Raw genomic sequence first — 72089 nt, forward strand, 5'->3', positions numbered from 1 at the left:
AACAACCCACCAGTGAAAGTAAAATATACTTTTTCTGATGTCATTTTAGGATTCAAAACATTACTGAGTAATGTCTGCATTGTTTGTGCTTCAAAATTGTTATTTTGAGTTGTCTGTGTTGGTTACAGCTCATTATAGGTGACATGGTCTTAGTGGCTGTTGAAGAGCTCTAACAGCTCTGACAGCACAGTGCCCCCACACTCTGGGCACTGCCACTTCACTATGGGCAGTGCCCCCCTCACTCTGGGCACTGCCACTTCACTATGGGCAGTGCCCCCCTCACTCTGGGCACTGCCACTTCACTATGGGCAGTGCCCCCACACTCTGGGCACTGCCACTTCACTATGGGCAGTGCCCCCACACTCTGGGCACTGCCACTTCACTATGGGCAGTGCCCCCCTCACTCTGTGGGCCCTGCATGTGTAGACACTCTGCCTCTAAGACAGGAGACAGGCCTCGGTCTCCTCCACAACACATAGCAGATGGAAGCTGGCCGAATTGATATTCATGAGCCCCTGTATTGTCCCGCTCCCTTTTGTCCCCTTCTACCCCTCGTGCAATGACAACCCCCTTTTCTCCTCCCTTGTTCCCATAAATAATTGTCTCAATTGCAATGAGACAGCCAGAGGCGCACAACAACAAGCTGATGTCACCACTCCTTTCTCTGGTGGAGGCTTTAATAAGCAAGTTCCCCCCGCCACCTTCCCAAGCCCCACTCTCAATTGAAGCTGAGTAATGATGTCTGATTGACAATGCGTCACCTCCGTGGGGAGTCTGCAAGGTGAAGGGCAGGTCATCTGTCAGTCCTGACAGGCCACAAAGTGTGGACAATAATGGAGGATTTGTGTAGCTTGAAAAACGAGGAGACAAGAATCCCAAACTTCAATAAATCAAGACAACTTAAGTAAACAAGAAAATAAATAAATTTGTCTGAGTTGTCATGGTCAGGGGCAGTGTTAAAACACCAATAACTAAACAAGCACTCTGTGGAATCATTACGCATCTTAAATCAGGCATTTTCTTGAGGCTAAAGCAGTTCTTAAAAAAGAAATCCCAGACTTTAAATGAAGACTCGTTATTGACTGTTATTTCTTCACACTCTTGCTTGTATTCTGCATAGACCAGCATATGCTGGTGACCAGCCTTCGCTGTGTTTTGGACACTGGTGACCAGCATATGCTGATTAACAGCATACCTATGCTGGTCACCAGTAAAACCAGCTCCCGAGTGGCGCAGTGGTCTGAGGCACTGCATTTCAGTCACTAGAGACCCTGGTTCGATTCCAGGCTGTATCACAATCTGGCTGTGATTGGGAGTCCCATAGGGCGGCGCACAGTTGGCCCAGTGTCTTCTGGGGTAGGCTGTCATTGTAAATAAGAATTTGTTCTAAACTGATTTGCCTAGTTAAATAAAAAGTGCTTCATTATTTAAGACAATAGATTACATATATCATGAGGGCTTAGTTTTTCCCTAATACAATGGCCACATTAGGCCTGCAAGTGCAAAATTATGTTTAATTCCTATTGGAATCCAGCAAGAGTGGGGATATCCAACAATACAAACTTTTATTCACCCACAATCTGCATTCAGAATGACTGCCAGGGTTAGAAAGACAAATAAAAGAGACTACCTAAACCATCTAAACTGGAACAATCATTTCAGTAACGGGGTGCAATAAATCCAACTAACAGATTGGATTAGTTTAGAAAGATTTATGTTATTTATCTTTGTGTAGCATAAGATTAATTCATTAATCAATCAACACGCAAAAAGACAGATATTGAAACAAACAATTCTAAAGATCGAACTACAATAGAGCATTCTGGGAAATATGATAATGATGGGCTGAGTTTTGCCAGCTAGACCATGCTGGTCAGCCAGCATAACCAGCTAGACAATGCTGTTCAGCAGGGTTGGGTAGGTTACTTTCTTAATGTAATTCGTTAGTTACTAGTTACCTGTCCAACGTTGTAATAAGTAACACAACTTTTGGATTACCCAAACTCAGTAACGTAATCGTATTACTTTCAGTTACTTTTAGATGACTTTCCCCTTAAAGGGCAATTCCGCCATTTTTCAACATCATATTCATTATCTCCAGCACAATTCCAGTGTCTACATGTGAAAAAGACAAGAAGGTCCTAAAACATGCTTCTCTGTGACATCACTGGGTAGGATTAAAAGTAAGAAAAACTGTGATTTTCAAAACCTGCAATGAGTTTCTAGCCAGAGGGAGGGTATTTTCTTGCTCCCCAATCATTTGAATCTCATAGTGTTAGAAAATAACAGTTTTTAAAATGAGGTTGAAAAGTGGTCAGAAGAAGACACAAATGAATATTACCAATTGAACTACATCTATTGCAGGATAAATTAATGTTAGAGTTAGCTGGCCATAAATGGATGTTGCATTTTAGTTTATAGGTTGGTTATGTAGGCTTCTTCTAACCCATTACCTTCTACTACAGATAATAATACGATTAGGTTATATCTTTACATTAAAAACCAAAGCCTGTCAGATTTCCCGTCATTACAATTAATTGAATACCCCTTGATCTTCAAAAATATGCCTTGGAAATATGTAAATATAGATTAGCCAAATTGTTTTACCTAAGCGTAACCCATAAACTAAGGACTTAATAGCCTATAACCTACTCTGCTGTTGATGATTTTGTTGTCATGGATGATTGGGCTCATTGCTTGGAGTTGAAAAATAAATGCTGCTCTCATGGAATGGCATGCTTTGAGCACTACCGAAAAGTGCTATTTGCATGTGAAAAATGTATTCCAAATGCTGCATTTGGTATAGCCCTTGGTGTAGCCTACAAAAAAGCCTATTCCTGTTATTTTCCCACAATCCATCAAGCACATTTGGTGTGTTAGTGGTCTCTGACTTGTGGTCAGACTTGCTCATGCGGAACAAACTTAAATGTACACCTTTTTTCGATATGGATTTGAATCATTGAGAAAACAGAAAGGTGTCAAAGACTGCTTTCGCAAATATCCTTTCAGAATTTAAAAGGAATCCTAGAAGTAATCTAGTTTTTCAAAAGTATCTGTAATCTGATTACAATATTTTTTGCTTGTGATGTAACGGATTACAGTTAGTTTTTTTGTAATCCATTACATGTAAGAGATTAATCCGTTACTCCCCAATCCAGTTTGACCAGCATCAGATCAGCACTGACCAGCTTAAAATGTAGGCTGGTCTATGCTGGCTTTTTCAGCAGGGTTAATAGCACATCCTAATAACAACGATGAACAATAAGAGATGCTTGAAGACATCATCCAGTCTAGCCTGTTCCCAAAATAAACAGATATTAAACACATTTATGTACTCATAAATCAGATGCACCCCAAGCAGGTACAGAACTATTAGTAGAACCCTGATCATCTCACTGTTGCTATACTGAACACTCACTAATGAAATTTGCCCCACCCAACTCTTCCTGGACCTTCTGTGAGAAGTGATAATTCCATCCACTTAATTGCACCTGCCTTCTTAGCGATGCACCATTAGCCGGCTATAAACCCAGGTTCCTGGGGTCCATTCTATTTCTATATGGTGCCCTGGATGGTCACAGCACACAGACGTCCCTTTTATTGGTACCCGTTCCCAGGGATTAATACAATTCCACCCAAAAACAACATTCAAGTGACATCATTGTTCTCCGAATCCAGGAAGGGAACAGAGGTGGCTTCTCATTTCCTGGTGAAGGACAGATGAGAGGCAATGGAAAGGCCTTTTCTGAAAATATGGCCATTTGAAACTTTCACTTAATCCTCTCTCCAGCAACTAACTAGTCCTTAGTTTACTTTACATTCATATTTCAAGTACACAGGCCTGAAGGATAAAATAGCTCACACATAAACCCAACTCGTTCTTGCATCCTTCCATGTTTCCCTTCAGCAATGATATACAGTGGGTACTAAATGCTAGATCCATTGACCCCAGCAGTAAAAGCTAGCTCTTAACAGGGAACAGGAATTGTCCCTGTATGGTTGGTTTAAGCCTGTTGCGTGGAAACAGCAATCCAGGTGATGCATCAGTCCATGGCAGGAAGCCAGAGGCAGACGTGGATATCAGGGTCTGTGGGGGCTGATGGATGGAGCTGGAGAGCCAGACAAACCAAGCCATTCACACTGCAATAAATTATGTTTACGGCTGCCCACGGCTCTCTGCACTAGCAGACATTTCTTCAGGTGTCAGCAGGACATTATCATATTTAATCGCCCCCAGCAACCTGCGCTAAATGGGTAGGAGATTGAAGTGGCCATCGTTCTCTCTCTGTAAACACGATTTACATCACAAACAACAAATCAAGATATTTACGGACCCCTTTATTAAGTTATTTCAAACTGAAAGCTTTAATTAAGAGTTTTTTCGAAAGCATTTTATTTGACGTAACTCTTTTACGATGACATGTGCTCTGCAAAACTTGATCAGAAGATCCCTGAAAACAAATGGGCCTCCTGTTAAAGCATGGAGAGGATCAGTTCATTACATGGCAGGCATGCACAATGAAAGTGCATTGTGTTTTCTGAAGCATATCATATTATTTTTTTTAAAGCATGGTTAACAACTAGAAATATTTACAGTTGTGATCATACTTAAATTAAACGACCGATCATCAATGAGAAGAGGTACATAAAAGAATGACAACCCTCACCCACATGCACCCTTGCGCGTGCACGCGCGCGCGCGCACACACACACACACACACACACACACACACACACACACACACACACACACACACACACACACACACACACTACTACAGCATGGATTTCAGTGAAGGAACATTGCTGGTTTCTCTAATCGACACCAACTGCAGACATTGAGCTAAGAATAATGCTGTATTGCAGGTTGTCATGAAAAACATTTGTACCTGAAAAGATTGATAGAAAATACATAGAATGTTTCCACTAATGGATAAGCAGCCAATTGATTAAAGGGAAAAAGCAAAGCTGACAAATAATTGAGAGACAGCTAAAACTGGCCAAGTAATATTCAATACAATTTAAAGGTAATTTCATGTAGTAAACTCCCCCTATGGATTATACTCAAATGGATCAAACATTAGCATCCTTGTACAAAAACAAAACAAATATGGTAATAAAAATAAAAGAGTACAATATATATATATATATATATATATATATATATATATATATATATATATATATATATATATATTTATTCATTTTTATGTCTAACTGTATTTACAAGGAGATTGTAGTTTGAATGAAATAACTGACCACTGCGCCAACATACACTACATGATCAAAAGTATGTGGACACCTGCTCATCGAACATCTCATTCCAAAATCATGGTCATTAATATGGAGTTGGTCCCCCCTTTGCTGCTATAACAGTCTCCACTCTTCCAGGAAGGCGTTCCACTAGACGTTGGAACATCGCTGCGAGGACTTGCGTCCATTCAGCCACAAGAGCATTAGTAAGGTCGGGCACTGATGTTGGGCGATTAGGCCTGGCTCGCAATCGGCGTTCCAATTCATCCCAAAAGTGTTCGATTGGGTTGAGGTCAGGGCTCTGTGCAGGTCAGTCAAGTTCTTCCACACCGATCTCCACAAACCATTTCTGTATGGACCTCGCTTTGTGCATGGGGGAATTGTCATTCTGAAAAAGGAAAGGGCCTTCCCCAAACTGTTGCCACAAAGTTGGAAGCACAGTCATTGTATGCTAAGGGACCAAGCCCAACCATGAAAAACATCCCCAGACCATTATTCCTCCTCCAAACTTTACAGTTGGCACTATGCATTGGGGCAGGTAGCGTTCTTCAGGCATCCGCCAAACCCAGATTTGTCTGTCGGACTGCCAGATGGTGAATCGTGATTCATCACTCCAGAGAACGCGTTTCCACTGCTCCAGAGTCCAATATGGGAACTAGCTTTACACCACTCCAGCCGACGCTTGGCATTGCGCATGGTGATCTTAGGCTTGTGTGCGGCTGCTCGGCCATGGAAACCCATTTCATGAAGCTCCCGACGAACAGTTCTTGTGCTGACGTTGCTTTCAGAGGCAGTTTGGAACTCTGTAGTGAGTGTTGCAACCGAGGACAGACGGTTTTTACGCGCTTCAGTACTCAGTGGTCCCGTTCTGTGAGCTTGTATGGCCTACCACTTTGTGACTGAGCTCCTAGACATTTCCACTTCACCATAACAGCACTTAGAGTTGACTGGGGCAGCTCCAGCAGGCCATACATTTGACAAACTGACTTGTTGGAAAGGTGGCATCCTAAGATGGTGCCACGTTGAAAGTCAGTGCTTGATTTTATACACCTGTCAGCAACGGCTGTGGCTGAAATGGCCGAATCCACTAATTTGAAAGTGTGTCCACATACTTTTGTATATATAGTGTATACAAGGTATGAATGTCCCTTGGTAATATATTCTCTGGAATTGGTCTTAAAAGCAAAATGCACATTGGAAAAATACAACAGACATAATCCTAACTCCGATCCATCCAATTCATAATCCTTTCAATTCAGTCCAGTCTGTTTCTCATGTTCCGTGGAATGACCAGAGTAGAGAAATTAGTGAGTCTTTCCTTCTCCTGCACTGTTTGACACAAACCGAAAGAAAATCCCAGCAATACAAAGTGCCCTGAAAACATATCCACCTCAACCACGAGCCAGCGAACTGCCTTGAGTCCTTGATGCCCAACCGGTCGGTTTAAACGTTTCAGAAGTAAGCCCCTGTCACAATCTCCACCAGTGTGTTACCTAATCTCTGGGAGGGTGGGAAGTGTCCATACCAGGCCAGCGGTGCAGAGGGGAGGACAAGAAGAGGAATGTTAGGGTGTTTGAGGGGAGTGAGGTATCAGCGCTTCTTGAGGGCCACCCCGTTGGAGTGGGGAGGGAACTTTGGCAGGCAGGGCTCCTCAGCCCCAGCATCGTGGGAGAAGACAGAGTCCTCGCCTGAGGAGCAGGTGGAGCTGCGAGTGTCAGGGTAGCTGGGGGAATACTGGTCCAGAGGCACAGACAGCTCCAAGTACTCCTGCAAACACACACATATGGCATTTATGAGAGAGGATTAGACACACTGGCCAGAACAGTCATATCTGGCTTTGGATATCATTACTTTTACACCACATACAGACAAATGGCTTAAATATGAAGTTAACACAATATTAACATTTTGCATTTAGTCCTGACAGTAACATGTCTGTCTGTGTGAACTGCTGAGGTGTGCTCAATGTGGGGACTCACCTGGTTGGACGTCATGGCCAGGGTGCGGTCCAGGTCTTCCACCAGCTGTTTGAACGTGGGCCGGTGAGAGGGAACAGCATGCCAGCAGTCCCTCATCATCATGTATCTTTGGGAGGGTGGAGGAGAAACGGAGAGAATAGAGAGGGAGAGAAGGAGTGCGGGAAAGGGAGAGTCATAATTCCGCTGCTGGCTTGTGTCTATTATCAGAGAACAATATATTTACTGCTGCATCCCTGAGCTCTGGTATAATATCTTTACTGCTACATCCCTGAGCTCTGGGACAATATCTTTACTGCTACATCCCTGAGCTCTGGGACAATATCTTTACTGCTACATCCCTGAGCTCTGGGACAATATCTTTACTGCTACATCCCTGAGCTCTGGGACAATATCTTTACTGCTACATCCCTGAGCTCTGGGACAATATCTTTACTGCTGCATCCCTGAGCTCTGGGACAATATCTTTACTGCTACATCCCTGAGCTCTGGGATAATATCTTTACTGCTACATCCCTGAGCTCTGGGATAATATCTTTACTGCTGCATCCCTGAGCTCTGGGATAATATATTTACTGCTACATCCCTGAGCTCTGGGATAATATCTTTACTGCTGCATCCCTGAGCTCTGGGATAATATCTTTACTGCTACATCCCTGAGCTCTGGGATAATATCTTTACTGCTGCATCCCTGAGCTCTGGGATAATCACATAGTAACCATTCTAATGATAGAACACAGAGGAAGGTGGCTTACAGTTCGTGAGTGCAGGTGGAGGGCTTGTCCATGCGGTGGCCCTCCTTCAGCAGCTTGAACAGCTCCTCTACAGGAACCCCCGGGTACGGCGAGCCCCCCAGGGTGAAGATCTCCCACAGCAGCACCCCGAAAGACCATCTGCAGAGACAGAGGGACAAACCCGTCAGTCAACACACAGGTCATATCATACAAGCCACATGAATCTGGCCAACTTCTGCCCATTCCAACAAATGGTAAAGGTGTATCTATTCCACACTCACACATCACTTTGGTGCGTGTATATCCGGTCAAATAGAGCTTCTGGGGCCATCCACTTGACTGGTAAACGACCCTGTGGGTTAAATGCTAGTGTAAATTGGCTTATTTACACAGGAGATAGAATAAGGTAAGGGGAAGCAATTCTCACATTAATTGGCATGGCTGAGGTAGGTACTGTAATTAGTAGCATACTCACATTGGTGGTCTTCTTATAGTAATCAATATGGTGGATATCTCTGGCCAACCCAAAGTCTGCGATCTTCATCACGTTGTCCTCTGTCACCAGCACGTTGCGGGCAGCCAGATCTCTGTGGATACACTGTACACAGACACATAAGAACTAGGTCTAGCTGGCCCAGCACATTCACTGCATCTTTACTGTACTATACTCAACTGTGCTGATGTACGTAGAGTCGGATCCTGATGTTACCTTCTTAGAGGACAGGTACTCCATGCCGCGGGCCACCTGGTAGGCACAGGAAACCAGGTCTTTGATAGACATGTTCTCTATGGGCACCTGGTCAGGGTTGTAGCAGTACTCCATGCCTGGTGGACGCCGAGCTCTCAGGTACTCCCGGAGGTTTCCCTTGGAGGCATACTCCACAATAACATAGAGAGGACCTGGGGAGGGAGAGGGAGACAATGGTCACTCACTATTCAACACCACTGGATGATGTGGCATTTAGAATACCTTTATGTGACACCTAACACAATAAGACAGACTAATAGGAGCAGAACAGCATTTCAAGCGGTGAGGATGGATTTCATTGAGGGGTGGAGGGGTCATAGTGAGAGTTAAGCTCTGAATTATAACCAACAGCTGTATCTTTCTCCTAACATGCCAATGAGAGAGAGAGAGAGAGAGAGAGAGAGAGAGAGAGAGAGAGAGAGAGAGAGAGAGAGAGAGAGAGAGAAGACTAATGGTGTATTCTGGACAGCCATTTTGTGGTCAGGGAAAAACACCATTAACAAAATCATGGAATTAAGACTCTACAAGTTGTAAATAAAGGACAAGAAAAATAATTAAAATGTCTGTTAACACGTGTACTCAGTGTTTAAAAAAATAAAATAATCGACATCACTATCTATAGTAAATGCATTGACTTGAAAACAGTTTGCCAAAAATGAGAGTTTGTATGTCAAACCAGTCTGGGGAATAATACATGGAATGCTACCAGATTCCTACAGTAACTTCTACTGGAACTTCTCAAGGGACCAGGTGGAACAAAAACCAGCCTTGTGTTCTGCTACATGGTGTTTAGGACAGAAAGCTCTGCAATGTTCACAGCAGGGTCAGAGGAGGCTCATGTTCTTCCCCAGCAGAACACAGTGCATGGTGCCAGGGCTTGTCAGTGAAGATTTGAAAGATATGGCAACCCTGGCAGCAGCTGTGGTCATCTCAAACTGAGAGCTCGGAAGTTGGTGTCAGAATCCCTTACTCATACCATTATACACATTTCTGCATGCTGATCTGAACATGCTGTTAAACAACTGAACAATGCAAGGGTCTCAAAACATTTTCTCAAAACACCAACTTTTTCCTCTAAAATTAAACATGTTTTCAGCCTTTCTGAATGAAAGATCTGAAGGAAAGAAGGGGGGTCTGTGCCAGTGTGAGACCTACCATCCTGGGTACAGGCTCCCAGCAGGTTAATTATGTTCTTGTGCTTCCCAATGATCTTCATCATCTCCATCTCGGAGATCAAATCTGACAGGTCTTTCTCTGTAGCATCAGCTGAGGGGAGGAAAGAAATACATTTTTTGTTTTGTTTTACTCATAAAATTCACTCAATCCTGAAACCTCTATGATTTGCAAATAATAAAGAATTCTCATGTACAGTAAAACATCCCAGTTTTGTACAAAGCAAAGTAGATTATGCTACACAAAATGATTTCAAAGTTAATTTACATAACTACTTAAAAATGTTACAAAGGCACCAAGAGCAAAAGGCTACAGACAGCTAACCAATTTTTACTCTGGTCTCCCATTTGCACAGTGGCCAGGAGCCCGTGGCAGATGCCTCTTATGTCGGTGCATCATGGCTCTAAGTAGAACTCTCCTCCCATCCTGTAATTGCGGTTGTGGCTTTCTGCTACCTTCTGTGCTCCTTGTATTTTAAATAACTTCCCAACATGCAGTACGGGAGTCCCAGCCATGTGCCCAAATCACTGGTTTGATATGGTTTATGAGAAAAGAAACAACTTACATTTGAGCATCTTGACGGCCACTTTGGTGACCCTGTTTGGCTTCTCTTTGTCCATCCCTACAGCCTCTCCCATCACCACCTGGCCAAAGCAGCCTTCTCCCAGGGGCTTCCCCAGCACCAGTCTGAGTGGGTCAAAGGGAGAGGAAGAAACAAACAAATGTGAGAGGATTGTGACAGACAGGCAATGTTCCCAATCAAAGCTGTGTGATGTTGTTATGTCTGTATTTGATAGGTGTGTTCCAGTCATCTGCGTACCTGTCCCTGGGCAGCTCCCAGCGTGGGTCCTGGGGCAGCTCGTACTCAGACACCCCAGACAGCATAGGAGAGCCACTGGACGAGAGGCGGGAGGGGCGCACCAACATCACCCCGGAGTGGAGGGAGGAGCTAGAGTCCACTGACACCTGGAATACAGAAGCCTGCTGTTACTCTCTCGTAGTGGAGCCAGGAAAGGAACAACAGACAGAAAGATGTCCAGTGTGGACAGAAAATAACGTACAATTTGTTAAACCCTCAAAATGTTACTGAAATAAGTCTGTAGACACAATGTCACAACTAAAACTAATTTGATCCCAGTGGAAGCAGAGAGAAGGATGAGACGAACACCTGCCTTCTACTCATACCCACCTGACTCACCACATGGGCTCTTTGGAGAACCAGAAGCTCAAGGAATTACGTTTTTTTTATTTTCACAATATAATGAAACCTTCCATTTGATAAGAATAAGTTAAACAAATTTGAAGACGGAAAAAAGATTACACTAAATGGGATGAGAATACTAAAAAGAGATAGCAGGAAAAGGTATAAAGATTTCAAACCCCCTATCTACTTTCTGTTACCTGTCTGCGCAGGGGGATGCTTTTAGCCAGCTTGTGGACAGCCAGCTGACTGCTGAAGTCACTCTTCTTGGACGAGCTGCGCATCTTGAAGATGATGGCCAAGGCCACCATGACAGCAATGAGGAAGAAGCCCACACAGTAGATCAGCACTTCCAGGTAGGTTTGGTTGGGTGGTGGAGAAGGGGGGACTGCTGGATGAGGGCAACGCGATAGGATAGGGGGCAGGAGGTCAGCCACACTGGGTCAAATCACAACTACAGAGGTCCATGCATTCTCAAATACCAATCACACTTTCACAACACAACACAGCACACACAGGCATGTAACAAATACACACACAGAGACCCCTCAACCACACACAACCACCCTGATACATTCACTAAGACCACTCAGCTGACATGTACAGAAAAACAGAGCCCTTGACACCACTGGCACAGAGCACGGAGCACAAACTCTTATTGTGGCACCATAATCACTTCTTTCAGGCATAGGGTTTCACTCCAAATTCTTTCCCAGTTTGACCAGTAGCCATATTCTCTAGTGGCAGAGAACAGCCAAGTTCTCTTGAGTTGGGACAAACCCAAACATATTACACAGAGCCTTTTGCAAACTCATGAGCATTAAAATGGATGTACATTAAATATACTAACTTTAATGCATTTATTTTTGTGTGCAAAGGCTCTGTTTTTAAGGAGAACATATGATATCACAGGCAAAAAAATATGCTATTGAACACCAATACAAATATTTTAAACATGTTCAATAGTAAGTTTAGTTAATTATTTGTCTAAAGTAAATGTCCCATTCTGACTTCCTTAGGGCACATAAAATGGTGGTTCTGCATAAAAGCCCAGTTTTAAATGGCTTGTGTGGTGGTTGTTGGTACACACAATTGTCATTATGATTTCCTTGTAATTACAACATTTGACATTGTCTCTCACGATAAGGAGCAAACCACCGAGGTACTGAAGTAGACTAGAAACAAAATATAAAATATGTTTAATCAAAATCTACTTATCTCCAATAACTCAAATTCAGATCAGTGTTGTAATATTTTGCAATATAGATTCAAATTATCATATTGGATGTTTCTTTTTTACCTCGCTTTCCGAAAAACACCAGAATGATACCAACACCAGCAACACAAGTGAGCTGCCCTTGTGTCTAGAGGCTGAATGACAAGAAGCTTGATAATTGGACAAATTCCAACCCTGAGGAATGAGCCGTCCACTACAGTGGGCCAATTATCAAAGCTAGCCTTAAGAGCAGGCTTTGTCCTCACAGCAGGAAATGACATCAGGGATATATGTCATTTGCAGTGCTTGTCAGAAAACATTAGCCTTACACAGAATCAAATGTAAACACCATATTGAAACCAGAATGGGAGAGACATAGGTTTGAGTGAAACACCAACAGTACTGCCAAACAACCCCTTCTCAATGTAAAACTTGTAAAGCAATAAAGTAGAAGTGCATTGTAAAGTTAACCATTTGAAACAATGTGGAAAAAGGACAAATCATTTATGAAATTGGCCAAATAATGTTAATTGTAATTTATTTTTATTCTACTTTCCAATTTTGAGGGTATAAACACTTGAAATTTCCTATTCAGGGGTTAAGTCGGTTGAGGTAAGTTGAGGTACTTTCTATGGGTCAGATAGGGTGTTTGGCATTCTGTTATTCCATAAAACAGAAGACAGAGGGGAAACATTTCTTAGCATGGACCATACTGTCCCATCCAGAAAGGTTGGATGGGACTGGAACCATGCTTACAGGGTGAGGGTGAAGGTTAGTAACACAATTTGGCCTGGCTTCCACACACATTAACATTGTTCACTGAAGTAGGGTCTACAGAGACCATATTCAGAGAAATGTGGGAAGTGGATGGCCAGGCCAAAGGGGAGAGGAGGGAGGGGAAGGAGGAAGTAGAGATCAGAGGAGAGAACCATTGATACCTTTAACAACGATCAACCATGCAGAGTGATGAGAGAACCCGATAGAATTGCCCGCCAAGCAGGTATACTCCCCAGCGTCATCAAAAGACACATTCCTCAGTTGGAGGATTTCCATTTCCTTGTCCGTGGTGTTAAGGCCAGCAGTCTAGAAAAGAACAATGGAAGCAGACCCGACAAGAGGCCCAGAGGAAAAAGGGAGGCATGAGTAAAAGATTCTGAAAGGGAAAGACTTCTGGTAGTGGAGGGGACAGGACAGAGGGTGGGTGGGGTGTTCATCCCCCCTCTCAGTCCAACACCCCCCAAGAGTAAAAACCACACCGCCATTAGAGGGTGCTGCCAGTATCGGCCCTCCAGTCAGTCAGTGGAGGAGCTAGTTAGGTAGAGACCGCACCGCAGCACTGAACCCCTTCACTGTACCATCACCATTTGAGGAGAAGCAGGGACAGACATCCCATACCCTATAGACTCATCTCTACATGCAAGAGATGAGCTACATGGAAAACCCCTCAGCAGAGCACACGCTCACGCTCACTCTCAAGACCACACACACACTTCACCATACAACAAATCCACCAGACAAACAGAAGGAGCACATTGAAAGATGGAAAGGCTGAGTAAAACAGCTGAAAAGCAGTGGGGGGGAACAAGGCAGTAATAAGAGCAGAAGACTTTGAAGGTCGAGGGAGTGAAAGTAATAGTAGTGGATGGCAGGAGATGCCCTTATTAGGATGGCACGGGAGAGGCATGGGGCAGGAGAGAGAAAGCAGTCCAACATAAACCAAGACTAAACACATTCAACCGCTCTGCTGGGAATTTTCCATAGAGTCATTTACAGTCAGGAGCACCGAGGCGGGATAGAGGGAGGGAGCGAGGGAGGAAAGAAACAGCTGAGGTTGTCCTTAAATAAGTCCCTAGGTCTCCAGGTGGCCATAACAGCCCCTGGTTGAGGCTCTCTGTGTGCTCTGAGCTGCTGCTGCGTGGGGCGGTTACCTTGGGCCTCATGCCTGACGACGGTCAGCCAGGCTGACTGATTGGCCTCGCCTATATAATTGGACACTTTACATATATACTCCCCGCTCTCCTCCTCAGTGACATTGTAGAGGGTCAACACCTGAGTGTCCGAGCTATTGACCCCAGAGTGCTGGAAACAAAAACAAGTCACGTGCAACAAGTCAAGATGAGGTTGTAACAAACATTTAAATAATCAGATTGAGAGGGCAAAAAGCTGTTGTCTCTGTTGAATGAGATCACAATAATTTGTTAGCGTTGACTTTCCTCTGTCAAGCATAGAGTTTTACTCAACAGGGCACAGGAAACTACTTCTTACATAGAGGGATCATTTCCTAGGAGAGGGATACTATTTGCCCTCCTTTGCCAGACAGCATTGAACGGATAGAATAGAGAAGACACAATGAAAATGATAAACTAGATTTCATTGAAATCTAATACCGTTTGGCTGTATTCCCCAAGTATTACATGGGGTGCCATCTCTTACTTAGGGTGCGTTCCTAAATTCACTCTGGAGTGCGCTCTGGGCATTCGTAAATTCAGAGCGTTGGCAGATTGTCTGTTTGTAAATCCAGAGCGTTTTGGTCTCGGAGCGTTCAGAGTGCACACTGGACGCTCTGGCCAAGGTGTAGGGTTCATCCGAGCGTTCTGACCTTACAACAGCAGTCAAGCACCCAAGCTAACTTGCTAAAATTGGCTAGCTTGCTAGCTACTTCCAGACACAAATGAGAGAACACCACACTCTGACCATTTTACTTGCCCTAGCAGAGCTGATTAGGCTGTTGTCATGTTATCTATAGCTGTTGGTGACTGTACCTGTGCTGCTTGCAGACATTTACTGACACCGGTCATATTCAACGGGTGTTGCGTGTTCATAAATTCATCAGTTATTCTGCGTTCTGGCACACTCAGACGAGAGTGCTTTGAAATCAGGAGTAGATAGCCAGAGTGAATTTACGAACGCACCCTTAAATGTAGGTTATCACCTTTTGTTCCAGACTGAAAATAATCCTTGCAGCTATGTGGTGTGTACAGTCTGGTGGTGGACCCAGTCAGTGCACTGCGAGCCCCTACCTTGAGGATACGGACGTAGGGTAAGCCATCAGGGCCTACACGGCTTCCATTGACCTCGATGTGCTTCAGCCACTGGATGTGAGGCTGGGGGTCACTGAACACCTTACACTCAAACTCCACATCACTGCCCAACACCGCAGTGTTATTGGCTGGCAGTCCGGCCTGCAGGATGGGTCTGTGGGGGGAACGCTCTGCGACACATACACACAGACACACATCAATCACATTGAAAGACACATGTCAACCACATACGAAGACTTAGTCGTGGAGAATCCTAGTGGTCATTGCAACAGAAAGACCTTGGGGAAAAAACAGCAAATGATTAGGCTACGTTTCTAGTTCATTCCAGTAATGAATAGGCATTGAGGCATTGCTAAATTAGGAGAGTAACAGACAACAGGAAGAGGACACCTCTATCAGTAGAGCCTGATCTAGGCCAGGTTACAAGGTTACCCTGATCTCATGTAATTTCACTACTTACATACGGTAATTTTTACAGCCAGGGAAATAACAGTTCCCCCTACTACTCTGTCGCCTGTATAATTGCTGCCATTTGGCCCAAATGACTGGAAACACAAGCTTGCAGACAAGTTTTAAGCCGCTGCCCTGAGAGAGAAATGTTCTCTGGGCGCCCTTTTGATGACTGATAACTCCCCCAACCGTACTAATGAGCCCAGCATCTGGCAAGGAAACAAATTGTCAGGCTTCAGTTGCTTTCCTGATACAGAGATCAGTGTGGCGCTTTGCACACATTTTGTAGAATTACACTCCGTCTCCAAAATGATCTCACAGCTGATCAAGGTTGGGGAGTGAAGTCACGCCAACCCCGGCCCCAGCCGCAAATATCCCAGGAGACACCACTGTCTGTGGAGGTGGAGCTTTGATTTATAGAACCAATGCAGCGTGAGTAAGTCACAGGGCAGGTCCAGGAGGGAATAATAATTTCACGCTTTTACCCAACTTCATCAACAGAGCCACAAATTAAACAAGGTTAATAAAATAAAATAAATGCCTCATTTGAAAGACCATGTGACTCTCTCCTTGGAAAAAGGGACACCATTACTTCGATTACTAGGGCCTAGTGTTGTAAACCATTAGCTATACTGAACCAACAACACACTTAAGCTACATGAATATCCAATTGATGATTAAACCAGGGTAATGGATTAGGCTTCGGGATGCTTAGCAAGAAATGTCACCGATATAATGACCCAGAGAAGAGAGAGACTTACCAACAACATCCAGCTGGTAAGTGTGGTTGATGCTTCCATGTTGGTTTTCTACTACACAGGTGTAGTTCCCCTTGTCGGATGGCACTACAGACTCCATGATGATGGTCCACATGTGTTCTCGAACCTACAAATTGGAGAAGAGAAAGGTTAAATATTTAGTCAGAGGAGGAAGTATGGAAGGCACTTGAAGATGACAGCTGGTCCAACCAAAGCCCCATACTTTCACAAGACATCCTATCAATACTATAAAACGCGAGAGACTTGTTTAGATTATAAAAACGGTGGTAAAGCCAGCCTGATTCATAAGTTCATTTCTAGAATGATTATTTTCTCTGACATTGGGATTTACATAACCGTTCAAGAGCACATTTCATTTGTCGTGCTGCTAGTTAATATTGCCCCATTTCGTACAAATAACTAATGAGTTCAATGATGTGTAATGAAATGCAGATCAAAAGATAATATTTTCTTTCTATTTTAACATCCATGAGAAGGAGGAGGAACTTTCTATCAGGAGACTATTTCCCATGTTGTATAAAACTATTGTGGTCCATTGCTTGAGGAACAGTACATGAATGCACTCTTGGAAGCATATTGAGGCAGGGAAACTGTTTCTTGGTGGTTACATGACGTGTATGTCACAACCTGTTTCGGGAAAAACTATGGTTGACTACAGTCAGGTTACAGCCCATGTACATCTAAGGCTAAATCCTGTTCTCTATATTCCAAGTTATAATTGTTCTTCCATAAATCTGCCAAGACCGGCAGTGTGTGATTAAACTCCAACAAACCTCTCAGACAATGGCAACATCAAACGTGCGTACACGCAGACCCTCCATTACGCTTTCCCTCATTTAGCTAAAATGTACTGGGGTTCTACAGCTGCTTCTGGCCAGATGTGTTGTGCTTGGGTTAATGCATGTGGTCTGCATTATTTCCTCCTGCCGTCTCCATACATTAAGAATATACATTAAGCCCCGTTCATAGACGACCCCAGCCTCCCATCTAGACCTCTGCACCTTGACTGAAAAAACAGCAGCCAGATGGTAAAGCTGGGCCGGGGGAGAGAAGGCAGGCAGCTGATAGAAAACTCCTTAATGTGTCCCGGCTGGGGGGGCTGCCGAGGACAAGGCTGGACAACACCTTGATGGGAAGAGCAGATGAACAGGATCCTGGTCCCCTACAACATCCCAGCACATCCTAAACCACGTGAGGCTGTCGCAAGCCAACACACAACCATCCACACTGCAGTGTGGATATGGTCAACTTTAGAAGCCAAGCCCACAGTATACAGATGCTATCTGCATCAGGGAAAAGATAAGTAAACGGACTCATCACCACCACGCCCATTACTGTGAACTGTATACACAGTCTCACTTCCTCTGTGACAGTGAGCTGTCCTGTTCTGCTCCCTAACACAGAGATGGAAGGAAAACTGCCTAATGTCAATTGAATCAGTCATGTTGTCAAAGGGCATCAAATTGGAGAGAAAAAGGCCCTTAATTGATGTGAAATGGATTTAACTGAAATCTGCAGGATTTATCCTGTCTCCTCCATGAAAAACAAATGAAATGGAGTTTCCTTTTTGAGAAGTTGGTTTTGCTATACGCAGATATATCTTGACGGAAAACAAACGCATTAAACAGCTGCTACCTAGATGCATTAAATGAGGTACAGTGCCTTGCAAAATAATTCATCCCCCTTGGCTATTTTTCCTATTTTGTTGCATTACAACCTGTAATTAAAATTTATTTTTATTTGGATTTCTTGTAATGGACATACACAAAATAGTGGTGAAGTGAAAGGAAAAAAATAACTTGTTTCCAAAAAGTATAAAAAATAAATAACGGAAAAGTGGTGCGTGCATATGTATTCACCCCCTTCACTATGAAGCCCCTAAATAAGATCTGGTGCAACCAATTACCTTCAGAAGTCACATAATTAGTTAAATAAAGTCCACCTGTGTGCAATCTAAGTGTCACATGATCTGTCACATGATCTCAGTATATATACACCTGTTCTGAAAGGCCCCAGAGTCTGCAACATCACTAAGCAAGGGGCACCACCAAACAAGCGGCACCATGAAGACCAAGGCGCTCTCCAAACAGGTCAGGGACAAAGTTGTGGAGAAGTACAGATCAGGGTTGGGTTATAAAAAATATCAGAAACTTTGAACATCCCACGGAGCACCATTAAATCCATTATTAAAAAATTGAAAGAATATGGCACCACAACAAACCTGCCAAGAGAGGGTTGCCAACCAAAACTCACGGACCAGGCAAGGATGGCATTAATCAGAGAGGCAACAAAGAGACCAAAGATAACCCTGAAGGAGCTGTAAAGCTCCACAGCAGAGATTGGAGTATCTGCCCATAGGACCACTTTAAGCCGCACACTCCACAGAGCTGGGCTTTACGGAAGAGTGGCCAGAAAAAAGCCATTGCTTAAAGAAAAATTAAACAAACACGTTTGGTGTTCGCCAAAAGCCATGTGGGAGACTCCCCAAACATATGGAAGAAGTTACTCTGGTCAGATCAGACTAAAATTGAGCTTTTTGGCTATCATGGAAAACGCTATGTCTGGCGCAAACCCAACACCTCTCATCACCCAGAGAACACCATTCCCACAGTGAAGCATGGTGGTGGCAGCATCATGCTGTGGGTATGTTTTTCATCGGCAGGGACTGGGAAACTGGTCAGAATTGAAGGAATGATGGATGGCGCTAAATACAGGGAAATTCTTGAGGGAAACCTGTTTCAGTCTTCCAGAGATTTGAGACTGGGACGGAGGTTCACCTTCCAGCAGGACAATGTCCCTAAGCATACTGCTAAAGCAACACTAGAGTGGTTTAAGGGGAAACATTTAAATGTATTGGAATGGCCTAGTCAAAGCCCAGACCTCAATCCAATTGAGAATCTGTGGTATGACTTAAAGATTGCTGTACACCAGCGGAACCCATCCAACTTGAAGGAGCTGGAGCAGTTTTGCCTTGAAGAATGGGCAAAAATCCCAGTGGCTAGATGTGCCAAGCTTATAGAGACATACCCCCAAGAGACTTGCAGCTGTAATGGCTAAAAGGTGGCTCTACAAAGTATTGACTTTGGGGGGGGGGGGGTGAATAGTTATGCACGCTCAAGTTCTGTTTTTTTGTCTTATTTCTTGTTTGTTTCACAATAAAAAATGTTTTGCATCTTCAAAGTGGTAGGCATGTTGTATAAATCAAATGATTCAAACCCCCCCAAAAAATCCATTTTAATTCGAGGTTGTAAGGCAACAAAATAGGAAAAATGCCAAGGGGGGTGAATTCTTTCGCAAGCCAGGCGTATCCTGCCTCTTAAAGGAGGGCTAAAATTGCTATCCTCAAGGAATTCTTTTTGTGGCACAATCATCCCTTTGTGGCATTGGATTTCACCTTGCATTGTTCCCCAGTTAGGTGTGAACCTAGCTCCTGCTTTCCTCTAGCTAACAGGCCTCTAATGCTGGGGGGTGGGGGTTGGTGATCTAAAAGTGATGATATCACCATCACATCTGCACTCATGGTCAAGGAGTTTGGGGATATTGAATTAGGATCAATGTATAGTATGGTTTTTGGGCAGTCTAGTACCAAGGGGTGAATTCAGGGAGGGGGTTTACCTTGAAGCCCCCGATGCGCTGATCCCTCTTGAATTCCTTTCCGTTCTTGAACCACTTGAGTGTTGGGGTGGGGTTCCCACTGGCCTGGCAGCGGAACTTGACCGTCTTACTGGCTGGGACAGCATGCAACTTTTTCTCCATCTTCTCTGGCTGAGCCCACTGAGGGGCCATTGCTGAGGAACAAGGGAGAGAAAGACAGAAAAGTTAAACACCTCTTCTGACAAAAATTGACAAATTGTGTGTGCAGGTAGTTTCCACCAGGCTTAGGAGTATTTCATAAAACCACAAAAACAGTTAAAGTCAAGACCATTTTCTGTAAAAAACAAACAAAAAAAAACATCAAAAAAACAATACAAAACTCCAGTATAGGATTGACTAGTCTCCTGGGGCCCAAGATCATCATCGGGGTGACCACCACACTAGCTGCTTACTTGTCCGTGGGCCCAAGGCAGTCACCAGATGCCAGCTGACCACGCCTGACTGGTTTTATAATGCCCCATAGACTCAAACACTAAATCAGGGGACGTCTGGAATGGACCGAGGTGAGTCACTAGTGTGACATTTCTTACTCAAGTGTAACCACCACTGTGGGCTGCTATTGTTCCTCAATCACAACTGTGGACAAATCACTCTTAGATGAACAGCAAACACGCCTAATAGGTGAATCACACATGAATTGTAGCTGAGACTGGAAATAACCAAATTAGTTAGGGCTTTGTTATGTTAAGCTTAAGAATCTGGTCCAAGCTCTGTTCTACCATTCCAAGGAAACAGCAATGGTGACAGGTGGTAGGACTAGGAGGATGAGACACTTACGCAAAAGCTTTTGACTGCTAGACAGCTTTGCCTCCTCTGAGGAAGACTCATCCTCCTCGTCTTCATCTTCAGAGGATGCCAGGATATCAACTGGTGAATAGGAAGAGAGGACAAATATGTCATAGGACTTGGGCTTCCCTGCATTTATATACCTTTAACTGTTTCTCTCTACGGGACCAGTGATTTGAGCACTCAGTGGTAGCTTTGTATATTTAACCTTACCTGTGACATTGACAGAGAAGTAAGAGCTGTGGTTGCCAAAGGTGACGCAGGTGTACAGGCCCGAGTCAGCCGGCTCCACCCCCTCGATCTCCAGTTGGCCGTCTCGTAAACGTGTGTGCTCCCCATCAACCACCACTGCATCGTCCTTGGTCCAGTTGACTGACTCCTTATTGTTACATTTCAGCTCCAGTCGGTCCCCAGGGTACAGGGTGTAAAGCTCCGCTTGGATTTTCACAGGTGGTGCAGGGACGACTAGGGGAAAAAACAGGGCATAGTGAGGGCTAAGTACCTTCCTGTACAGTAGTATACATGAAAAAAATGCAGGCACGCTCCTACTAACACAATGGCTTTAAAGGGATACTTCGGGATGTTGGCAATGAGGCCCTTTATCTACTTCCCCAGAGTCAGATGAATTTGTGGACACCATTTTTGTCTCCACGTGTTGCCAACTAGCGCTAGTGCAATTGCTAACTAGCGTTAGCGCAATGACGAAGTCTATGGGTACCTGCTAGCAGATACCCATAGACTGCCATTAATTATGCTAACGCTAGTTAGCAGTGGCTCGCGAAACTACCTCTAACTTCCTTCATACTGGACACAGAGGCATAAAAATGGTATCCATGATTTCATCTGAATTAGATAAATTATTGGGGAATTAGGTAAAGACTCATTGCCAAAATTCCGAAGTATCCCTTTAATCACTGGGCAGATAGGAAAACTACAGACAGAATAAATGGTTAATATGATACTGGGAGATGCATATCAAAATGTATGCAACTGTATACAGCAGGAGACAGATTATATAATATCTACAACATAACCAGTCTTGAGAAAATGTATTGAGGAAAAAAGTACAAAAATCTAAATAGTGCATATAGCTCATATCTGACATTGGGTAAATGTACAGAAAATTCTCATACTGTGATGCAACCATCTATGTTCTAATCAAATTTACTGATAAAAAGGCATATGTCAGAGGTTTACACTTAATCTTGTGCCCAGATACAGTTGAAGTCAGAAGTTTACATACACCTTAGCCAAATACATTTAAACTCAGATTTTCACAATTCCTGACATTAATCCTAGTAAAAATTCCCTGTCTTAGGTCAGTTAGGATCACCACTTTATTTTAAGAATGTGAAATGTTAGAATAATAGTAGAGAGAATTATTTATGTCAGCTTTTATTTCTTTCATCACATTCCCAGTGGGTCAGAAGTTTACATACACTCAATTAGTATTTGGTAGCATTGTCTTTAAATTGTTTAACTTGGGTCAAACGTTTCGGGTAGCCTTCCACAAGCTTCCCACAATAAGTTGGGTGAATTTTGGCCCATTCCTCCTGACAGAGCTGGTGTACCTGAGTCAGGTTTGTAGGCCTCCTTGCTCGCAAACGCTTTTTCAGTTCTGACCACACATTTTCTATAGGATTGAGGTCAGAGCTTTGTGATGGCCACTCCAATACCTTGACTTTGTTGTCCTGAAGCCATTTTGCCACAACTTTGGAAGTATGCTTGGGGTCATTGTCCATTTGGAAGACCCATCTGCGACCAAGCTTGAACTTCCTGACTGATGTCTTGAGATGTTGCTTCAATATATCCACATGATGCCATCTATTTTGTGAAGTGCACCAGTCCCTCCTGCAGCAAAGCACCCCCACAGCATGATGCTGCCACCCCCGTGCTTCACGGTTGGGATGGTGTTTTTCGGTTTGCAAGCTCCCCCTTTTCCCTCCAAACATAACGATGGTCATTATGGCCAAACAGTTCTATTTTTGTTTCATCAGACCAGAGGACATTTCTCCAAAAAGTACAATCTTTGTCCCCATGTGCAGTTGCAAACCGTAGTCTGGCATTTTTATGGCGGTTTTGGAGTAGTGGCTTCTTCCTTGCTGAGCAGCCTTTCAGGTTATGTCGATATAGGACTCGTTTTACTGTGGATATAGATACTTTTGTACCCGTTTCCTCCAGCATCTTCACAAGGTCCTTTGCTGTTGTTCTGGGATTGATTTGCACTTTTCGCACCTAAGTACATTCATCTCTAGGAGACAGAACGCGTCTCCTTCCTGAGCGGTATGACGGCTGCGTGGTCCCATGGTGTTAATCCTTGCGTACTATTGTTTGTACAGATGAACGTGGTACCGTCAGGCATTTGGAAATTGCTCCCAAGGATGAACCAGACTTGTGGAGGTCTACAATTCTTTTTCTGAGGTCTTTTCTGATTTCGTTTGATTTTCCCATGATGTCAAGCAAAGAGACACTGAGTTTGAAGGTAGGCCTTGAAATACATCCACAGGTACACCTCCAATTGATTCAAATGATGTAAATTAGCCTATCAGAAGCTTCTAAAGCCATGACATCATTTTCTGGAATTTACCAAGCTGTTTAAAGGCACAGTCAACTTAGTGTATGTAAACTTCTGACCCACTGGAATTGTGATACAGTGAATTATAAGTGAAATAATCTGTCTGTAAACAATTGTTGGAAAAATTACTTGTGTCATGCACAAGGTAGATGTCCTAACCGACTTGCCAAAACTATAGTTTGTTAACAAGAGTGGTTGAAAAAACGAGTTTTAATGACTCCAACCTAAGTGTATGTAAACTTCCGACTTCAACTGTATATGAGAAAGGAATCACAAAGACAAGGGAGCAGCTCTTTCCTCGATGTCCCTGAAAGTACCATCATCCACATTCACACACGGTTTATTGAATCCAAGCCCTTGTTTGAGTTTGCAGAGCTGAAAATCGAGCTGCAGCCTCTTACCTTCTCCACCCAATCCCGGTCTATCCTCTCCATTAAATTTAATCGCACCCCAAATTAGTCAAGGGCCAATCGTCAGGCTGGCAAGGAGCTCCTTGGGAGAGGAAGGTGGAATTAGACTAGAAGAATGGGGAGGAGGCGAGCTAGCCACAGAGCTAGACACCGGAGCCGCGTTTTCTATGACTACATAGACGACCAGGGGAAGGGGGTAACACGATTATGTTGACATCTTGTCCATCAAGCTAAACTTGCCTGGGAGTCTATGGGGACATTTATCTGTTACAGACGCTGGAAAAGCATTAGAGGACAACGTGGTCTATATCTTAGCTATAAGATAAGGACTGGGCTATACGGTGAAAAAGCCATCTTTGCCTTTTCCAAGTGGTAATGTCTGGCACAAACACTTGTCACAATACATTTTCTGCATCCTTTGCAGAAAGAAACGATAGTTACAAATTGCAATATTACTTTGGATGATATTATATATATATATATATATATATATATATTTTTGTCATTTAGCAGACGCTCTTATCCAGAGCGACTTACAGGAGCAATTAGGGTTAAGTGCCTTGCTCAAGGGCACATCAACAGATGTTTCACCTAGTCGGCTCGGGGATTAGAACCAGCGACCTTTCGGTTACTGGCACAACGCTCTTACCCACTAAGCTACCTGCCGCCCTCAGTCAAATATTGATACTTGACTCCAAGTATCGATTTGCTATGTACACCTAGTGTTAGATAGCGCTAGTCATCTGTACCTAACCAGTCAGGCTTCAAGACGGGGTCAATCAACTGAGACTGCTCTTCTCTGTGTCATGGAAGCTCTCCGCACTGCCAAAGCTGACTCACTCTCCTCTGTTCTCATCCTCCTAGATCTATCCGCTGCCTTCGACACCATGAACCATCATATCCTCCTCTCCACCCTCTCAGGGCTGGGCGTCTCAGGCTCTGTAGACTCTTGGATTGCATCCTACCTGGCAGGCCGTCCTACCAGGTGAAGTGGAGAGGATCTATGACTGCACCACGTACTCGCACTACTGGTGTCCCCCAGGGCACCACCTCAAGCTCAAGACGGAACTGCTCTTCCTCCCGGGGAAGGCCTGCCCGCTCAAAGACCTCTCCATCACAGTTGACAACTCCACAGTGTCGCCTTCCCAGAGTGCAAAGAACCTTGGCGTGACCCTGGACAACACCCTGTCCTTCTCTGCAAACATCAAAGCAGTGACCCGCTCCTGCAGGTTCATGCTCAGCAAAATCCGTAGAGTACGACCCTATCTCACACAGGAAGCGACGCAGGTCCTAATCCAGCCACTTGTTCTCTCGCGTCTGGACTACTGCAACTCGCTGTTGGCTGGGCTTCCCGCTTGTGCCATCAAACCCCTGCAACTTATCCAGAACGCTGCAGCCATTCTGGTTTTCAACCTTCCCAAGTTCTCTCATGTCACCCCGCTCCTCCGCACACTCCACTGGCTTCCAGTTGAAGCTCACATCCACTACAAGACCATGGTGCTTACCTACGGAACAGCAAGAGGAACTGCCCCTCGCTACCTTCAGGCTATGCTCAAACCCTACACCCCAACCCGAGCACTCCGTTCTCCCACCTCAGGTATCTTGGCCCTCCCACACCTAAGGGAGGGCAGCTCCCACTCAGCCCAGTCCAAGCTCTCCTCTGTCCAGGCACCCCAATGGTGGAAACAGCTTCCCCCTGAAGCTAGGACAGCAGAGTCCCTGCCCATCTTCCAAAAAAAATCTGAAACCCTACCTCTTCAGACCCTATCTTAAATAATCCTCCTCCTCACCTCAACACCTCCTTCTATAACTTAACCAGCACCTGACGACCCCCTCCCCCCTCCCCTTCTAGCTCGGGCTCTACTGACAGCTACATTATTGAGGAATAATGTACTTTCTATGCCTGTGCCTGTGATTCGTGGTTGTCCCACCTAGCTATCTTAAGATAAATGCACTAACTGTAAATCGCTCTGGATGAGAGAGTCTGCTAAATTACTCAACTGTAAATGTACCTGCGCCAAAACTCTGGTATTTTTCATCCTATAGCTTGTTCTCCATCTTCTTCTTAAAGAAGTGAGCCAACATGTTTTCAGCACTTTTATTTCTATGACTGAGCAAAACAAATTCTCATGCTCTCGTCTCAATAGAGTACCACAGTATGAGTCATAATACCCATAAAACCTAGCGGTCAAAGAGGGAAATGGTTCCATTAGTTTTTCCACCATACATTTTTCCCATAGGAGATTTTAGAAACACATAAAATAAGGGCTGTGTTTCGTGTAGGCTTACCCTTCCGCCACGTTTTGATAACCACATAAATCTCTCGTACAAGGTGACTTTTTCCTATATACAGTACCAATCAAAAGTTTGGACACACCTACTCATTCAAGGTTTTTTCTTTCTTTTTACATTGTAGAATAATAGTGAAGAGATCAAAAATATGAAATAACACATATGGAATCATGTAGTAACCAAAAACAAATCAAACTATATTTTATATTTGAGATTCTTCAAAGTAGCCACCCTTTGCCTTGATGACAGCTTTGCACACTCTTGGCATTCTCTCAACCAGCTTCATGAGGAATGCTTTTCCAACAGTCTTGAAGGAGTTCCCACATATGCTGAGCACTTGTTGGCTGCTTTTCCTTCACTCTGCGGTCCGACTCATCTCAAACCAACTGATTGGCTCAAACACATTAAGGAAAATAATTCCACAAATTAACTTTTAACAAGGCACACCTGTTATTTGAAATGAATTCCAGGTGACTACCTCAGGAAGCTGGTTGAGAGAATGCCAAGTGTGTGCAAAGCTGTCATCAAGGCAAAGGGTGGCTATTCGAAGAATCTCAAATATAACATATATTTAGATTTGTTTAACACTTTTTTGGTTACTACATGATTCCGTATGTGTTATTTCATAGTTTTGATGTCTTCACTATTATTCTACAATGTAGAAAATAGTAAAAATAAAGAAAAACCCTTGAATGAGTTGGTGTGTCCACACTTTTGACTGGTAGTGTATATTCGGCTTATCATGACACCTCCACTGTGGGGCTCTATGTAGCAGAAATATAGTGAGCGGTGTGTTTAGAACATCTCATCGCAATACGTATAGAATCGCGACAATCACAATACATATTGTATCGACCCTTAAGTAGCATGATAATATCGTATTGTGAGTTCCCTGGCAATTGCTAGCCCTAATCCTTTGCCATTCTCATTACTCCTCTGTCACAACTACAGTATATGTGTATCTCACGTACCTAGATCCTTGTTGATCCTTGATGGATTATAATCCATACACTCCAAACCTTTTCAAATCTAATTGTATTAGTCACATACTTCGTAAACAACAGGTGCGGCCTAACAGTGATATGCTTACTTACGGGCCCTTCCCAACAATGCAGAGAGTAAAGAAAATAGAGAAATAATTGAAAAGTAAAACACGTAATAATAAAAGTAATAGATACACAATGAGTAACAATAACTTGGCTATACACAAGGGGTATGAGTACCGAGTCGATGTGCAGGCGTACGAGGTAATTGAGGTAGATATGTACATATAACTAGGAATAAAGTGACAAATAGTAAAGAGTAGCAGCATCGTGTGATGAGTCAAAAAAAGTTGCAAAAAGGGTAAATGTTTACAAGAACATGGAATCCCAAATTCTTCTAGACATAATCTGAAGACAGCCTACAGGTTGATGTTAGTAGCTATACATGGTTATAGCATATACAGGAAAGATCGAAATCAAATCAAACGTTATTTGTCACATTCGCCGAACACAACAGGTGTAGACCTTACAGTGAAATGATTACTTACAAGACCTAAACAAAAATGCAGTTTTAAGAGAAAGAAGTGTTATGTAAACAATAGATAATTAAAAAATAAAAGCAGTAAAATAACAGTAAATAACAGTAAAAATGCAGATGGCTGAGGTGTTGCTATATACACAGAGTGTACAAAACATTAAAAACTTTCCAGGTGAAAGCCATGATCCCTTATTCATGTCACTTGTTAAATCCACTTAAATCAGTGTAGATGAAGGGGAGGAAACAGGTTAAAGAAGGATTTTTAAGCCTTGAGAAAAGTGAGACATGGATTGTGTGTGTGCCATTCAGAGGGTAAAAGGGCAAGACAAAATATTTAAGTGCCTTTGAACAGGGTATTGTAGTAGGTGCCAGGCGCACCGGTTTGTGTTGAGAACTGCAACACTACTGGGTTTTTTACGCTCAACAGTTTCCTGTGTGTGTCAAGAATGGTCCACCACCCAAAGGACATCCAGCCAACTTGACAACTGTGTGAAGCATTGGAGTCAACATTCGACACCTTACAGAGTCCATGCCCCAATGAAGTAAGGCTGTTCTGAGGACAAAAGGGGGATGCAACTCTCTATTAGGAAGGTGCTCTTAATGTTTTGTACACTCTGTGCATGTTCAGAGTATTCCTATTAGGCTGAGAGAGGATCTCATGTCAGATGATATGGAAGTAATATGGCTACAGGTTCATCTGCCTCACCTAAAGCCTATTCTCGTAGGAAGTTGCTATAGACCACGGAGTGCTAAAAGTTTGTATTTCGACTATGTGTGTGAAATGGTCAATAATAATATCAACAGAGGTATATTTTCTGGGTGACCTAAATATTGACTGGTTGTCATCAAGCTGTCCACTCAAAAAGAAGCTTCAAGCTATAACTGATGCCTGCAATCTGGTTCACGCTATCAGTCAACCTACCAGGGTATTTACAAACAGAACAGGAACTAAATCATCCGTGTATTGACCACATCTTTACTAATGCGGCAGAAATCTGCTCTAAAGCAGTATCCACACCCATCGGATGTAGTGATCATAATATAATAGCTGTATATAGAAAAAACTAAGTTACAAAGACTGGACCTAAAATTGTGTATAAGCGATCATACAAGAGGTTTTCAAGAGGTTTTTCAATGATTTCTATGTCAAAGATGTGAAAAATATTTGTTGGTCTGATGTGTGTAATGAGGAACAACCTGATGCCACACTTGAAGTATTTATGAAATCATGTTTGACCAAATACAATGTTATTTTACAGAAAACTCATTAACAGACTTTCAGCATGCTTATAAGGAAGGGCACTCAACATGCTCAGCACTGACACAAATGACTAATGACTGGCTGAAAGAAATTGATAAGAAGATTATGGGAGCTGTTTTGTTAGATTTCAGTGCAGCTTTTGATATTATTGATCATAACCTATTGCTGAAAAAACATAGGTGTTATGGACTTACATCCTCTGCCTTACTATGGATTGAGAGTTACCCATCTAATAGAACAGAGGGTTTTCTTTAATTGAAGCCTCTCTAATGCAAATTAGGTTGAGTGTGTTGTACCGCAGGGCAGCCGGCTTGGGCCAATATTGTTTTTTGTTTTTACTAATGACCTTCCACTGACCTTGAATAAAACCTGTGTGTCTATGTACGCTGAGGACTCAACTTTATACACATCAGCTACAACAGTAAAATAAATAACTGACACCCTTAACATAGAGCTCCAGTCAGTTTTAGAATGGGTAACTAGCAATAGGCTGTTGCTAAATATCTCAAACTAAAAGCATTGTTTTTGGGACAAATCACTCACTCCACCCTAAACCTCATTTAGATATATTACTGAATAATGTTGCAACTAAGCAAGTTGAGGAGACTAAACTGCTGGGTGTAACCCTGTCATGGTCAAAACGTATAGACTCAATGGGAAGTGGTCCGTCCACGATAAGGCGTTGCTCTGCTTTCGTGACATCTAAAATCAACCAGGCATGTCCTACAGGCCCCAATTTTGTCGCACCTGGACTACTGCCCAGTTGTACTGTCATGTGCAACAAAGAAGGACATAGGAAAATTGCAGTTGGTCCAGAACAGAGCAGCACGTACTGCACTTACAGTGCCTTCAGAAAGTGGTCACACCCCTCGACTTTTTCCACATTTTGTTATGTGTTACAGCCTGAATTTAAATTGATTGAATTTAGATTTTTTGTCACTACACACAATACCCCATAACGTCAAAATGGAATTATGTTTTTTCGAATTTTTTACAAATTAATAATTTTTTTTTAGCTGAAATGTCTTGAGCCCATAAATATTCAACCCCTTTGTTATGGCAAGCATGAATAAGTTCAGCAGTAAAAATGTGCTTAACAACAAGTCACATAATAAGTTGGACTCACTGTGTGTGCAATAATCGTTTTTAACAAATGACATTGAATATCACTTTGAGCATGGTGAAGTTATTAATTAAACTTTAGATGGTGTATCAATACACCAAGTCACTACAAAGATACAGGCGTCCTTCCTAACTCAGTTGCCAGAGAGGAAGGAAACCGCTCAAGATTTCAGCAACAGGCCAATAGTGACTTTAAAACAGTTACAGAATGTAATGGCTGTGATAGGAGAAGACTGAGGATGGATCAACATTGAAGTTACTCCACAATACTAACCTAATTGAAAAGAAGGAAGCCTGTACAGAACAAACATTCTAAAACATGTATCCTGTTTGCAACAAGGCACTAAAGTAACACTGCAAAAAATGTGGCAAAGCAATACACTTTTTGTCCTGAATACAAAGTGTTATATTTGGAGCAAATCCAATTCAACACATTACTGAGTACCACTCTCCATATTTTCAAGCATAGTGGTGGCTGAATCATGTTTTGGGTATGCTTGTAATCGTTAAGGACTGGGGTGTTTTTCAGGATAAAAATAAAATGGAGCTAAGCACAGGCAAAATCCTAGAGGAAAACCTGGTTCAGTCTGCTTTCCACCAGACACTGGGAGATTAATTCACCTTTCAGCAAGACAATAACCTAAAACACAAGGCCAAATCTACACTGGAGTTGCTTACCAAGAAGATAGTGAATGTTCCTGAATGGCCAAGTTACAGTTTTGACTTAAATCTCCTTGAAAATGTACAGCAAGACTTAAATGATTGTCTAACAGTGATCAACAACCAATTTGACAGAGCTTGAATAATTTTGAAAGGAAAAATTGGCAAATATTGTACAATTCAGGTGAGCAAAGCTCTTAGAGACTTACCCAGAAAGACTCACAGCTGTAAATGCTGCCAAAAGGTTACTCTAACATGTATTGACTCAGGTGTAAATTAGATATTTCTGTATTTCATTTTCATTTTCAAGAAATATGAAAACATTTCTAAAAACATGTTTTCACTTTGTCATTATGGGGTATTGTGTGTAAAATCTATTTAATCCATTTTGAATTCAGGCTGTAACAATAAAATGTGGAATAAGTCAATACTTTGAAGGCACTGTAGGTGTACACGGAGGGCGAATGTCAGTGGTATGCATGTCAATATCTCCTGGCTCAAAGTTGAGGAGAGATTGACTGCATCACTATTGGTCTTTGTGCAAGGTGTTGATGGGTTAAAGGTACCGAACTGTCTGTTCAAGCAATTGGTACACAGTTCGGACACTCATCGGTACCACACAAGACATGCAGCCAGAGGTCTCTTCCCAGTCCCCAGGTCCAAAACAGAGGTTGGGAAACACACAGTAATTAAATATAGCCATGACTACATGGAACTCTGCCACCCCAGGTAACTCAAGCTAACAATAAAACCAGATAGAAAATGACTGGGACTGTGAAGAGACAGATATTTTTTATATATTTTGTATTGTACTTTGTATTGTGCATTGTTTATGCAGTGTTATGTATATTATTTGTTGTGTTTTGTTTCCTGTTTGGACCTCAGGAAGAGTAGCTGCTGCCTTGGCAGCGGCTAATTGGGGATACCAATAAAATACTAAATACTAATACTATGTTAAGAAACGTTTCAGTGTTGTTGAATCTCTTCCCGGGTCCAAAGAAGTCCGCTTCTTGGTACATTCATAATGAAGTGAAGACTGAACATACAGTGCATTCGGAAAGTATTCAGACCCCTTGACTTTTTCCACATTTTGTTATGTTACAGCCTTATTCTAAAATTGATTAAATCATTTTTTCCCCTCAATCAATCTACACACAATACCTCATAATGACAAAGCAAAAACAGGTTTTTAGAAATTTAGAAATAAAAAATGGAATACACATTTACATAAGTATTCAGATCCTTTACTCAGTACTTTGGTGAAGCACCTTTGGCAGCGATTTCTAAAAACCTGTTTTCACTTTGTCATTATAGGGTATTGTGTGTAGATTGATGAGGGAAAATGTGTATTTAATCAATTTTAGAATAAGGCTGTAACGTAACAAAATGTAGAAAAAGTACAGTACAATGTAACATATACTAGGCTCTTCTCCAACCAGGGAGCACACCCATACTGTATACCATACCCTCAGGACAACATTAGCAATCCTGATCACAGTAAGCCCTCCCTCCATCTCAACACAGGCTCTAAACAATAAGGGGGAGAGAGAGTACGAGAGCGAGAGAGCAAGAGCTTGTACACAAGAGAAAGGTAGAGAGAGAAAGTGAGGGCCTGCAGCAGCAGGTTCTAGTGCATGTTGCCATGGTGACCCTAGTTGGGCCTAGTAAAGGTTTTTCCTGGATCACATATGTCTGACATGCCCTTAATCCCAGCAGTAAAAAGGGGCCAGAGGGTAGGATCAACTTTCTCCTCAAAAACGGGAAGAAGCAGCAGCATTTAGGGATGGGCCACAACTATCTAATTGAGACAGGCTAAAACATAAAAGGGGTCCACCACGCTCTGTGTGGGGCCATGATCATGCTTGGGTTTTTTCCCTCCTTGCCCTCTAAAGTCTATCAAGCTGATAAGGCTATGTCAACATTCCAGCTATTAGTCTAGCTGCAGACGGCCCATAAATATCCCATTGACTTGTCGATGTTGTGGAGCAAAGTCAATCCAGTCTTATGATTACAATTGGGATCACAAACAGCAACAAGTTGCAGCATTGCCATCGCTATTGAGGAGCGATGGCAAATTGGAGAATCAAGTGGGAAGTGAAGATGCTCTAAGAACATTGAGTCAATGTCTAATTGAGGCCAACGTCTAGTTTATGTATTTACATTTACATTTACATTTTACAGTTAGTGAGTGCATACATTCTTTATTTATTTTTTTAAACTGGCCCCCTGTGGGAATCGAACCCACAACCCTGGCGTTGCAAACGCCATGCTCTACCAACTGAGCTACATCCCTGCCGGCCATTCCCTCCCCTACCCTGGACGACGCTGGGCCAATTGTGCGCCGCCTCATGGGTCTCCCGGTCGCGGCCGGCTACGACAGAGCCTGGATTCGAACCAGGATCTCTAGTGGCACAGCTAGCACTGCAATGCAGTGCCTTAGACCACTGCGCCACTCGGGAGCAAGAGTCATCTAAATGTATACTCTGTCACAGTGGGACCTAAATTAACATTGTTTACAGTCATTCCATCATTATTTCCATTCATTAAGGGATATCTGTGTGTAACTAAAAATAGAGGTGACTAGATAGTCAGTCAAACCAAAGTAGTAAGCTTTCCATGAAGTTGTAGTTTAGTTAATCCTTCTGCTTCCATGGTTGGATTAAGATGGATTAGGGACCATATTTTCAGAAAGCAACCCAGCTGGAATAGTCCTGCTGGCATGCTTTCTTCCAACCATTTGGAAAAATGTATTGACAACCCTGAAAATCAACTTAATTACACAAAATCATGAAAGGGATTTTGTCCGAGAAGTAAGCATGCAACACAGGGATAAAAAAAAAAAAAGTGCATGAGTCTATGAGCGCAGGACTGCCTATAAAAACGGAACACATTGGCTCCAGTCTATAGAACCTGCGCTGGCTTCCAGATAGGAAGCAATATGCCGTGTGAATGACTGTTGGGATTTCCTGCTCTCGCGGAGTGATGGTTGAGTGCAGCACAGAGATCCCAGTAAAAGCAGGGAGATGGCGTAAGCAGAAATACCACTCTCTCGGTGGCCATTCTCCCCCCACTGATTTGGGGCCCCTCATGTCTAGTTCATTAGCTTCATCACATCCCTGATGTTCAGCCTGTATAATGCCTCTAACCCCCCTCTCTGTATAGTGCCTCTAACCCCCCTCTCTCTAAAGTGCCTCTAAACCCCTCTCTGTAAAGTGCCTCTAAACCCATTTACATTTACATTTTAGTCATTTAGCAGACGCTCTTATCCAGAGCGACTTACAGTTAGTGAATGCATACATGTTGTTTTTTTTCATACTGGCCCCCCGTGGGAAACAAACCCATATCCCTGCCGGCCAAACCCTCCCCTACCTTGGACGACGCTGGACCAATTGTGCGCCGCCCATGGGTCTCCCGGTCGCGGCCGGCTGCGACAGAGCCTGGACTCGAACCAGGATCTCTAGTGGCACAGCTAGCACTGCGATGCAGTGCCTTAGACCACTGCGCCACTCTCTGTAAAGTGCCTCTAAACCCCTCTCTGTAAAGTGCCTCTAAACCCCTCTCTGTAAAGTGCCTCTAAACCCCTCTCTGTAAAGTGCCTCTAAACCCCTCTCTGTAAAGTGCCTCTAAACCCCTCTCTGTAAAGTGCCTCTAAACCCCTCTCTGTCTGAGGAGAGTCCGAATTAGGGCGGCCTTGGCAGCTCGGGGTTTTGAGTCCTCTACTGAAGTGTCAGTGTATTTTCTGCTTTGACTGACAGTGCCACAGACCTCAGGACAGGAAGCAGATCTCACAGTCAAAGGAATTCCCTGGGAAACAGTTTTCTTACGCGGCCCCACCTGTCAATGACTTGCCTCCTTTAGATATTTATCTCCTTCTGAGGAGGGCCTTTTCAATCCAATCCTCCTCACAGAGAAACAAACCACAAACAAATACTCAATACTCAAGAGTAAGCTAAAATAACACTTATTTAAAAAAACGAACTAAGCAACATACATAATAACATGACCATTTCCACTTAATAAGCAATTTTGTTTCCCACCCATGACAAAAAGGATGTGAACAAATACTTCTGCTGTGATTGTTTGTGAACAGCTGAAGTGGATCAGTCACCCAGCGGGGGAGCATGGGGAAAGTGATGCACTCCCAAGTACTGTGGAGAGGGGGGCTGGAAGAACAGCAGAGGGGGTTCTAAATAATACCTGGCCATTTGGTGATTGAAAACTGGGTAGAGAGAGACCCACCCCACCGGCAATATATCCCCCAGTCTTTCTCATTCTAGCTGTAAGAATATACACTGTTTTCTCAGAAACCCTATCTCTTCGGTTTAGGAAGGGCTCCAAGTGGACTCATGGGTGTTTCTCTTTCTTTTTTTAACAGCTCATTTATAGTTTCCTGGCAGTTAACTCGTCCCTCTGTGACAAAAAAATACCTTTTCATTACGAAGGAGAAGGAGAGGAGCAGGGACTGCTAGCTAGGTAGTGAAGCTGCCTGGGCCTGAGGCTATAGATGGGAGGCATTTACTCCCTCCCCTCGCTGTATTGGGATAAACACAGCTCTGCCTAGTTTATCTGAAAGCTTACAGCACAAGAGAGACCCTCTTTCATAATTACTCTAATTATAATGCTGGGCTTTATTATATTCCTTTTGCAGCACTCTACTTCCGACTCCTGAGTGTAAGTATCCAGAACTATCCACCCACAAGTCCAGGCAGCCATTACACTATTGGAATTCATCCAAAATACATTTTTCAGGATTCTGTTTCAGTGACCCTTTTCCTTTTTTTCAGCCGAGCTTGTGCAACTATTATGTTGCCTTTTCGTAGGCAACCTATAACATAGCTATTTCAGTTCTACAACAATATAAAATAGTAGATACTTAAAGCCATGTCAAATTAGATCCAGTTAGGCTCATTACATCTACATCATATACAGGGAATTGCGTGGGGGCTGCACTGAGACTAAATAGAGAAAAACTTAAAACACTGGAAAAGTCTCTAGATTATTGTACAACTACAGAGACCAGAGGAATAAAACCATTACAGATGGAGTGCTTGTAAAATAAAATTCCAAATTTAGAGCATTGTTTATGTTGGTAACTACATCTTCTCTAAATCCATCTACTGATGTAAATGAACAATAAAAAAGGATATCATATGGCCCAATTCAAAAGGGTCTGGGATAAGAGCCAGTCAAATATATTGTGGTTCATTTTGACCACAAAAACATGATCAGGAGAAATGTGACACACAAGAAGACATACAATTTAGGTGATGGACTGACGCCATATTTATGTCCAGGCAGGGGAGCCTTACCTTCATCTGGGATGGCAGGCCGGGCCTGGGCTGGTAAAATCTGGGCAAGCAAGGCCAGAACCACCAGCATACTCTGCACCGCCAACATCCTGTGGAGTGCGCTATAGCTGTTGACTGCTCTGTGAATAGAACTCCATCTGGACCACTGGGGCATCAGCACTGAGCCATTCACTGTGCCAAACTGGAAGAACAAAAACAAGAAGATGAAATTGTGCTCACATGTGACATGTGAAACACAAATGCAAAGTTATGATTTGAGAGCCTCGCATGAAAACCCACGAGACCTAAGCTGAGAGTTAAGCTTACCGCATGCTTCCCAGTTGAAACAGATTGCGCATATATTATGACGAAATTGTGACATTTTATTTGTTTTGGTGTTTTTTTTTCCAGCTGTTCGAACACATTTTTTCTTTAGGCAAGCCAAAGTCTACACCCCTTCATTGGTGATTGGGTAACAGTAGGGATTCTTCAATGAAGTGTTTGTTTTTATTAAACGACAGATGACTAGTTTTCATGCAAAAAATTTCACTTGAGAAATACTGCAAACATCTTAGTTTGATGTAAAAATGCGCGACTAAGACCTCCTCGGCAAAAACGTCAAAATTTATGACAGATTTCTTGGTTAACCTTAGATTGATACTGACTATTGAGGAACTGTTACTATATGTTGTTGCATACGGCATCTCAAGAGGGACAAACCGCAATATTGCAATTTTTTTCTAATTTTTCAAGCGAAGGTATTTTAAGGGATTATGCAAATAAAAACAAATAAAGAGAGTCGCACACTCTACGTAAGAAACCACCAACGTTTCGGCAACACTGTGCCTTTTACAGGGCATCACAGTGCTGCCAAAACGTTGGTGGTTTCTTACGTAGAGTGTGCGACTCTCTTTATTTGTTTTTATAGCTTACAGTTTATTCTCCGTTAGTCAGCACCTCTACACTAAGTGATGTTCTCTGGGTGTGCGCCAGCTCATGCTTTTTATAAGGGATTATGCGAAAACAGACGTTCACGTCGCCTAGTTGAGTTCTGCTAGGAGCAAACCGAACCTATGTATGCGGACGCCTTTAGCATGCGGAGGAAGAGTTTGAGCTTTGCTAAAAACTGAAACACTCAGCTTGATTTCTAACAAGGTCTCTGTTGCATTTAATGCAAAACGAACTTGTTATTCATGTAAAACAAACACCTAGAAAGACTAACACTGCACAATAGAGAATTATACTGAACAAAAATATAAAACGCAACATGCAACAATTTCAAAGATTTCACTGAGTTACAGTCAATTGAAATAAATTAGGCCCTAATCTATGGATTTCACAACTGGGAATACAGATAATCTCTTGATCACAGATGCCCTTTTTTTTTTTAGGTCTCACAATGGGCCTCAGGATCTCGTCACGGTATTTCTGTGCATTCAAATTGCCGTCGATAAAATGCAATTGTGTTCGTTGTCCGTAGCTTATGCCTGCCTATACCATAACCCCAATGCCACCATGGGGCATTCCGTTCACAACGTTGACATTAGCAAACTGCGCACCCACACAACGCCATACACGGTTGTGAGGCCGGTTGGACGTACTAACAAATTCTCTAAAACGACATCGGCTTATGGCAGAGAAATTAACATTCAATTCTCTGGCAACAGTGCTGGTGGACATTCCTGCAGTCAGGATGCCAATTGACGCCTCCTCAAAATTTGAGACACCTATGGCATTGTGTTGTGTGACAAAACTGCACATTTTAGAGTAGCCTTTTAATGTACACAGCACAAGGGGCACCTGTGTAATGATCATGCTGTTTAATCAGCTTTTTGATATGCCAAATCTGTCGGATGGATTATCTTGACAAAGGAGAAATGCTCACTAACAGGGATGTAAACACATTTGTGCACAACATTTGAGGGAAATAAGCTTTTTGTATGTATGGATTTTTTTTGCATGTGCAGACACTCCCTTTTTGATAAGAAAATACAAAGCATGTATCAGATTGTTCAGGTTTTACAAAACAAACAAGAAGTCAAATTGTATTAGCTAGTTCTAAAGAGAAAGTTTTGTTTTCAGAACAATTAATAAACAAAGATGTACAAATTGGCATGATTTATTATCATTTTCAGTCCGTAAGTGTCACTACAGACAAACCCTAGGAGGCAAGATCCAATGATTCACTGTAAAACTTCAACAGTCGCTAATTACAGATTTAAAAAGTTCTCATACTGTTACAAAAAGTATTTCTATGCAAGAGTAGCTAAAACACCTTTCTTTACAAGCAGTAACTTTAAATAAGCTTATTCTAAAAAAGGCAACAATGAGTGCTATAAAGTCATCTTTGTTGCCATGATACAACAAGGTGGATACAATTAAGAAAAATTAAGAGAGGATACAAAAGGTGAATTCCTATAGGGATTTATGAAAGACAAGAGATAACTGGGCAGGCAGAGCTCCTGTCACATACTTACTCCCCCATGGCTGTTGATGGCAAATTGAAGCTGGGGACGTGTGTTGTATGTGGGCTCACTGCTGTGGGTGACCCTCACATGCATATCTGCTCGCCCCTACACCCTGCAGCATCTGGCCAAAGAGATTAACACTTAGCCCTCACCCCCATAATCCACCCTGAGGAATTTGTTAAGGACCCCAAAACTCAGGGCTGCTATGTGACACCCCTGTAGAGGCAGCCAAGCCATAATTTTTACACTCACAGATCTATCACCCAACAGTTGGTTTTGGCCCCAACCCCAACGCGAGCCCCAACCCCCATTTGTTCTCATCCCTGTCAAGTTGTGTGAAACAAATTATTGTTGTAGGGCGCCGGATTCTGAGAACTTGCCTAATCGTTGCATGAAAACATTAATGAAGTCTACATAATGAATACAAATGTGTCTAAAGTATCAAGCATTAAAGGACAAATATGGAAATATTAATAATCTCTGGAATTAAATCAGCAATATACGGGAGGAGAGACAGGACGCATATGTGAACAACAGTCTACATAGTTCACTGATGTAAAAGCAGGTAGGAGTGATCCAGAATCTATAGATCCAAGCAACAACAACAAAATCTATGGGAAACACCCAGCGGAGGTCAAGTCATCCCTATGAGTTAACAGACTGGCTGTCTAACAGCCAATAATGATTGGCAAAATCTGAATGGTCTTCATGAGTCTTCTCCACTTCAACATGTTCCTTGTACTGTCGTTGAAATAAATTCAATTTCCAAGAATGGCCCAGTGTTCCGGCAACTGAGTTGGATCAGATGGTCCTGGGGATAAAGGAGCTTGGTCATCACAGACCTGTAAGCAGTGAGTCAGTGCCTGGTCAGGCTCCAAGAATCCACTTCAGCTGCCAGACAGAAGGAAGTCCGCACAGCACACGGCCAACCACGTTCCCGGAGCGCTCATCACTACACAACCATTTAGACAACGTTCCATGATGAGGGAACCAATCGTGTCTTTGGAGTGTGAAATCTCATGCAACGCCCATTTTCAAGTTTGTCATGTGCAACCTGTTTTTTTTTACTGTAGGCCTATGCTAAAAACATACCGCACAAGACACACTAACGGTTAATGAATGTTTTCGGAATATTATATAATCAGAAAAACCTATCCCAAAAAAGGGATTATTGACATGAATAAACAGTATTTATCTTGTGATCCACTAGTCTCGTCAGGGACATTTTGAGAAAAGCACACAAAATGGACAAGACGTTCAGTTAATTTATTCTCACCATCTCCTACAACTACGGAGAATACTAGATACTGACTCACTTACATATCATGCATGTGCATCTGCAGCACCGCTTGACTCGTGTAAAATATCCTCATCTCATGGATGTTGTGCAACATTAGGGTTTGGAAATAAATACAGTCAAAAGAGATGTGGTCTCTGGCAGTTGAAATGAGGCCTTAAGGCTGCTAGAATACAATAACACTAATAGTAAGTAGACACTCATCCAAGTAAACAAAAACATTTTCTCTCAAACAATACATGTGGGGTCCCTGCTCATCGTGTCACATAGCCCAAATAGCCTCTACTGAACATACAATCACACTGAAACCACACTGAGTCACACTACAGACGGTGATGAGCTGCTGGATCAACGTGTAATGCAGGTCACACAAGAGTTGTGAGTTTTGATAGAGAAATCTGAAAATTGTAAATGTTTTAGCAATCAGAATGCGAAGAGATCTGCCTTCACAAAGCATGACTAAGTCGCTTTGGAGAAAAGGGTATGCTAAATGGCATATATTATTATATTATAAAGTTGCATTTATTTTCCTTCCCTTCTAAACATGCAGAGAGACAGACAGGGTATAAGCCCAAGCATGGCCCCATAATTACTGTTCACTGTATCCATCCATGCATAAAATTCCTTAACTCTGTTTGATTCTGTAGTCCGACCCCACTCATTTCTCCCCTCCCAGAGCCAGTCTACTGTGCAGAGACACCAAGCTCCTCTCCATGGGGGTTCATTTTAGAGGACTTACTCAGTTTGCCCATTCCACCCAGTTAAGCTGCTTTTCACAAGGCAGCAGCAGTCAGATGTGTTTCGTCTGCTTTTCACCATTATGTATGCTATTGCCCCGACTGTTGATCTGGCTGTGTTAAAATTACAAGACAGATTTTATAGCTATTTAAAACTTGTGCTTAATACGGGCTAAACGAAATACATGTTGTTTTAAACTCTCGTAAGAATGTTTCAGATGAACTACATGTTCACTCAAATGGTTCTCCAATTGAACGTTGGATTGATTTGGATTTGACGTAAAAAACATATACAGTGGGGAGCAGGGGCGGTGTGTTCATTAGGGCGATATGGGCGACGCACTGCCAAACGGGAAAAGGAAGGGATTTTTTTTCTAATCAATTATATCACGGCAACAGTAGTTTTCAGTGTTCTAATCTAGACGTCTGATCTGCCACTAAATGTCCAATCAGGCTAAAGTCGTGCTTCAAATGGCCCCGCCAGTTTTGGGGCGATTTCAGTCAGGTTGAAAATCGCCCCAGAAGTCTCTCAGACTCTCATGTAAAATCTTTTTTTTTTCAAATATCAGAGCTTTCAATACAATCTCTATGGGTTCCGGGAGGGCTTGCACTTACGCGCTTTCGTCATACGTAACATAACCATGAACATAACTAAGAAAAGAGCGGGTAGCAGCGTCAATCAATTCACGTACAACTGTCAAGATGGATAGCGTTCAGTGCAACTCGATTGTCTCTTTGAAAGAAGTTCATTTTTGTCGGCGAACAAATCAAGATAAATTGGCAACGAAACAATTAGGACCTCCCAGACCAAATTTAATAATTCAACAGGTTTCTACTAAAGGGGGAAAGTCCTACACCCGAGGATTTTCCAAAAATTGGTACGAACGAAAAACCTGGCTAGCAGGCTGCGATGTAGCTAATGCAGTCTTCTGCTACCCCTGCTTACTCTTTCACCCTGAAGGCGGCACGGCAGACAGCACCGCTTGGACAGCGACTGGTGTAACGGACATGCACCATCTTTCAGAAAAGATTAAGAAACATGAGCTGTCAAAGACCCACATGGATAGCTGTTTGAGATTGTCTGCTTTGGGGAGAGTGAACATTGCCACTCAACTGGATGAGGGATACAGGCTAGCTGTCCGCCGCCACAACGATGAGGTTAGCAAGAACCGCCACATCCTCAGCCGGCTAATCCAGTGTGTGAAGTTTTGCGGAGTGTTTGAGTTAGCTTTGCGAGGCAAAGATGAAACTGAGGGCTCCACCAACCCTGGTATTTTTCTTGGACTTGTCAACTTTGTGGCACAATTAGATGAGGTGTTTGATGACCATCTTAAAAATGCTAAAGTTTTCAAGGGCACATCAAAGACCATTCAAAACGAGCTACTGGAGTGTATGCTAGCGGTCATGAGGGAACATATTGTGGAGGTGAAGTCGGCGAACTTCGTAGCTATCCAAGCTGACGAGACCACGGACGTTTCTACACAGACACAGCTGGTGCTTGTGCTGAGGTACATAGATAGCAAGAAGATTGTATTTTTTCCTGGGGCTTTTTCACAAAATCATGCCCCCACGTCGACATTCTGTACCAGAAGCTACAGAAGAAGGACATCGATGCTGTCTTCATCAAACGTGCCCTCGACAGCTTCACAAGCAGTGTGCAGGCCATAAGGTAAGATTAAACAATATCATTCGATCTTTCTCAAAGCAGAGCTTTATTTGAAAATGTATGCATGAAAGGAGACATCATCATATTTACAAATCTATACAATTGGCCAGAATATGGTTGTTCATTTTTACAAAGCCATACAGATAGCTGTGTTTACCTTTTCTAGAAATTATTTTCAAATTCTGTTTTCAGGCAAAATGTCTATCACTGTTCATTTTCACAAATCTATACAAGAGGGCAGAATATGGAAGTCTATAAAAATTTCTTATTACCAATAACTTGCATCAATGTTTTCAGTAGCCTCTATCAAAAGCTCCTGCTTGCTTGTTGTGAATTATGCTCAGGTGCACATATTTCCAATTCAACCATGAGGCCTTTTTGAAGCAAGTAATGTGTATATCAGTATTGACTTATATGCTGCCCCTGTCTTCATGTTGTTGCTGGACATATCTTTTTTTAAATGTGTGTAGGTCACCTAAATCATCAGAAAAATTGCCCCCCCCTGAGAATTTTTTCAGGAGCCGCCACTGATGGGGAGAACAAGTATTTGATACACTGCCGATTTTGCAGGTTTTCCTACTTACAAAGCATGTAGAGGTCTGTAATTTTTATCATAGGTACACTTCAACTGTGAGAGACGGAATCTAAAACAAAAATCCAGAAAATCACATTGTATGATTTTTAAGTAATTAATTTGCATTTTATTGCATGACATAAGTATTTGATCACCTACCAACCAGTAAGAATTCCGGCTCTCACAGACCTGTTAGTTTTTCTTTAAGAAGCCCTCCTGTTCTCCACTCATTACCTGTATTAACTGCACCTGTTTGAACTCATTACCTGTATAAAAGACACCTGTCCACACACTCAATCAAACAGACTCCAACCTCTCCACAATGGCCAAGACCAGAGAGCTGTGTAAGGACATCAGGGATAAAATTGTAGACCTGCACAAGGCTGGGATGGGCTATAGGACAATAGGCAAGCAGCTTGGTGAGAAGGCAACAACTGTTGGCGCAATTATTAGAAAATGGAAGAAGTTCAAGATGACGGTCAATCACCCTCGGTCTGGGGCTCCATGCAAGAACTCACCTCGTGGGGCATCAATGATCATGAGGAAGGTGAGGGATCAGCCCAGAACTACACGGCAGGACCTGGTCAATGACCTGAAGAGAGCTGGGACCACAGTCTCAAAGAAAACTATTAGTTACACATTACGCCGTCATGGATTAAAATCCTGCAGTGCACGCAAGCTCCCCCTGCTCAAGCCAGCGCATGTCCAGGCCTGTCTGAAGTTTGCCAATGACCATCTGGATGATCCAGAGGAGGAATGGGAGAAGGTCATGTGGGGAGAACAAGTATTTGATACACTGCCGATTTTGCAGGTTTTCCTACTTACAAAGCATGTAGAGGTCTGTAATTTTTATCATAGGTACACTTCAACTGTGAAAGACGGAATCTAAAACAAAAATCCAGAAAATCATATTGTATGATTTTTAAGTAATTAATTTGCATTTTATTGCATGACATAAGTATTTGATACATCAGAAAAGCAGAACTTAATATTTGGTACAGAAACCTTTGTTTGCAATTACAGAGATCATATGTTTCCTGTAGGTCTTGACCAGGTTTGCACACAATGCAGCAGGGATTTTGGCCCACTCCTCCATACAGACCTTCTCCAGATCCTTCAGGTTTCGGGGCTGTCGCTGGGCAATACAGACTTTCAACTCCCTCCAAAGATTTTCTATTGGGTTCAGGTCTGCAGACTGGCTAGGCCACTCCAGGACCATGAGATGCTTCTTACGGAGCCACTCCTTAGTTGCCCTAGCTGTGTGTTTCGTGTCGTTGTCATGCTGGAAGACCCAGCCACGACCCATCTTCAATGCTCTTACTGAGGGAAGGAGGTTGTTGGCCAAGATCTCGCGATACATGGCCCCATCCATCCTCCCCTCAATACGGTGCAGTCGTCCTATCCCCTTTGCAGAAAAGCATACCCAAACAATGATGTTTCCACCTCCTTGCTTCACGGTTGGGAGGGTGTTCTTGGGGTTGTACTCATCCTTCTTCCTCCTCCAAACACGGCGAGTGGAGTTTAGACCAAAAGCTCTATTTTTGTCTCATGAGACCACATGACCTTCTCCCATTCCTCCTCTGGATCATCCAGATGGTCATTGGCAAACTTCAGACGGGCCTGGACATGCGCTGGCTTGAGCAGGGGGACCTTGCGTGCACTGCAGGATTTTAATCCATGACGGCGTAGTGTGTTACTAATGGTTTTCTTTGAGACTGTGGTCCCAGCTCTCTTCAGGTCATTGACCAGGTCCTGCCGTGTAGTTCTGGGCTGATCCCTCACCTTCCTCATCATCATTGATGCCCCACGAGGTGAGATCTTGCATGGAGCCCCAGACCGAGGGTGATTGACCGTCATCTTGAACTTCTTCCATTTTCTAATAATTGCATCAACAGTTGGTGCCTTCTCACCAAGCTGCTTGCCTATTGTCCTGTAGCCCATCCCAGCTTTGTGCAGGTCTACAATTATATCCCTGATGTCCTTACACAGCTCTCTGGTCTTGGTCATTGTGGAGAGGTTGGAGTCTGTTTGATTGAGTGTGTGGACAGGTGTCTTTTATACAGGTAACGAGTTCAAACAGGTGCAGTTAATACAGGTAATGAGTGGAGAACAGGAGGGCTTCTTAAAGAAAAACTAACAGGTCTGTGAGAGCCGGAATTGTTACTGGTTGGTAGGTGATCAAATACTTATGTCATGCAATAAAATGCAAATGAATTACTTAAAAATCATACAATAAGATTTTCTGGATTTTTGTTTTAGATTCCGTCTCTCACAGTTGAAGTGTACCTATGATAAAAATTACAGACCTCTACATGCTTTGTAAGTAGGAAAACCTGCAAAATCAGCAGTGTATAAAATACTTGTTCTCCCCACTGTGTGTATATGTATATACAGGCTTTCCTTTTCTTTTTCAAGTTATATACAGTACCAGTCAAAAGTTTGGACACACCTACTCATTCAAGGGTTTTTCTTAATTTTTACAATTTTCTACATTGTAGAATAATAGTGAAGACATCAAAACTATGAAATAACATATATTGAATCATGTAGTAACCAAAACAAGTGCTACATATTTTTATATTTGAGATTCTTCAAATAGCCACCCTTTGCCTTGATGACAGCTTTGCACACTCTTGGCATTCTCTCAACCAGCTTCACCTGGGATGCTTTTCCAACAGTCTTGAAGGAGTTCCCACATATGCTGAGCACTTGTTAGCTGCTTTTCCTTCACTCTGCGGTCCGACTCATCTCAAACCATCTCAATTTGGTTGAGGTCGGGGGATTGTGGAGGCCAGATCATCTGATGCAGCACTCCATCACTCTCCTTCTTGGTAAAATAGCCCTTGCACAGCCTGGAGGTGTGTTGGGTCATTGTCCTGTTGAAAAACAAATGATAGTCCCACTAAGCCCAAACCAGATGGGATGGCATATCACTGCAGAATGCTGTGGTAGCCATACTGGTTAAATAAATCACAGACAGTGTCACCAGCGAAGCACCCCCACAACATAACACCTCCTCCATGACTACCTCATGAAGCTGGTTGAGAGAATGCCAAGAGTGTGCAAAGCTGTCATCAAGGCAAAGGGTGGCTATTTGAAGAATCTCAAATATAAACTATATTTTGATTTGTTTAACACTTTTTTGGTTTCTACATGAGTCCATATGTGTTATTTCATAGTTTTGATGTCTTCACTATTATTCTACAATGTAGAAAATAGTAAAAATAAAGAAAAACCCTTGAATGAGTAGGTGTTCTAAAACTTTTTACCAGTAGTGTGTGAGTAATATATATATTTGTTTTGTATTGTCGGGGCACATTTGAAAAAAATACCTAGGTCTCAATATGTCTTCCCTGGTAAAATAAATAAGAATAAAGGACTGAATTCTCCCAAGTTTCTAAATATATTGTTTAGTTACTATGCACGTGCATCAAGTATTGTAACAAGGTGATCTCCATTTCAAAAGATGCATAACTTACTTCAGTCTATTTTTCATATAAATTATATATAACAAGATATTCTCCAATGTATGCTAAGTTATTCAATGCCACATTTCACCACAAACTATTATTAAACCACTGAAGCAACTTTCCACAGAAACAGTAAGCTACAATAACTCTGTGCCAAACCAGCAGCCTAGTAAATTAGAGGGCAGGACAATTCCTCACTTCCTTTCCTACAGCTCAACAGAACAACTTTTTTCCTGGTGAACTCCCTAAGGGAATGCCGCTTTGCTCAACAATCCATCTCCTCACTCTCATTTCAAACCAACTTGGAAGTAACATTTAAGGCTCATTGACACTATCCATTCTAAACCTGCTTCAATAGAAAGGCAGCATTAGCAACACTAAATTGGCAAAGCAGGCTTTAGGGGTGGACACATGATTTAATGTATATTAAACAAATAAATGCAAAACATGCAACAATTTCAAATATAAGGAAAGCAGTCAATTGAAATAAATAAATGAGGCTGTAATCTTTGGATTTCACATGACTGGGAATATAGAAACACATCTGTTGGACACATATCTTATTTTTTTTAAAGGTAGGGGCGAGGATCAGAAAACCAGTCAGTATCTGGTGTGACCACCATTTGCCTTATTAAGCGCGACCATCTCCTTCGCATAGAGTTGATCAGGCTGTTGATTGTGGCCTGTGGAATGTTGTCCCACTCCTCTTCAATGGCTGGATATTAGCGGGAACTGGAACACACTGTAGTACACGTCAATCCAGAGCATCCCAAACATGCTCAATGGGTGACATGTCTGGTGAGTATGCAGGCCATGCAAGAAATTGGACATTTTCAGCTTCCAGGAATTGTGTACAGAATCTTGCGACATGGGGCCGTGCATTATCATGCTGAGACATGAGGTGATGGCGGCAGATGAATGGCACGACCATAGGCCTCAGGATCTCGTCACGGTATCTCTGTGCATTCAAATTGCCGTCAATAAAATGAAATTGTGTTCGCTGTTCATACCATAACCCCACCTTGGGGCATTCTGTTCACAACATTGACATCAACAAAACGCTCACCCACACGACACCATACATGTGGTTTGCGGTTATGAGGCCGGTTGGACGTACTGCCAAATTCTCTAAAATGACATTGGAGGCGGCTTATGGTAGAGAAATGAACGTTCAATTCTCTGGCAACAGCTCTGGTGGACATTCCTGCAGTCACCAATTGCACACTCCCTCAAAACTTGAGACATCTCTGGCATTGTGCTGTGTGACAACACTGCACATTTTAGAGTGGCTTTTTATTGTCCCCAGCACAAGGTGCACCTGTGTAATGATCATGCTGTTTGATCAGCTTCTTGATATGCCACACCTGTCAGGTGGATTGATTACCTTGACAAAGGAGAAATGCTCACTAACAGGGATGTAAACTAATTTGTGCACAAACAATTTTTTGTGCGTATGGAAAATGTTTGGGATCTTTTATTTCAGCTCATGAAACATGTGACCAACACTTTACATGTTGAGTTTATATTTCTGCTCAGTGTAGTTTCACAGAGGTGTGTACTATAAAAAGTGATGGGGAAATCTACTTTCCTCACACCACCTAGATAGTAAATCTCAGTTAGTTGTTTTCAAGAAGAGGAGCCACAAGCAATAATTAAACTGCAAGCAGAACAGCCACCTGTTTGCATGGTACAGTATGTACTATTGTCCCAGTAAGTATGCTTACTACTTGGGGTAAACAGAGGGCCTGAAATCAAAACCCTGTAACTGATACTTCTAAGCAGTATTCTTGCACAGCAAGAAAGCATCTTTCAATCAATATACTGTGCAGCTTATTTTTGTTTCACACTGTAAACACTTTAAATTGTGAACATTCAACATGTGCATTCTTGGAAGTCAATGTAGTTGACTAAGCTTATTCCCAGAAACCTGTTTGTAGTTTGCTTGTTTGTGTTTCACATAACAACTCTCGAGTACTGAAGCATCTTTCCTTCAAAACTATCCAAAGAGACTGAATCTGAAGGAGAGGGCCTATGAGGGTGTAGGGATTTGCCTGGTGTAAATCAGGATCCTTCCCTCTTGAAAAGTTTGGGAATGTTAGGATGGGTAGACCCTACTGATGACCACTGGAAATGTTGGAGAGAAAATATAGAGTACTATAGGCTATATAGAGAGCAGGGGGTGGTGATCCCTAAAAAGTATATATATTCTAAAGCAAAAGGTGACCCATCTACTTTGACACACACTTATTTTAAAGGGCACCTAATTCCAATCTCTGCGGTAAATAAATCATGCTAAGAAAACTAAAAAAAAGTGTTCTTCAGATGTTAATTTCACATTATGGGCTATTTTGAAGACACACTCAAGCAAAATCTTGTGCAAACGTGTTATGTCAAAACAAGCACGGACTTGCATCTTTTAAATAGCCAGGAACACAGGTGAGGGAGGTAAAGGCAATATAATATCTCTAATAAAGGTTGGGAATGACAAACAATGATCAAAATAAACATTACAAAGACAGTAAAATACATTGCATAGCCACCACGCCCTAATATTTCTTGATTTAAAATGCAAACTGATACAAAACCCTATGCCAGAGGTGTAACATTTTGCATGTCACACTGAGGAAGGGGAATATAAATGTAGGCCTATGTTAGGGCTAATTGAAGAGAGCAAGCGGGAAAGCCACAAAATAAATTACAACAAATACTGACAACTTTAATTTTCTCTCCCAAAGTTTCAAGTGTTTGAAGAGGTGACTGAGCGTCCAGATGGTTATTGCCCCCCACTACTCCAAATGCTCTTCCCAACCAATTTAGTACATGACAAACAAATTACATTACAAAACCATCACCAAATGTAAAATTGTCAACCGAATATACAGGAAATTTTCTAAAATGTGTAAAATAAAAATGTGAAGGGGAAAAGAAAAGTCCAGTCACATCATTAGTGCATGGTTTGTTTCCAAACCAGAAACATATGCCCAGACTCCATTCAGGAGGGGAGCTAGTGCTACAGGCTATAACTAAAAATAAATAAATAAAAAATGTCCTTTCTGAGAGTCATCTGTCAAAATGTGGATAGCTGATACTGATCTAAATAATGCTAGATAGGCCTACCTCGCCAAAGATAATTCTAGGGGCACGCTCTGTGCCGAACATGTAAATAAAAATGATCCCAATTCCCACCTTTAAAAAAAACCTACCTTTTTGACAAAACCCTTGAGGTGCGACGAAACAAACAGCGTAGAAAAATGTCTGACTCCGAGATTTGATGTTAAAAAATTTACAAAAGCTTGAATATCCAACGTAGTTTATTTTAACCCGTAAATATGCGGTCTTAAACGAGGAAACTTTTACAAGATGTTATACTTTCCCCACATTTACCCAACTTGCCCAAAAGAAAAGAATGGACAAAGCATCAAAAGAAAGCTTCCTCCGGAGAAAAGTGTGCCCCAATCCCAGACCATAGAACTCCAAATGTAGAAGGTGAAAACGTAAAAATAAGAAAAAATGTAGGATAGGACTACATCGGCTACTATCAAATATGATTAAGTCTAGTTATACCTTTCGGCACGAAAAGGTGTTCAATATTCCCCCACTTCAATTCTAAGAGATTTTACAAGCGATAGAATATCCGTTCGTCGTTTTCATAAATCCATTAGCTCACGAAGAAAAAGTCAAACCGACTCCAAAACGATACCCAAAAGTTCCTTTGCTTTTACTGGCCGAAAGACTCAAAATTAAGTTGATTTATTGTTTTAATTGTGCGCTCATGTCTATTTAACTTCTCTCAACTCAGGCTGCTCTCGACCACCCCCGGCCAAATGACTGCATACAGACAACGAGATTCCGGATTCGTGGACGCCTTCCCCCCTACCACCGCAGCAAATGCCTATTCGCATCTCTCGGTTTGAACAAACCTGGCTCCCCCTGCCATCCACACCACCTCTGTACCCACATTTTTCAGTGCGCTCTTTGCATTATGGGATTGTAGTTCTATACGCGCGCTCTTTGCAATCACACACTCAACACATTTCTGATTATTTTTTTTACAAAAAAACTATGTCCACTAAACATTTAATTCCTGGGAGAGAGGAAATTATCCTAATTTCTATTACTGTATGTATGCTAATGTTCCATTGAATGCTCAGCATTGATCCCGGAACAGACTTATTATAAAAGACACACACACACACATCATTCTATTTATCACAGTAGCTGCTTGGCATTTAGGCTTACCTGTGTAGAACACAACATGTGTTGGCAATTATTTTTGTATATTTTGGGTGAAAGAAATGCCACAACATCTTTTAACGGATTAGAAATCCCTTCCACTTTGAACTTGATAGAGCAGCCTGGTCTCAGAGACTAGACATAACATAATAAATGTGCATCCGGAACACTCAAATTAGTATGATATGCTACGTTTGGTATTGTTACATAAGACAGAAGGTTACATAAGGCAAAACAAAAGTAGGTTGGTTGGTCGGGGTAGATGTGTAGCTGTATAACGCGAACGTTTAGCAACCCAAAGGATGCGTGTTTGCGTGTTTGAATCTCATCACGGACAACTTTAGAATTTTAGCTAATTAGCAACTTTGCAACTACTTACTACTTTTTAGCTACTTTGCAACTACTTAGCATGTTAGCTAACCCTTCCCCTAACCCTAACCTTAACCCTTTAACCTAACTCCTAACCTTAACCCTAACCTTAACCCTAACCCCTAGCCTAGCTAACGTTAGCCATATAGCTAACGTTAGCGTTACCCACCGAGCCACCTAGCTAACAAATTGGAATTCATAACATACCATACATTTTAGAAATTCATAACATATTGTACAAATTGCAATTCATAACATATTGTACAAATTGCAATTTGTAACATATCATACGAATTGTAATTCATAAAATATCAAACTAAATGGATTATGGAAATCCACAAATTAATACATACCATACAAAACGTAACATATCATACTAATTGGAGTGTCCCGGATTTACGTTTACTATGTTACGTCTACCCCTGAGTCCAGGTTGGATAGAGATGCTACAGATTCTGCTACTGAAAGACAAATACCTCATCTCAGGCTGGGCCCCAAGTATAGCTGTTTAGAACAGGAAGAAGTTACTGAAGCTTGTTACAGAAAACGCCAGAAAGAATGTATCTACCTAGTTGACCATTACCCCGTCTTATTCGTTTTGAGAGCACTAATGCAGATCTGAAAGGCCCCCATTTACCTACTAAAGGGAGCTTATCACCAACTATAGCAATTAATGGAGGTGTGAACCAGACCAACAGAGACTAATGAGGAGCATACTCATGGTGCAGACTTTTGTGATTCCACCTCCACGGCCAGGCTCCTGGGACTCACTGGGCCATGGCCTCAGTGGACCTGAACTGACTTGGGGCATCATTTGCATAACAATAAGCAAACTGTGAACATGGGTTTACACCTTCGATGGTTAACACCTTTTCACAAAGCAACTGTTTTGATTCTTCTCTTCACAAGTCCTCACTGTCAGCCCTAGCTATGGAAACACAATTACCCTAGTAAAACATCAGGGTGTATACACAAATGTAACAACTGGTGTTACAGTTGAAAACCAGCCTCAGAGAGAGAGAGAGAGAGAGAGAGAGAGAGAATGCTCAGCAGGCTCTTCTCACACTTACTGGCCTGAGGCCAAACCACACGACCAACAACATTAGACACTTTATGGAACACAAAGCCTTCACTATCTCATCCTGGAATATCCCAGGCCTGAGGTCATCTGCCTTTGGCCTAAAGAGCAGGAACCTGGACTTCACCAAATAAATCAGAAATACAGACATTGTCATCCTACAAGAAAAATGGTATAGAGGAGACGGACCCACTGGTTGCTCTCTAGGTTACAGAGAGCTGGTAGTCCCATCCACCAAACTACCAGGTGTGAAACAGGGAAGGGACTCACGGGGTATGCTAATTTGGTATAAGGCAGACCTAACTCACTCTATTAAATTAATCAAAACAGGAACATTTTACATTTGGCTAGAAATTCAAAAGTAAATTATCTCAACAGAGAAAAATGTCCTCCTGTGTGCTACGTATATCGCCCCACTAGAATCCCCATACTTTAATGAAGACAGCTTCTCCATCCTGGAGGGGAAATCAATCATTTCCAGACCCAGGGACATGTACTAGTCTGTGGCGACCTAAATGCCAGAACTGGACAAGAACCTGACACCCTCAGCACACAGGGGGACAAACACCTACCTGGAGGTGACAGCATTCTCTCCCCCATATGCCCCCCTAGGCACAACTACGACAACATAACCAACAAAAACGGGTCACAACTCCTGCAGCTTTGTCGCACGCTGAGTATGTACATAGTCAATGGTAGGCTTCGAGGGGACTCCTATGGTAGGTACACCTATAGCTCATCTCTTGGCATTAGTACTGATTAGACTACTTTATCACTGACCTCAACCCAGAGTCTCTCAGAGCATTCACAGTCAGCCCACTGACACCCCTATCAGACCACAGTAAAATAAATAATAATAAGCCATTTAGCAGACGCTTTTATCCAAAGCGACTTACAGTCATGCGTGCATACATTTTTGTGAATGGGTGGTCCCGGGGATCGAACCCACTACCTTGGCGTTACAAGCGCCGTGCTCTACCAGCTGAGCTACAGAGGACCACAATCACAGTCTACTTAAACAGAACAATACTCAATCATGAGGCATCAAAGCCAACACTTTAACATCATCTTTAGCTCTGGCATCTTCCCCAAAATTTGGAACCAAGGACTGATCACCCCAATCCACAAAAGTGGAGACAAATTTGACCCCAATAACTACCTTGGGATATGCATCAACAGCAACCTTTGGAAAATCCTCTGCATTATCATTAACAGCAGACTAGTTCATTTCCTCAGTGAAAACAATGTACTGAGCAAAGTCTTCTCATGCTTTGTTGATTTCAAAAAAGCTTTTGACTCAATTTGGCATGAGGGTCTGCTATACAAATTGATGGAAAGTGTTGTTTGGGGAAAGACATACGACATTATAAAATCCAGGTACACAAACAACAAGTGTGCGGTTAAAATTGGCAAAAAACACACACATTTCTTTACACAGGGCTGTGGGGTGAGACAGGGATGCAGTTTAAGCCCCACCCTCTTCAACATATATATTTACATTTACATTTAAGTCATTTATCAGACGCTCTTATCCAGAGCGACTTACAAATTGGTGCATTCAACTTCGGATAGCCAGTGGGACAACCACATCTTGATCACAGTAAGTACACTTCTTCAAACAAGCAGCTGTGAGCAAAGTCAGTGCAATCAGGGACAACTACATCTCGATCACAATAAGTACATTTCTTTAAACAAGTCAGTGCTAGCAGGTGAAATAAGTCAGGTGTTAGTTTAGACAAAAGACAGTGGTAGTAAAGGGGTGTAGAAGGATTACTATTATACTATTCCAGGTATTCCTTAAAGAGGTAGGGTTTCAAGTGTCTCCGGAAGGTGGTCAGTGACTCCACTGTCCTGGCGTCGTGGGGGAGCTTGTTCCACGAATTGGCGAGGGCACTAGAACAGTCTGCAGCACCCGGCCTCACCCTACTACAATCTGAAGTCAAATGTCTACTGTTTGCTGTTTGCTGTTTGCTGATGATCTGGTGCTTCTGTCACCAACCAAGGAGGGCCTACAGCAGCACCTAGATCTTCTGCACAGATTCTGTCAGACCTGAACCCTGACAGTAAATCTCAGTAAGACAAAAATAATGGTGTTCCAAAAAAGGTCCAGTTGCCAGGACCACAAATACAAATTCCATCTAGACACCGTTGCCCTAGAGCACACAAAAAACTACACATACCTCGGCCTAAACATCAGCACCACAGGTAACTTCCACAAAGCTGTGAAAGATCTGAGAGACAAGGCAAGAAGGGCCTTCTATGCCATCAAAAGGAACATAAAATTTGACATACCAATTAGGATCTGGCTAAAAATACTTGAATCAGTTAAAGAACCCATATCCCTTTATGGCTGTGAGGTCTGGGGTCCGCTCACCAACCAGGAATTCACAAAATGGGGCAAACACCAAATTGAGACTCTGCATGCAGAATTCTGCAAAAATATCCTCTGTGTACAACGAAAAACATCAAATAATGCATGCAGAGCAGAATTAGGCCGATACCCGCTAATTATCAAAATCCAGAAAAGAGCCGTTAAATTCTATAACCACTTAAAAGGAAGCGATTCCCAAACCTTCCATAACAAAGCCATCACCTACAGAGAGATGAACTTGGAGAAGAGTCCCCTAAGCAAGCTGGTCCTGGGACTCTGTTCACAAACACAAACAGACCCCACAGAGCCCCAGGACAACAACACAATTAGACCCAACCAAATCATGAGAAAACAAAAAGAGAATTACTTGACACATTGGAAAGAATTAACAAAAAAACTGAGCAAACTAGAATGCTATTTGGCCCTAAACAGAGAGTACACTAGTGGCAGAATACCTGCCCACTGTTACTGACCCAAACTTAAGGAAAGCTTTGACTATGTACAGACTCAGTGAGCATAGCCTTGCTGTTGAGAAAGGCCACCGTAGGCAGACCTGGCTCTAAAGAGAAGACAGGCTATGTGCACACTACCCACAAAATGAGGTGCAAACTGAGCTGCACTTCCTAACCTCCTGCCAAATGTATGACCATATTAGAGACACATATTTCCCTCAGATTACACAGATCCACAAAGAATTAGAAAACAAACCCAATTTTGATAAACTCCCTTATCTACTGGGTGAAATACCACAGTGTGCCATCACAGCTGCAAGATTTGTGACCTGTTGCCACAAGAAAAGGGCAACCAGTGAAGAACAAACACCATTGTAAATACAACCCATATTTATGTTGATTTATTTTCCCATTTTTACTTTAACTATTTGCACATTGTTACAACACTGTATATATACATAATGTGACATTTGAAATGTCTTTATTCTTTACTGTTAATTTCTATTGTTTATTTCACTTTTGTTTACTATCTACTTCACTTGCTTTGGCAATGTTAACATATGTTTCCCGTGCCAATAAAGCCCTTAAAATTGAATTGAGAGAGAGGGGGAAGGGAGAGAGAGGGGGAAGGGGTAAGAAGAGAGAGGCGGAGAGAGAGAGAGAGAGAGAGAGAGAGAGAGCGAGAGAGAGAGAGAGAGAGAGAGAGAGAGGGGAGAGGGATAAGTAAGAAAATAAACTAGAAGAAAGGAAAACATGAAAAAAGAATGCAGGGTCAGTAGAAAACACTGATGCCAGTTTGAAGAATGTAAATAAGCACCCTAAAGATGTATCTATGCAACAGTAATAATAATGATACTACATAACAGACCTAAGATTTTGTGGTGAAGATTAACTATACGTTTTTTCATATTTCTCTGCCTGAGACATACACTTCAAACCCATGCTTGATGGCAATAGCAAGCTAAAACTGTGTGTCACATCTAAAACCACGTTATAGTAACTGGATAGAGAACCATATGGGGACACCAACACTATTTTAAATAGCAGCAGTATGAGCGCATCTGGTAACTTAGTCACTGCAAAACATAAAAGCCACTGCTCTCTGACTCCGATCAATCACATCTTTTATATTTAGGGACTTCATATGGTCTCTGTCTTTGATGCCATGTCACCCCTGCCCTGTCTCATTTGATTTGCAACACATGCCTAATAAATGAAGTTCTCCTAATCTCATTTGCATTGACACATGCATCCCAGTTTGGTTGTCTCCCACACAGGGAGTAAAATTAACAGCAGAGTTGGAAGGGGAGGCCGAATGTATTATTCTATAGTAATAATAAATATATTATTACTACTTTAGTGTCTTTATATTAATACACAAAAACACGGTTTATTTAGTATGTATGACACAGTATGGTTATGCTTGTATTATTATGCAATGCAAGGACCAACTGCATGGCTTAACACAAAACTCTGTCTTTGACACTCAGGACTATACTAGGGCTGGGAGGGTAAAGGTGGCCTTGCATTTGTATGTATTATGGATCCCCATTAGCTGCTGCCAAGGCAGAAGCTACTCTTCCTGGGGTCCAGCAAAATCAAGGCAGTTATACAATTTAAAAAACATTACAATACATTCACAACATATTTCACAACACATTAAGTGTGTGCACTCAGGCCACTACTCTACTACCACATATCTACAACACAAAATCCATGTCTACGTGTGTGTATAGTGCGTATCTTATCGTGTGTATACATGTGTCTGTGCCTGTGTTTGTGTCTCTTCACAGTCCCCGCTGTTCCATAAGGTGTATTTGTATGTTTTTAAAATCTAATTTTACAGTTACATGATGTGGAATAGAGTTCCATGTAGTCATGGCTCTATGTTGTACTGCACACCTCCCATAGTCTGTTCTGCACTTGGTGACTGTGAAGAGACCTCTGGTGGCATGTCTTCTGGGGTATGCATGGGTGTCCGAGCTGTGTGCTAGTAGTTCAAACAGACAGCTCGGTGCATTCAACATGTCAATACCTCTCACAAATACAAGTAGTGATGAAGTCAATCTCTCCTCCACGTTGAGCCAGGAGAGGTTGACATGCATATTATTAATGTTAGCTCTCTGTGTACATCCAAGGGCCAGCCGTGCTGCCCTGTTCTGAGCCAATTGCAATTTTCCTAAGTCCCTCTTTGTGGCACCTGACCACACGACTGAACAGTAATCCAGGTGCGACAAAACTAGGGCCTGTAGGACCTGCCTTGTTGATAGTGCTGTTAAGAAGGCAGAGCAGCACTTTATTATGGACTTCTCCCCATCTTAGCTACTGTTGTATCAATATGTTTTGACCATGACAGTTTACAATCCAGGGTTACTCCAAGCAGTTTAGTCACCTCAACTTGCTCAATTTCCACATTATTCATTACAATAGTTTGTTGAGGTTTAGAGTTTAGTGAATGATTTGTCCCACATACAATGCTTTTAGTTTTTTAAATATTTAGGACTAATTTATTCCTTGCCACCCATTCTGAAACGATCTGCAGCTCTTTGTTAAGTGTTGCAGTCATTTCCGTCGCTGTAGTAGCTGACTTGTATAGTGTTTAGTCATCCGCATACATAGACACACTGGCTTTACTCAAAGCCAGTGGCATGTCATTAGTAAAGATTTAAAAAAGTAAGGGGCCCAGACAGTTGCCATGGAGAATTCCTGATTCTACCTGGATTATGTTGGCGAGGCTTCCATCAAAGAACACCCTCTGTGTTCTGTTAGACAGGTAACTCTTTATCCACAAAGCCATAACACATACGTTTTTCCAGCAGCAAGACTATGATCGATAATGTCGCACTGAAGTCTAACAAAACAGCCCCCATGGGCCTCCCGAGTGGCGCAGCGGTCTAAGGCACTGCATCACAGTGTTTGAGGCGTCACTACAGACCCGAGTTCGATCCCAGGCTGTGTCGTAGCCGGCCGTGACCGGGAGACCTATGAGGCGGCGCCCAATTGGACCAACTTCGTCTGGGTTAGGGGAGGGTTTGGCCGGCCAGGATGCCCTTGTCCCATTGCTCTCTAGCGACTCCTTGTGGTGGGCCGGGCGCCTGCACGCTGACTTCAGTCGCCAGTTGTACAGTGTTTCCTCTGACACATTAGTGCAGTGCAGTGCAGCTTGGCAGGGTTGTGTTTCGGAGGACGCATGGCTCTCGACCTTTGCCTCTCCCGAGTCCGTACGGGAGTTGCCGCGATGGGACAAGACTGTAACTACCAACTGAGGTAAAAAATAATAAATAAATAAAAAAACAGCCCCCAAAATCTTTTTATCACCAATTTCTCTCAGCCAATCATCAGTCATTTGTGTAAGTGCTGTGCTTGTTGAATGTCCCTCCCTATAAGCGTGCTGAAAGTCTGTTGTCAATTTGTTTACTGTAAAATAGTATTGTATCTGATCAAACACAATTTTTTCCAAAAGTTTACTAAGGGTTGGTAACAGGCTGATTGGTCGGCTATTTGAGCCAGCAAAGGGGCTTTACTATTCTTAGGTAGCGGTATGACTTTTGCTTCCCTCCAGGCCTGAGGGCACAGACTTTCTAGTAGGCTTAAATTGAAGATATGGCCAATAGGAGTGGCAATATCATCTGCTATGATCCTCAGTAATTTTCCATCCAAGTTGTCAGACCCCAGTGGCTTGTCATTGTTGATTGACAACAATAATTTTTTCACCTTTTCCACACTCGCTTTATGGAATTCAAAATTACAATGCTTTCATAATTTGGTCAGATATACTTGGATGTGTAGTGTCAGCGTTTGTTGCTGGCATGTCATGCCTAAGTTAGCTAATCTTGCCAATGAAAAAATCATTAAAGTAGTTGGCAATATCTGTGGGTTTTGTGATAAATTAGCCATCTGATTCAATGAATGATGGAGCTGAGTTAGCGTTTTTTCCACAAATTTCATTGAAGTGTAGTTTCTTCTTCTTTTTATTCAGATTAGTCAAATGATTTCTCAATTTACAGTACGTTTGCCAATCGGTTGTGCAGCCAGAATTATTTGCCATTCCTTTTGCCTCATCCCTCTCAACTATACCATTTTTAAATTCCTCATCATCCACTGGGATTTAACAGTTTTCACAGTCATTTTCTTAATGGTTGCATGCTTATTAGTAACTGGGATAAGCAATTTCATAAATGTGTCAAGTGCAACATATGTTTGCTCCTCATTACACACCACAGACCAACAAATATTTTTTACATCAACAACATAGGAATCACTACAAAACGTATTATATGACCTCTTATACACTATATTAGGCCCAGCCTTTGGAACTTTGGTTTTCCTAGATATGGCTACTATAGTATGATCCAGTGGCAATTTTAGCATGTAAATCTTGGAGGGGCAAAAAAGCCACTACACAACAACACTAAACAACACATTAATTGCACTATAACGGTGACAAACGGTGCCCTCAAACTGTTAGGGTCTACATAAAGCTGTCCCAACAGCGGATAAGAGGCAATCCATAGTTTCGATTAAGACATTAATGAGCGAGCTAGGACGGACGTAGTCAATATAACTATTTGTTCAGCACTTTTGAAATGTACAGCGACAGACTTCAGAACATTCTTAAAGTATTCTCCCTGTACACCAAGTCAGAACCGTAGGATAAATATAGGGGCATATAAGCAGACAATGAAAGTTCTTACAATATTCGATGATTACATTTCTCTAAAACAGGTTGTAGGCTACATGTGCACCACCAAGTCAGAACAGTAGGCGAAATTATGAGGGGAAAAGTGACCAAACTATTAGGGTGAGGCACATGGGCTACTAACAGCTAACTACACAACATACACTTAGTATTACTTTCTTAGCTACAGTATACATATCTCCCTGGCATATTCAGAGGTGGTCCTCTGTAGCTCAATTGGTAGAGCATGGCGCTTGTAACGCCAGGGTAGTGGGTTTGATCCCCGGGACCACCCATACGTAACAATGTATGCACACATGACTGTATGTCAGGTTTGACGTGTATGCAGAAAACGAAGTCAAGCGCAGGACACCGAGTGACTGGCAGACGTACTTTACTAAACACAGTAATGAAAGTACAAAACAACAAAAACCTCCAAACAGGGAGGAACAACACTAGCATACAACAGCACTGCCGACCTAATGGAGAACAATCACACACAACAAACAAATGAGAGACAGGGGGTTTAAAGGGAATACAATCAACACTAATGGGACACAGGTGTACACAATACAGACCAATCTAGACAAACACCGAAACATAGATCGGTAGCAGCTAGTACTCCGGGGACGATGAACGCCGAAGCCTGCCCGAGCAAGGAGGAGGAGCAGCCTCGGCTGAATCCGTGACACTGTAAGTCACTTTGGATAAAAGCGTCTGCTAAATGGCATATTATATTATTATTATTATGCAGCAGCATACAAGACATTTCTGGACTCATCTTGTTGTGCTGTGCCCACTTGGACAGGAAGGTGGCGCTGCGGTCTTTCGTGGGCAAATTTTGTCATCAAACTTTGGCATCAAAGTCTGGAATTAGCTGGATTTAGGGTGCTTTCAAGACACCTGGGAACTCGGAAAAAAACAAGGTTGAGCCTTGACTTCAGTGATTTTCAGAAAGAGGTCCGAGTTCCCGACTTGCAATTTCCGAGATGGATGACCGTTCAAAATGAGTTCCCAGTTGTCTTGAACTCACTGAAGTCAGATTTCCCAGTTCCGAGGTTCCAGTTGTTTTGTGCACGGCAGAAGTCATTATGGATTGACAGCATGGCCAATGTTGAATGTTTATCCTTTTAAGCTAGGAAAAGAGACCCTTAAACCCAAACTTGGGACCACACACCCACTCCACTGAATATCAGGCTAGTGCTTGCTTTGCAATGCTTGCCGTTAGCCACTGATTCCTTCCAAACCACTCATTGTTGAATTTGCGATTTCCAACTTGTTGGGTAATGTTTATTTCCAATGGCCGATGAGCACCGATAGGTTTTATCTATAATTTCTCTTCATTATTTATCTTTGTATGACAAGGATTGAAAAGGATTTGCCAGTAGATTGTCGACTTGATTCATGATGATGACTACTAGCTTGCTAGCTGAGATTTTGAAAGTATGATGTTGACATGATCAGTCCAATCAAAGCTACTGTATATATAATGTGATTTGATGTCATTTTATCTGTGGCCAATGACCTTGAGCCTTCTTGGATGGGCACTTCTAATGTAACTCTATGGCAGCACCCAAGGGGCTTGAATATTCAAGCTCTACCCACAGATTTTGTGGTGACCTAGTGTCCCCATGAGTGACAGAACACTGAGCCAATCACGGCGCAAATAGAGAACATTACCAACCCCTACACTCCGTATTTTCTACTGGCTGCCCCACCACCACAGAAAGCACTGACCTAGGCTGAAACACTTGCATTTTGGAGCTGACTTACTCAAGAAAGCAAAAAAGAGACCATGTTTGTATGCAGCTTTCATTAACATTTTCATATTTTTTTTACATTGTTTGCAAACTGATATGTGACACGTATTAATGCCAAAATAACATGCAAAACAGGCGGGGCTCTGCCTCACCTGCCCCGAATGAAGGGTCGCCACTGTTGTGATCACTACATTCGATGGATTTGGATACTGCTTTAAAGCACATTTCTGCAGCATTAGTAAAGATGTGATCAATACATGTTGATGATTTCATTCCTGTGCTGTTTGTAACTACCCTGGTAGGTTGACTGATAACCTGAACCAGGTTGCAGGCACTAGTTACAGTTTGAAGCTTTCTCTTGAGAGGGCAGCCTGATGAAAGCCAGTCAATATTTAAATCACCCAGAAAATTAACCTCTCTCTTGATATCACATACATTATCAAGCATTTCACACGTTATCCAGATACTGACTGTTAGCACTTGGTGGTCTATAGCAGCTTCCCACCAGAATGGGCTTTAGGTGAGGCAGATTAACCTGTAGCCATATTACTTCAACAGTATTTAACATGAGATCCTCTCTAAGCTTTACAGTAAAGTGGTTCTGAATATAAACGGCAACACCTCCACCTTTGGCATTTCTGTCTTTTCTGTAGATGTTATAACCATGTATTGCTACCACTGTATCATCAAAGGTATTATCTAAGTGAGTTTCAGAGATTGTCAGAATATGAATGTCATCTGTTACTAACAAATGATTGATTTCGTGAACCTTGTTTCTTAAGCATATGTTAAGCTACATATCGCTATGAAGGCGCCGGAGGGGATGGCTGCCGTTTTATGGACTCTTAACCAACCGTGCATTGTTTGTAACTTATTTTGTACATAATGTTGCTGCTACCGTCTCTTATGGCCGAAAGAGCTTCTGGACATCAGAACAGCGATTACTCACCTTGAACTGGATGAATAATTTTTATTTTATGAGTCGGACGAGAGGGATTTACTCCAGACACCTGACAGGGCCCTCATCCCTGTCATTCGCAAGAGAAAGAAAAAGGAGATATCGTGGATGGAGATCGGGGTGCTTGGTAAGGAGCCGGCGACAAGTGGCTAATCTGCCTTTGCCATCGATACTATTGGCCAACTTACAATCGCTTGATAATAAAATGGATGAACTACAGGCACGAATATCCTACCAACGGAACATTAAAAACTGTAATATCTTATGTTTCACTGAGTCGTGGCTGAACGATGACATTAATAACATACAGCTGGTGGGTTATACACTGTATCAGCAGGATAGAACAGCAGCCTCTGGTAAGACAAGGGGTGGCGGTCTGTGTATATTTGTAAACAACAGCTGGTGCACGATATCTAAGGAAGTCTCGAGGTTTTGCTCGCCTGAGGTAGAGTATCTCATGATAAGCTGTAGACCACACTATCTACCAATACAGTTTTCATCTATATTCTTCGTAGCTGTCTATTTACCACCACAATGCTGGCACCAAGACCGCACTCAATGAACTGTATACAGCCATAAGCAAACAGGAAAACGCTCATCCAGAGGCGGCACTCCTAGTGGCCGGGGACTTTAATGCAGGGAAACTTAAATCCGTTTTACCTAATTTCTACCAGCATGTTAAATGTGCAACCAGAGGGAAAAAACTCTAGACCACCTTTACTCCACACACAGTACAAAGCACTCCCTCGCCCTCCATTTGGAAAATCTGACCATAATTATATCCTCCTGATTCCTGCTTACAAGCAAAAACTAAAGCAGGAAGCACCAGTGACTCGGTCAATAAAAAAGTGGTCAGATGAAGCAGATGCTAAGCTACTGGACTGTTTTGCTAGCACAGACTGGAATATGTTCTGGGATTCTTCCGATGGCATTGAGGAGTACACCACATCAGTCACTGGCTTCATCAATAAGTGCATCGATGACGTCATCCCCACAGTGACTGTACGTACATACCCCAACCAGAAGCCATGGATTACAGACAACATCCGCACTGAGCTAAAGGGTAGAGCTGCCGCTTTCAAGGAGCGGGAACATCTAAACAAATGGCTACCCAGACTATTTGCATTGCCCCCCCCCCCACCCCTCTTTTACGCTGCTGCTACTCTCTGTTTATTATCTATGCATAGTCACTTTAATAACTCTACCTACATGTACATATTACCCCAATTACCTTGACTAAACGGTGCCCCTGCAGATTGACTCGGTACCGGTACCCCCTGTACAGTGGGGGAAAAAAGTATTTAGTCAGCCACCAATTGTGCAAGTTCTCCCACTTAAAAAGATGAGAGAGGCCTGTAATTTTCATCATAGGTACACATCAACTATGACAGACAAATTGAGAAAAAAAATCCAGAAAATCACATTGTAGGATTTTTTATGAATTTATTTGCAAATTATGGTGGAAAATAAGTATTTGGTCACCTACAAACAAGCAAGATTTCTGGCTCTCACAGACCTGTAACTTCTTCTTTAAGAGGCTCCTCTGTCCTCCACTCGTTACCTGTATTAATGGCACCTGTTTGAACTTGTTATCAGTATAAAAGACACCTGTCCACAACCTCAAACAGTCACACTCCAAACTCCACTATAGCCAAGACCAAAGAGCTGTCAAAGGACACCAGAAACAAAATTGTAGACCTGCACCAGGCTGGGAAGACTGAATCTGCAATAGGTAAGCAGCTTGGTTTGAAGAAATCAACTGTGGGAGCAATTATTAGGAAATGGAAGACATACAAGACCACTGATAATCTCCCTCGATCTGGGGCTCCACGCAAGATCTCACCCCGTTGTGTCAAAATGATCACAAGAACGGTGAGCAAAAATCCCAGAACCACACAGGGGTACCTAGTGAATGACCTGCAGAGAGCTGGGACCAAAGTAACAAAGCCTACCATCAGTAACACACTACGCCGCCAGGGACTCAAATCCTGCAGTGCCAGACGTGTCCCCCTGCTTAAGCCAGTACATGTCCAGGCCCGTCTGAAGTTTGCTAGAGTGCATTTGGATGATACAGAAGAGGATTGGGAGAATGTCATATGGTCAGATGAAACCAAAATATAACTTTTTGGTAAAAACTCAACTCGTCGTGTTTGGAGGACAAAGAATGCTGAGTTGCATCCAAAGAACACCATACCTACTGTGAAGCATGGGGGTGGAAACATCATGCTTTGGGGCTGTTTTTCTGCAAAGGGACCAGGACGACTGATCCGTGTAAAGGAAAGAATGAATGGGGCCATTTATCGTGAGATTTTGAGTGAAAACCTCCTTCCATCAGCAAGGGCATTGAAGATGAAACGTGGCTGGGTCTTTCAGCATGACAATTATCCCAAACACACTGCCCGGGCAACGAAGGAGTGGCTACGTAAGAAGCATTTCAAGGTCCTGGAGTGGCCTAGCCAGTCTCCAGATCTCAACCCCATAGAAAATCTTTGGAGGGAGTTGAAAGTCCGTGTTGCCCAGAGACAGACCCAAAACATCACTGCTCTAGAGGAGATCTGCATGGAGGAATGGGCCAAAATACCAGCAACAGTGTGTGAAAACCTTGTGAAGACTTACAGAAAACGTTTGACCTGTTTCATTGCCAACAAAGGGTATATAACAAAGTATTGAGAAACTTTTGTTATTGACCAAATACTTATTTTCCACCATAATTTGCAAATAAATTCATTAAAAATCCTACAATGTGATTTTCTGGATTTTTTTTTCTCATTTTGTCTGTCATAGTTGACGTGTACCTATGATGAAAATTACAGGCCTCTCTCATCTTTTTAAGTGGGAGAACTTGCACAATTGGTGGCTGACTAAATACTTTTTTCCCCCACTGTATATAGCCTCTCTATTGTTATTTTTACTGCTGCTCTTTAATTATTTGTGACTTTGTTTCATAATATTTTATATTGTATTTTTGTGAGGTTGTTTTTGGTATTCTTTCTTAAAACTGCATTGTTGGTTAAGGGCTTGTAAGTAAGTATTTCACTGCAAGGTCTACACCTATTGTATTCGGCGCATGTGACAAATAAAATTAGATTAGATTTGATATGTTAACGTGGGCCATTTTTAGCACTTTTCTGGGATGCATGATTGTTTTCATTGCTTTACTGGGAAGCTTAGCAGGGGTAGACATGCTTATGTTATTTATGTTAGTGCAGGGTGAGCTGCACACAGTGGACTTCCTACTAGGGCACACCGCCTCAGTGCTAACAGTATAACTCTGGTTCATAGGCACATGATTACTGCATACAAAAGCTGTGGGATCAGCAGAGGCATTCAGGGCAGTAAGAGGGACATAAATTAGGTTACTTACATTGTGTGTTCCAATGCCCCTTGGATAATGTACATTAGCTGAAGCTTATGACAACTCAGTTACACAATGGTAGGGATTACCTGAGCTGGGCTTGTGTAATTGATGTCATTGTCTCAATGCAGCCTTATAATGCTGTGAAAGGATCCGGGAACCCAAACCTTTCACGGGCCCACAAGAAGCAGGATAGCATATGCCTGCTGCTCCCGGCGATAGGTCCAGACCTCCCACAGCAGGCAGTGCCCCATCAGATCCAGAGAGCGGGAAAGGAGTTGAACTCGACGACGAAGCACATCTATCAGGCCCGAGCGGCGTCCAGCCATAGGAGTTGAGAACGAGAAAGTTCCAATTTGCATTTACCCCATAAATTCGCGCAAAATTGAGATTTGTTCGCATAGCCACCTCATTCCTGTAATCCTCCGCTAGCAAACAATTGCCGCATTGGAACTCCGGATTGTCAATATTGTCCCGGACAAGAGCGTAATAAACACAGCTTCTACAGCACTGGAAACGTTTGTTAGCTATTCCAGGCGAAGCGGGCTCCATTGCAACCTAGCTAGTTATTGCGAGCGTTGTACAACTTCCCTTCGGTAGTCTGGCTCGGCAAAGGCTGGCTCAACCTTGGATCTGGCCATCAGAAATATTAGTTGATAGTTGTATGCAGGAAGAAAACACATTTGTTTTTCGGGCATTGTATTAAAAGTGCCCCTTCATTATGAGAATGAAAGCATAATCGTGCCTCACACACTCTACTCCAAATAATGATGGAAGTAAAATCTGAAACAGATATAGACAGATAAGGCTACACTTATCAGTTTGAGCAGAACCAAAAACCCATTCTATAGGACTTGGACAACTTATTAGTGGGGAGAACATGAGCTAAATCTCCAGCCGTGCTGATAAACCACATCACATTGTTTCACAGCACTCAATAGTGCCAAAGCTTGGATCAGCACACAGAGCTTAGATGTTAACTGAATGGTTTCAAACCAGAGATCCTACAGACGCTTTCCATTTGTATCATCGTTTCTTTTCTTCTTATTGATGAAGAGGTCCCTTCAGAGCTGCAGCATTAGGTCATCCACTATGAAAATGAATGCATGTGTCGGGTATGAATTTGGAGTTACTGAATTATGCCAAGACACATGAAACACAACCAAATTCAGAACATATGCTGATAGATTTAGTCATTTCTTCACTTGTTTCCTTTAACTGGATACTTAACTCCAACCCCCAACTGAGAAAGATGATTAATATAATTTTACCAAGAACGGTCTAATTTTTTTATTTTATTTTAAGATGGGAAAGAGTTAAACATTTAATGAGCCTTCTTTCAAACACTATAATGACAGCATAGCCATGTGTAAGTAATAGGAAACTAGGCTATGCATCTTGACTTGGCATCATAAATTACAGACCAAAGAGAGATTAATTTGTTTAATCTTAGTTTTTTTTGAGAGAGTCAGTAGCCATTTTAATTACGAGAGGGCAACAATAGTGATAGTGTGATTTCATGCAGAAGTATAATAGGACTAACAGTCTGTGTAAACAAACCTCTGTGGGTGGTATGTTGTGAATAAAAGTGATAGAAAACTGCTATAACAAAGGTAGTGCTACATTTCATATTTTAAAAGCAGGTGTTTTGAATGCTCAGTGAAGTACAGTAATAAGGGGTTGTGGTGGTAACAGAGGTCTGGGATGGGACTCTCAAGGTGTGTGGCAGAGATTCGATGGGGTGTGTGGGGGGTGAATGGTAGATAGACGAACAGACTCCAGGCGTCCCAATGTGTGTTGGCTAACTACAGCAAAGGGATTATGAACAAAGAACAAAAATCCCTGACTGCCATAAAGGAGCAATAAAACTTAAGGCCCTGAGGTTTATAAAAAGCATGCACCCTCAACTAATCATTAACTATTCTCTCTGATGTACACATATCATGGTAGCCCAAGAAACACATAGGTCTCAACCTCGTTTATTAGTTGCACCGTAAGCCTTTGCTGTCTATGTTTCAAAGTCAGTTGGACGTTTACTGCCACACAATAGTCCAAGCATAGATATTGGTTTAGGACTCATTTCTCTTCACTTTTTCCTCCCTTTCAAAGTAAGGAAATGTTCCGGATACTGTTAAACCCAGGAATGCCCTCTGCCACAGAAAACCAAAGGGAGGTAAAACCACACATCAGCATGAGAACAAAGAGGGAATCATTAATGCTCAGTACCAACAATATCTGTCAAGGATTGGTTTGCATGCTGATTTCCATACCAGCTTCTCCACATTCAAAAGTGCTGTTTAAATCGTCCTCCCTTTCCCTGTTTGCATTCCATTGTCACTGGCCAAGTACAAATATCATTTTTCATACACAACAAAAAAGCCTCTGTCAATCCTGCCACTACACCCTAACCAAGCCCAGCCCTCATCCATCCATCAGCAGTGCCCCCATCCCTCACGCAGCCCCCAACTCCAACCACCAACCCCACCCCCACCCCCACCCTGGTCTTTGACATCACGCTGTTGTGGCTTTCCGGGCCTTTATGCTGGCAGTTGTCTGAGGCAGATTGAAGACCCTTTTGTGTCAGGCCTGTCCTGAGTGGCCTGGAGGAACCTGCTGCGGTCCAAGCGGAGAGACAGGAATGTGAATATGAATGGGCTAGTGTGTGCTGGGCACCTGCTGACAGAGTGTGTCTCAGTTCATCAGCGTATTCTCTTGTTATTCACGTGAAGAGATTGTCTATTGTTAGTGTCTTTGTGCATCTTGTGCTGTTGCTTTGTGTTTAAGTGCTGTGTGACACAACTCATTGGATGGAGCAGAAAACACAGCCTATATGCTCAATTGTCTTAACTGAAACTGATCAATATCACTTGATGCAATACATTTTTAGTTGTCTTAACCCCAACACCCCTCCTCCTGATTTCCCCTTTCTTAGTGAATCAATGAGTCTGCCAGTTTGAGCAAGGTTTTCTGTAGGCTCTTTCAACAGCATGATAAACTATCTGAATGACTGAGAAAGTAGAGCTTCAGTGAAGCCAGATGGAAAAGGACCTCTTCATATAGTGCCTGGGGTGAGAAGGAGAGGGATAGAACTCAACAAGTACTTACATACATTGTCTTGTCCACATACAGTATGTGCTCATCTATTGAGTTTTTTTGTTTCATATGATAAATGTATGAACAAAAGCCAAGTTGACATACTCTACTTTCTAAAGGAGATATAGAGCTCTGATAGGGCTTGACTTATTTAGAGACAAAAGGCTTTATGAATTTAAAACCTGTGACTAAGATGTCTAAGATAAGATCAAAACAATATAGTTTTTTGCATTGTACAGGTACTTCTGTATTGCACATAAGCCCAAACATATACTACTCAGGTACAAGTAGGATGTTGTTTTAGGCTTCCCCCGTATTCCAGTCCCCGTTTGTGATTGAGTAGGGCCCAGAGTTTTTACAGTTCCATCAGTATTGTTGGTCCATCAATGTTTACATGAGATGCTTGTTAAGCTGATCGATTACCAATCACTCTTCCATGATGGGAACCAAGAAAATAAGATGTGATTCATGTTACTGTATACAGCAGATTCACTAATTGTGATATGGTGGAGGTTAGGGGTTGTTTGTCTGGGCATGCTTTTCAGGAGATTACATCTCCATAATCAATGAGATTATACTTATTCCCTACATCTGAAAATCAAACACACTAACCATTATTGAAAATGACCCTTCACAAGCAAAGCAAATTATATACACTGAGTGTACAGAACATTAGGAACACCGGCTCTTTTCAGGTGAAAGCTATGATCCCTTATTGATTTCACCTCTTAAATCCACTTCAATCAGTGTACATGAAGGGGAGGAGGCAGGTTAAAGAAAAATGTTTGAGCCTTGAGACAATTGAGACATGGATTGTGTATGTGTGCCATTCAGAGGGTTAATGGGAAAGACAAAATATTTAAGTGCCTTTGAATGGGGTATGGTAGTAGGTGCCAGGCGCACCGGTTTGAGTCTGTCAAGAACTGCAATGCTACTGAGTTTTTCACGCTCAACAGTTTACCATGTGTATCAAGAATGGTCCACCACCCAAAGGACATCCAGCCAACTTGACACAACTGTGGGAAGCATTGGAGTCAACATGGGCCAGCATCCCTGTGGGATGCTTCTGACACCTTGTAGGTGTTCCTAATGTTTTGTAAGCACAGTGTATATACACAGTATGGTGTACTGTAAACCTTTACGGCTAATATTTTTTACACAACAATGATGTCATCTTTGGTTATGTAATATGGACTATGATATAGCAAAGTTCTTAACAAAATGTAATTGATGGAAAGCATGGAACGGTAACTAATTGCTTGCAATGTCACTCCGCCACAAATTAGGTCTTTCAAATGGTATCAAATTATCCCTGCAACCTGGACTCAGCGGTAGACTTAACATAGTAAATGTAAATCTGTCTCTCCCCATTTAGTATAATATGCTACGTTTCGTGTGATATGTATTAATTTGTGGATGTCCATCATCCATTTCGTGTGATATGTTACGAATTATGTTACGAATTTCCCAAACTTTTAATATGTTACAAATTCCACTATGTTGTGGCTAATGCTAACGTTAGCTAGGTGGCTAACGTTAGCTAAGCTAGGTGTTAGGGGTCATTTTTGCCTTAAGTAACATTCTGTCTCATGTAACATACCAAACGTTACATATACTAATTTGAATGTCCCGGATGTATGTTTACTATGTTACGTCTAGTCTATGAGACCAGGCTGCATTATCAAATGCATCTGCAAGCTCTGTTCCATTGTCATCAAGTTACTTAAAACTGTACATACAAACATTTAAACACCCCACAAAAATGTCTTCCAACTGAGTACAAGTGCATTTTCTGGTTACCTCAGAAGGAAGCATGCCGGAGGTCCATTGCAGTCTATGATTGCATGTCACTCAGTCTCATTCCAGGCATGTAGGAACTAGCTGCACAGAAACACAATGTCTTAATAAGACTCACATTTTCGTATTCCACACATCTCACTGACATGTCATCCTCTATTGGTCTGACTGAAAACCACCTTTTAGATGACTGACAGGAATTTTGGTATCTTCCTTATTCTCAATACATTCTAAAAACATAGGGCTGGCTAAAAATGCTCCTATACTGAAGACACTCCCTACTGTAACATACTGAACAAAAATATAAACGCAAAATGTAACAATTTCAACGGTTTTACTGAGTTACAGTTCATATAAGGAAATCAGTCAATTGAAATGAATTCATTAGGCCCTAATCTATGGATTTCACATGACTGGGCAGGGGCGCAGCCATGAGTGGGCCTGGGAGGGCATAGGCCCACCCACTTGGGAGCCACGCTCAGGCAATCAGAATGACTTTTCCCCCACAAAAGGGCTTTATTACAGACAGAAATACTCCTCAGTTTCATCAGCTGTCCGGGTGGCTGGTCTCAGACGTTCCCGCAGGTGAAGAAGCCGGATGTCGAGGTCCTGGGCTGGTGTGGTTACACGTGGTCTGCGGTTGTGAGGCCGGTTGGACGTACTGCCAAATTCTCTAAAACGACGTTGGAGACAGCTTACGGTAGAGAAATGAACATTAAATTATCTGGCAACAGCTCTGGTGGACATTCCTGCAGTCAGTATGCCAATTGCACGCTCCCTCAAAACTTGAGACATCTGTGGCATTGTGTTGTGTGACAAAACTGCACATTTTAGAGTGGCCTTTTATTGTCCCCAGCACAAGGTGCACCTGTGTAAAGATCATACTGTTTAATCAGCTTCTTGATATGCCACAACTGTCAGATGGATGGATTATCTTGGCAAAGGAGAAATGCTCACTAACAGGGATGTAAACAAATTTGTGCACAAAATTGGAGATAAATAAGCTTTTTGTGCATATGGAAAATATCTGGGATATTTGATTTCAGCTCATGAAATATGGGACCAACACATTACATGTTGCATTTATATTTTGTTCAGTAGACTTGGAGTATGCTATTGTCCCATGGTCAAGTGTTCCTAATTCAAGTATTTATGGCAGGGTCTGAGGACGTGAAGTACTTTAGCTTTGTTTAGGGCCTGATGTCGAGGTGCATGTGACACCACTGTTTTAACACCCCAGATATAGTGATACTGGTGATTGAGAGGGGCAGCAGCCCCTGGAGCCGAGCCTATGCAGCCTTCCATCATCATCTAACCTGGACAGTGGGAGTAAGATCTCCAACATAATTTCAATCATCAGACAACATGCTACTTTGAAACGGGAGTGGAGTTGAATTCGATTAAATTGGATCTCTGAGATTTGATTATGATCCCCCTCCCTCGTCTCAAACCTCATCAGCCGTCCAAGGCACATTAGATAATATGGGGCAGTCTTTTATGCCGGCGTCTGGGAGTCCACTCTCTTTTAGATGTGTGCTCATCTGCCAGCCATTTACCTGATTACTTCAGGCTCACACAGCCAGGCCCTGCTTT

The 72089-nt window shown here is 42.4% G+C and overlaps 1 protein-coding gene across 8 annotated transcripts; it reads right to left on the reverse strand.

The window, feature by feature from the left end:
- Nucleotides 1–6309: 6309 nt before the first annotated feature.
- LOC121584814 (fibroblast growth factor receptor 1-A) lies at nt 6310–50238 on the reverse strand. Of its 8 annotated transcripts, none has more exons than XM_041900948.2 (18): nt 49917–50238; nt 36162–36342; nt 21225–21476; nt 21003–21092; nt 20187–20359; nt 16554–16677; nt 15322–15512; nt 14230–14380; nt 11280–11476; nt 10705–10850; nt 10450–10571; nt 9867–9977; nt 8637–8863; nt 8439–8561; nt 8245–8315; nt 7985–8122; nt 7233–7338; nt 6310–7020 (listed from the first exon to the last, which is right to left on the reverse strand). In XM_041900948.2, the coding sequence occupies exons 2-18, from the start codon at nt 36313–36315 to the stop codon at nt 6844–6846; spliced, it is 2553 nt and encodes an 850-aa protein (XP_041756882.1). In that variant the 5' UTR covers nt 36316–36342; nt 49917–50238; the 3' UTR covers nt 6310–6843. The 8 variants fall into 8 exon arrangements, with proteins under 8 accessions (XP_041756882.1, XP_041756887.1, XP_041756883.1 ...); XM_041900953.2 differs by lacking the exon at nt 14230–14380 and adding an exon at nt 13240–13384 and having other exon boundaries at nt 8673–8863; nt 11286–11476; nt 49556–50238; XM_041900949.2 differs by lacking the exon at nt 14230–14380 and adding an exon at nt 13240–13384 and having other exon boundaries at nt 49556–50238.
- Between the last annotated feature and the right edge of the window lie 21851 nt (nt 50239–72089).

The sequence above is a fragment of the Coregonus clupeaformis genome, chromosome 16 (assembly GCF_020615455.1).
Source record: "Coregonus clupeaformis isolate EN_2021a chromosome 16, ASM2061545v1, whole genome shotgun sequence".
Classification (NCBI taxonomy): Eukaryota; Metazoa; Chordata; class Actinopteri; order Salmoniformes; family Salmonidae; genus Coregonus; species Coregonus clupeaformis.

Coding starts and splice junctions, on each gene's coding strand:
- LOC121584814 (XM_041900948.2), bottom strand. CDS start 36,315: ATGCCCCAGTGGTCCAGATGGAGTTCTATTCACAGAGCAGTCAACAGC. Junction 14,381..15,321: donor CCTACGTCCGTATCCTCAAG/GTAGGGGCTCGC, acceptor TTTTGTTTCCAG/CACTCTGGGGTCAATAGCTC. Junction 10,851..11,279: donor CCCTGCGCAGACAGGTAACA/GAAAGTAGATAG, acceptor TCTGTATTCCAG/GTGTCAGTGGACTCTAGCTC.